General features: G+C 40.5%; 3 protein-coding genes across 3 annotated transcripts; 1 reads left to right on the forward strand and 2 right to left on the reverse strand.

Annotated features, from left to right (window-relative positions):
• Nucleotides 1-28,599: 28,599 nt before the first annotated feature.
• LOC147905857 (uncharacterized) lies at nucleotides 28,600-29,453 on the reverse strand. Its single transcript, XM_087378845.1, has 3 exons — nucleotides 29,203-29,453; nucleotides 28,956-29,104; nucleotides 28,600-28,700 (listed from the first exon to the last, which is right to left on the reverse strand). The coding sequence occupies exons 1-3, from the start codon at nucleotides 29,451-29,453 to the stop codon at nucleotides 28,600-28,602; spliced, it is 501 nt and encodes a 166-aa protein (XP_087234971.1).
• A 295-nt stretch (nucleotides 29,454-29,748) lies between these two features.
• On the reverse strand, nucleotides 29,749-30,154 carry LOC147905858 (uncharacterized). The gene is made up of 2 exons (XM_087378943.1): nucleotides 30,080-30,154; nucleotides 29,749-29,886 (listed from the first exon to the last, which is right to left on the reverse strand). The coding sequence occupies exons 1-2, from the start codon at nucleotides 30,152-30,154 to the stop codon at nucleotides 29,749-29,751; spliced, it is 213 nt and encodes a 70-aa protein (XP_087235069.1).
• Nucleotides 30,155-50,926: 20,772 nt separating this feature from the next.
• LOC147905859 (basic transcription factor 3-like) lies at nucleotides 50,927-56,463 on the forward strand. Its single transcript, XM_087382086.1, has 6 exons — nucleotides 50,927-51,071; nucleotides 52,105-52,172; nucleotides 52,657-52,805; nucleotides 55,367-55,423; nucleotides 55,543-55,581; nucleotides 55,763-56,463. The coding sequence occupies exons 2-6, from the start codon at nucleotides 52,105-52,107 to the stop codon at nucleotides 55,912-55,914; spliced, it is 465 nt and encodes a 154-aa protein (XP_087238212.1). The 5' UTR covers nucleotides 50,927-51,071; the 3' UTR covers nucleotides 55,915-56,463.
• The last annotated feature ends 15,626 nt before the right edge of the window (nucleotides 56,464-72,089 follow it).

The following is a 72,089-nucleotide window of genomic DNA, read 5'->3' on the forward strand; positions in this document are numbered from 1 at the left end:
ATCTAGCATTGAATCTATGTCTCTTGAATCATCATCTCTAAAATCAAATGCAAAGTGCCCTTGGGAATTATTTGATGTCACTTTGTAATATCTTGGAATTAATAGACAACTTATTCATTAAAGTCTACCTGTTGCCAATGCCTCTTGAATTTTGTGGTTGAGTTATTTCTCCTTCACAATTACATGTTCTGCCATCCATATGCTCCATGCAAGTAAGTACATTAGGGACATCTTAAGTCTTAGATGTTTCTACCATCTCTGTCCTTCATTCCAATGACAACATTATGAGCATGATCATTAATATCAACAATTTTAGTGAGCATGTTTGAGTCGCTTGCAATACAAGACAAGTCTTTTGTACTCGCGAGCATGTTTGAGTCGCTTGCAATACAAGACAAGTCTTCTATACCAATGAGCATGTTTGGGTCACTTGCAACACCAGACAAGTCTTCTTTACCAGTGAGCATGTTCGAGTCACATGCAACAAGAGACACGTCCTCTATACCAGTGAGCATATTGGAGTCACTGGCAACCTCACTTGCATCAACATCACTTATTATAATGTCCTTAACAGGGGAAAAATTAGGGGCGAATTTTAGCCCAAGGGCTAATTTAGAAGCTTTCGCAAGTTGGTTGGGCTAATATTTAGAGCTTTAAATTTGATAAATTAGGCAAAAAATAAGGTGGGCTAATTTTAAGAGCCTCAAATTTGATAAATTTACCCTAAAAGTGTTAGCAAGGCTAATATTTATAACTCTATATGGGGAAAGATTCGCCCATTGACCTACACTATCATAATCTTGTTCCCTCCTTATTTTTTACCTTGGTCTTTTCTAGGGGATGCAGTCTTTCTCCATTGAGATTTTGCTTTCAAATCTTTCTTCATATAATTTCCTCCATTTCCTCTGTCATTGTGACTCGCATTAAATCCCTCATGCTTTCAGCCTTCGCATCAACCAATATTTGCAGCATCACTGATTCGCTTGTAGTGTGACATAAAATGCATGCTTTGATGAAGTTTGTGTTCGCGTGCAGAATTGGAGAAATTTGAGAAGCCCGTTGTGGCATCCTGTGAGGAGGAAGTTATGTCTATAGAGTCGCTCTTCTTGCATATACACTATCAGATGTCCAGAGACCGATTGTTTGTAAGCGCAGCGGGTCTAGTTTCCTATTCGGCCAATTGCATGATCAAGACCCCATTTCCTGTCGAGCATATCTACGTTCTCATAGATCTTTCACGATTGAAGAGGACTTGCAAGAAGGGTGCAAGCATTGACAATCATCCCAAGAAAACATTGAAGTTGGGCTTTGAAGTAGTGGTGTCGCAAGCCTGCTCCAAGGGTGAGTTACTATTTGGACTTGTATCGTGGTGTCTTCTGGTTTGGATCCATTTCTTTCCTTGCTCACAGGGTGTGCTCACATCATGCATTGAATGGTTAACACCATCTAAACTTTGGAGACCATAGTATCGAAGACATTGCGACACCTAGGAACACCTGCTTGTCTGAAATACAAGATAACCTTTTATATAGGGCCTCCCCTGTCAGGTGACTATCCCGAGCTGCATGTGTCGAAAATAGCACCCTGAATTCTATTGTCTGTGAAGGATAAAAAGTTTGTTGAAAATTGAAATAGTAGTGCTGATTGAAAATGATGAAGCGTAAGCAGTACAATTGATTTTAGTACTGATAGTATTCAAAATCAGATCAATAACTTTTTGTCCTCGCAAGCCTGTCGAATCTAAAGAATAACAAATGTTATTTTGCATACCTCCCCTCAAGCAATAGTTTTACTATATCTAGACCTGTTCTGATATGAAGGATAATCACATATGATCTCTCCCTCTCCCTAATGGCATTCTATTGAAAATTTGATGTTGTATGTCAATACTATTTTTTTTTCTTTAGGAATAGGAATCACAGCCTATCCATCAACAAGTATTGATTTTAAACTTTAACATACTGTAAATTATGAATTGCAAAATCCTCTCTTTCTATTGTAGACATTGCACATGCATTCATTGCTAGGGAGCTTTTTTTGTGTGACTGAAATATGAGGGCGGAGAAAGGCTTGTGTATGGTGAGCAAAATCTTGAGTTGAGTCCTACTTGCCCATGACAATCACTCAAAAGAAACATCCATTGCACTAAGAACCTATCCCTTTAAGAATGCAAACTTTTTGCACTGTTGAGCTGCTACCATTCCTTTCAAGATTTCATGTGGCTCTACCTTAAGTTCTTGCAACTATTCGTCTGGCTACTAATGAATCCATTCTGGTATTGCTTCAATAGATGGTTGATTCCATATTTATTGCACACAATTAAATATCCTTTGTCACCTTGTAGACGTTGTGGTTAATTGGTCCACACATGCCATGGGTTTGTTGCAAGTGGCTGTGAGTCAAATACAACCACGGTTGAACCTTCACATGGTTTTCTTTATTCTCCAAACAATTGCATGCACACCTGAAGGAAAACAACAATGCGTTGCATCTTGCCACAACATAGAATGCATATAATAACTCTCACACAAATAAATATTTGTCCTTAAGTCCAGCACTCGAAAACTCATTGGTTGAGAATGAGGAGAGTGTTGCACAAGATATTCCCACTAATTCAAGGGAATTGCTGCCATCCAATCATAAATTGGGCCATTCCAAGGTGCTCCCAATCTTGAAATAGCTGAGCTATCGGAGTATGTGGACCATTGGTTTGCATTTGAGGGATGCATACTGGCAAAATATGGAACTTACAAAGCAAGGGATGCCACGTACATGCGCGTGGACCTCACCAATTTGGATTGTTTATGAAACAGTGACCTTGCACGTTCCTCATAATTATGTTTTACAATTAGAGAATATTTTGGAGGTGGATGAATTTTATCAAATCGAGGCCCTATCTATAGCGAAGAAGAGCACTAGAGAAGGTGGAACCTTTGATGTGTCCCTGCGTATCAATGCAATGATAAGTGTAGTCAAAGTAGATCCTTTTGATGGAACGCTCTACCTTGTGCCTGAGAAGACTATTAGCGCATGTGTACCATGGGTGGTGCAACAAATGCAAAGTGGAAGAGTCCCATTTACATCAGTGATGGAAACAATTGCTTTCCTTGTGGGGTTAAGGTTGACCTAGATATGTCTATGAGATGACCAAGCAAATCATGATAGCAGATGGCCCAAATCCAGAGGATTGCACAATGGTAATACCTTTCCATGGAATCTTTTTAGCTACATAAAAAAAGTGATGTACCTAGCAATGCGCATGTGATTGTAGCTATCTTGCATGGCTGATCGTCAATCCATTTTATCTCACCTGATCTAAGAGTTTCCCCATGGGGGGATTGTGATGTATGTTGTGAGGAACATCTCTTACACACGTGTGTGTCATTCACTTGCTATTTTTATTTCATTGTCCTTGCAGTAGTACCCAAGGGTAGGCTTCGCAAAAGGCTGCTATCTGCATTTGGGCACCAAGTTTCTGATCTAGGCTACGACCAAAAGTTTTGACGACCAAAAATGCAGCTCCCTCTTTAGTATGCATGTATTATCTTTGAAACATTCCTTGCCTAAACTAATCAAAACATTCATCTTATGCACCCGTGCAGGGCAATGGGATGTTGCAGTTTGTTGACTTGAATGGGCCACTAGTTGAGTTTTGATGTGGTGAGTGCGCAAGTTCTTGAGTGAGCTGTGATCCTACTCACCCCTTCTGCTACTTATGCGCTAGCCTACAAGACATTATCCGAATTCCTTCGCTGAAAGGATGTGTGGTTCTCCGTGATGGCACATATGTTGTGAAGCTTTGCAAGGCTTATGTGGGATGAGCTATTGTGACTGTGGCTCCCACTACTACATGCACAGCATGGTTGCCACCAGGAACCTCTTGCTTAACCACCACCCCTCTGGATATTTCACCATCAATTGTGCCGATTTCATTGTGACATTTGATGCTGGTGTTTGAGCTGGCCATTTGCTAGCTTGTCGCCTGTTGCATTCACCACAGGCACACATTAGCCACCGTAAATAAATTGTGGTGGACTGATGTACATACAATCACAACATTGCGGGAGCATATTCATATTGCAATAATAAAAGTATTTTCTTGGTATGTGCTCAAGAAAATCCATGAAATGCCACAAGCATCATAGCATGAGCACAACAGGTGTTGTTGCTAGCATGGTAGAGTCAATAATGTGTGGGCTCCTGGTGTGTCCAGTAGGCTTTACAAAATAAGCTCTGAATGTTGTAGATGATGAATCTTTTTGAAGTGCAACTATGCATGTTTAATCCCACTACTTTGCAAGTAGACATACCACATACAAATCCAATGCATGTGCATTCAGCACAACCAATGAGCAAACTCCCACAAGCAAGTAACATCTTCACGCAAGAATAGCACTACCCTTCCAAATGGAAAACCACTTTAGCATTGACATATATAACCTTGCTTAGGACACAGAGTGAATCAATAATAAGAACAAAGACTACACATAATTGCCAGTATGCTTGATACACATTGTAGGGGAAAACGCGTGAAATATTGCTACGGATCGAGCATGAGCACCTCCTACAAAACAATGCAAGGGAGAGAGTACCCCTACATGATTTCTTTGGTGCGTCACCCTCTACTAAGGAGGCTCCTTTGCAAAAATTAGACATATCATTAGTGCTTAAGAATTCCACAAACCCAAAAGAACTTATGCATGATTGCTTGGCACACATCTCAGAGGCTTGCTTTGTCTCTTTTAGAGTTTTCTATTGGACTAGGGATCCATGCCTATTGAGGTAGAGGCGACATCACAGTTTCTGGAATACAGGCATGATGCACGATACTCTGTGTGCACCGTTTGTGACAAGATTTACAAAATGTGGGTAGTGCTACCAAGCACTACTGAAATTGCAGAACCAGCCATGTAGTAGACCACTTTAACTACAACCCCTTGCAACACAGCAGCACAGCAGTGCGCAGTTAATGTTGGTATCAAACAATGCTCAAAGTAGTCGTGCAAAAGAAAAAGAACCACTGTTAATGCCCGGTCCTTGTACAAGAAAAAACTGGAAGACACACCAAGCTTCTCTTATGAGTGCTACAACAACAACTTAGAATTTCATGCAAAGCTGCATAAGCTAATGCCAACAAAATATTCGCTCTTCCAAAATATAGATGTCCACCTCAGTGAGGCAATGATCAATCAGCGATGCATTTTCTCGAGTTGCTACAACCAAGTACGTCAGGGAGTGACACCGAAATTCGCATCCAAGAATATGTTCCTTCCACCTACAAGCTTGTACACATCTACATTGATCCGAATCAAAGAGAGGCTGGTTGCAAAATGAATACCATTCACTCAAATTAGGGAGCTCACATATGAAGGGCAATATGGTTTGCATGGGAGCATTGCTAATGTTTTCACTAATACTGGTAGGGTATAACGTGTCTTGCCAATGTTTCTTTCAGACTATGCTACAGTTTTAGTCATGATCAAAAGGAGGATGCAGTACTTGCACTACTACATGAGTGGTCTTGTGCAGCCTACAACAACGATGTGTGCAATGCATGAGCTTCTACAAAAATAACTTTACCAAGAGAACAATGTTCAAATGAACCCACTATGGTTGTCACACATTCTTGCATTGCAAGCAATGCAAGAGCAAGACGTGCAAGATGAGGAGACAAATGTTCAGCCTGACCCTAAATGCAACATAACCATGCATACTTTGGTCCATGGGCTATACACAAGCTAGCAAATTGTCGACTTCCAAGACAAGCTAGTAGTTGTTGCACCATCCAAAGGATTCTCATCACTAAGCCTTTTTAAAGACAAGCACTACAAGGAGCTAGCATTCTCGACATTGTTCTATGGGCAGCCCTGTACATATGGCATCCCGAACTGAACAAGCTACCAAGAGATTGTCAAATTGTGGGAATTGCTACATATCGACAAAATAATGAAGGTTCTTGCTCAACAAGTTCTTTCTTCCACATGGGTTTGAATGCGGAAAGGACAACTGAGAGGGTCAGTACTACAAGCGAGGGAGGCACTAGAGGATACGAACATAGAGAGGCTGCTGCAATCAAAGATTGGGTTCTGCAATTTTATGTGCCTATGTACATCTACAAATTACAAGCATCGTTTAAAAAGAGAGTTGTTTGCCATGGTGTGCCAGATTGGGCCGGCCACATTCTTCGTCACTTTTTCCACATGCTCAATCATATTGCTAAGCTGGAAAATCATCTTATCAACAAGAGTCTCCTCTCTTCCTCTTGCACTTGGATTATAATCCATTTGTGTTGGGTTTTAAGTTGAAGGCATAAACTCATCATCTTGTTCTTGGCTAGTCTCATTTCTTCTTTCATTACGAAAGGAGAACTCCCTATCAAGAGGTTCTTGAAGGAGAGACTGCTATAAATCTATTTGTGGGTTATCTTACTCAAGATGTGTGTAACTCTCACCTAATCCATCCTCTTCAGAAGGGGGTGAAGGTGTTCTTTCTCTCTCTCCTTGGGGTAATGGAGGAAAAGGAATAAGTTCATTGTTATATCTCCCTTCCCCTTCCATTCTTTCCTTTTAGTAATACAAGAGAGAAAATGACTTGCTGTAATTTCAAAAAAGGGGTTTATTTTACAACAAAAGTCAAGTGTTGTAGAGTTGGTAGTACTTATCTGACTCCCGCTTCGTTTTCGTTGAGAAAACACTTAAAATGATCTCCTCTTCCTTCTCTTTTAAGCTTTTCTTCTTGTATTTCTGCTGTAAACTGGTACACTCTGTTTGGGCTACTTGTTTTGAGCGTATTGGAGCTCTAGATACCGTCATAGGGGGTACTTAATGGGTGGATCACCTCCTTAAAATCTTGTTCCGATCCGACTTTCCGTTGGGAATAACGGGGGCATCCCTTTTCCTCACGGTTTAAGGATTTTAAGGGTACATTCACACCCCCTGGGGGGGGGGGTGTCACCGTTCGACACAACTTACATGAAGAGTCTAAAAATGGTATACGCGACATGTGTTTGACCCCATCACAACAACTCGATACTACATCCACAAGTTCCAAGCTATGAAAGACTTGCTTAAGAAAGACAACACCATCTTAGGCCAACTCGCAGACTTTTTCTTTATCATGGAATTTCAAAACAGAGGAAGCCAACATGACCATAGTTTGCTATGGACTATAAATGCACCCACATATGGCTCGTCTGAGAACAAACTCATCAATGCATTCATTGATAAGTACATCACGTCAGACTCCGCGCTACTCGAACTCCTAGAGAAAGACATCCAAAGCCACAGGCATAAGAAAACTTGCAGGAAAAGATGGAAAGATTGTAGGTTTGGTTTCCCATGCCCACCCATGAATGCGACAAAAATTCTTGAGCCAGTAGCCAGCAATGAGGACTTGTCATCCTATAAGGGTAAAATGAAGGAAATATCATCCTTCCTTGTGCAGCCTTCTACACTCACATTAGACTTTGACACATTGTTAAATGAGCTTGAGATATCCAGTTGTTGACATTGCAAAGTAGCATCACTCAACCAACAGTATTCTTGGAGAGAAAGCTTGCCAATATGTACCCAAATAATTTCAACCCCACAATCTCCAACTTGTGGTGGCAAGCATACATGGACATCCAATTCATTTTGAGCCCTCACGGGGCAGCATCATATTGCACATCATACATCACCAAAAAAGATAAGGAAACAAACATCACTATTCAGGAGGCTCTTGACTCAAGCATGCAGAATGACGAGCCTGCAAAAACGAGTGGATCTGCAAGGTAGGCAATGCTATACTCAACACACCCACACTATTGGGATGCCAACATACACAACTTGGGTGAGAATCACACCATTAATTGGCCCCATTGATTGAGCCATACTCTAGGGTGGAAAGGAACATCCAAGGCACATTGATCCAGGCACTTCAACAACATGAAGAACACATGTGCGATAATATTGACCACATCCTATGGCAAAGTGCTATCTTTTTCAAGACCTTGTAATTCATTCTGAGGCTTTCATCCACATCGAGTGACTACCATCTTCCTGCACTCATTTTCAATGCTAATGGCAAGATCAATGTCCAAACCACAAGCAAACTCTATTAAAGAGTCATCCTCTTAGAGGCTCACCACATATGTCTCTTTGAACAGATGGTGGATACATGCTTCTTGGAAACTGAGCAAAAGGTTTATGGTGTGAAGGATTAATTGGCATGTTCCACAACCCACTAGGTTACATGCTTGGCTTCCCAACTCTATGATCATAATCGGCCATAACCCAAGAATGGGTAATAAAATGGCTCCGGGGGTATGTTAACTCTATGTCAACATGCACTCAAGCAACGTAGAATGTGTGTGTAGAGTAGCGGCAAAGCTCTACTTGTACTTACATGAGCCTAGGAATAATCTCTCAAGAATCTCTTTTAGGAATCCTAGGAATCCCTCATGCGATTCCTATATGCACATCCTACATGCAAGTTCTAGATCTCCTAAATATGCATTCTACATGCAATTCCTACATGGAATCTCTACATGCCATTACTATATGCGCATCCTAGATGCAATTCCTACATGTAGAGAGAGAAATTTCTACAATTCCTATATGCAAACAAAGAAGATCTCCAACTTGTATAAATATCTCATGATGGAATGAAGCCCACACTCTTTGGGGCATTGTGTTCAGTTCTACTTTGGTGTGCTAGGTAATTGTCTCCAATGTCCATGCTCCCTTGCACTCTCACGTCTAATAGCATATTCTACCCTTGCCTCCTACTCCCTCCTCCTCCAAGCCTGCAACTCCTCCTGGGTCCTCTCCTCTTCCCTTCTTCTCTCTCTCCCACAACCCCTTTGCTCTTGCACCTTTCTCTCCCACTCCTATGCTTCTCCTAAACCCTTACTCTCCTAGATTAGTTTTTCAACCCTTGACCTCCAAGATCCATGAGGGAGATGAGTTCACCACCATGTACTTTATTCTGAACCTTGGATCCTCTTTCTAACCTTGAATCTCCTTCTGAATTCCAAAACCTTCTTCTGAATATTGAAACTTATTCTAACCTTAAATCCCCCATGGAGGCAAAATCCTTCATTCTCCCAACCATGTTGTTGAATTTTTGTTTCATCAAGCATATGTGCAACATCTACTTTTCACACTTGAGCCTACATCTCTTACCAAAATATATTCCAAGATCCTATGCTGCACATATTCTTCTACAACAACAATGACATTGATATATCAGTACGTGATGAGAGATTTGAACAACGGAAGTGGAACGAAAGAGGGTGAGAGAGAGGGAGAGCCAAAAGAGAGAGCCACACAAGTTTTGGTGGGTGCAAAAGACCCTAATCTTCTATGTCATCCATATGTATATGTGTTTGAGTATTGTACATAACTGGGGTTAAGGCACAGTGTCCTTTAACCACCACAACCTCCCACTTAAAGGCCAATGTGCATTTAAGGGAGAAGAACCAGTGGACATACTATCCAATGCCCAACAATACATGACAATACTCAAACCACTGATAGTACATGATGAGAGGTTTCAACAACGGAAGTGGAACGAAAGAGGGTGAGAGAGAGGGAGAGTCAAAAGAGAGAGCCACACAAGTTTTGGTGGGTGCAAAAGACCCTAATCTTCTATGTCATCCATATGTATATGTGTTTGAGTATTGTACATAACTGGGGTTAAGGCACAGTGTCCTTTAGCCACCACAACCTCCCACTTAAAGGCCAATGTGCATTTAAGGGAGAAAAACCAGTGGACATACTATCCAATGCCCAACAATACATGATGATACTCAAACCGCTGTGACTAGGTAGACTCTGCATCAGCAAATCTATAGGGTTATCATCTGTATGAACCTTGACAAGCTATATGCACTTGTCCTCAAGTACCTCCCTGATGAAATGGTACCTGACCTCAATGTGTTTGGTCTTTGCATGAAAGATTGGATTCCATGCTAGTTGAATAGCACTCTTGAATCACTATGCAATGTTGGTACAACTGTATGAATACCCAAATCTCCCACTAGCGGATCAAGCCATATAGCCTCCTTGCAACCCTCTATGGTTGCAACATACTTAGACTTTGTGCTAGACAAAGCAACACATTTCTGTGCACGAGACATGCGACATCCACAACACTACACCACTTGCAAAGGTGAACACATAACCAGAAGTGAATCTCCTACTATCCACATAACCAGAAGTGGATCTCCTACTATCCACATGCCCTACATAGTCTAAATCTATGTACCCAAGTACCACATCTCTTCTTTGCGAAAGTAGATGCACATCTATTTGGATCATTCATGTACCTCATGATGCACTTAACTGCCTCCCAATGCCTCTTTCTTGGATTAGCCATATACCGGCCATCAACTCCCACTACAAATGCAATGTCCTTTCTAGTAGCCTATCATAGAATACATAAGACTCTTGAACCATTGATGCATAAGGAACCTTGGCCATCATGGCCCTCTCCTCATCTTATTTGGGACTATCTTATAGAGAAAGTAATTTTTACTACATAAATGATGCAAGATACCTAGCAAACCCTATTCTCTAGATACATTTATAAAAAATCCTCATTCTAACTGAAAATATCTCTTTCTAATCTAGGAAATCTCTATAATTTCCTAGTTTACTATATATATGAACTAGATCTAGGTAGGTAGCTCTACTGACACACCCCTGTGTTTATTCGAATTCCATAATCTTAGCATATAACCACATGTTTTGTTTTTCAAAAAATGGATTTAATACATAGCAATATGTATTTTGCACATAGCACTTTGCATTCAATACATAGCACTTTGCATTTTGCACATAGAACTTTGCATTTGCTACATAAACCACACATTTGTGTGGGGGAAGAGTTGGCACACTTCCTCTCCAAAAATTATAAGACCAAGGAACGTGCCTTTCTGTAAGTTCATTTCAATTTATATTTAGCATAAATGCAATTTGGATTTTTCATGTAGCAATTCGAAATCTTCATGTAGCACTTTGCATTTGTCTTAGAGCACTTTGCATTTGGCTTAGAGTACTTTGCATTTAGCACATAACCACACATTTGTGTGGTGGGAGAGTTGGTACACTTCCCCTCCAAAAATTATAAGACCAAGGAATGTGCCCTTCCTTGTGTTCATATCAATTTGCATTTATCACTTATCAATTTGCACATAGCATATAGCAATTTGAATTCAGCACATAGCACTTTGCACTTAGCACATAACCAACGTAAAAGTTTTAAGACCAAGGAACATGCCCTTCCTTGGATTTATTTCACTTTGCATGAACATAGCAATTTGAAATTGGCATAGAGCTTTGCATTTGGCACATAGCATTTGACTTTGATCACATAACAATTTGAACTTGGCACATAGCACTTTGCATTTGGCATGTAGCACATAACCACACATTTGTGTAGGGGGATAGTTAGCATGCTTCCTCTCCAAAAATTAAGACCAAGGAAAGTGCCCTTCCTTGGGTTCATATCATTTTATTTAAGCACATATCAATTTGAAATTAGCATAGAACTTTGCATTTGGCACATAAAACTTTGCATTTAGCACATAGTACTTTGAATTTATCACATAACAATTTGAATTTGGCACATAGCACTTTGCATTTCACACGTAGCACTTTGTATGTAGACATAACCACACGTTTGTATAGGGGGAGAGTTGGCGTGCTTGCTCTTCAAAAATGATAAGACCAAGGAATATGCCCTTACTTGGGTTCATATCATTTTATATTAGCACATAGCAATTTGAAATTGGCATAGAACTTTGGCACATAGTACTTTGCATTTCGTACATAAATTGTGATATTATCACATAAGAATTGGAATTTGTCACATAAAAGTCTACAGTCTCTACACTAGCACTTTGCATTTATTGTGTATTGATATTAAAATTTTGTCTTATTGAAACCAAGTAGTGCCTGATCAACCTCACCCATACGATTTGGTCACCCTTTAGAGTAGTTGATTCACTATCAATACAACAACCATCAAATCTAGCAGCTCTATGTAAAAGACCTTAGCATTTGTTTAGAAAATAATGAGCTTTCCTATAATTCCCTCCATCTCATGCACCCTCTTCACCTTCTTCTTGTCCCTCTCCTATATTTCCGATAGTGCAATCAACCTTACTTGCTACAAACATAAGCAGTTTTACTCAGACCTATAGCCCTTTTGCCAATTCTACCTAACGCTACTCTTTCATAGTAGCAAGCCCTCTAAAAAGATGAGTTCATAAAAGATGAATGTAGTGCTACTAGCATGGGTTTTTGACTATCCTACAAAGAAAGTCACCTTCTTATATCAATCAAAAGTCAACTTCTTGCTATAAAAGTAAGAGAGCAATATACATAAACCTTACCATGATAGTCAAAAATCTAAAAGCCAATGGTTCAACATCACTTGCTATCAGCTATCTATTGGGATATCTCAAGGTGTATGCCTCAGGCACACCTTGGTTTCTATGTGTGAGTGCTAGAGGCACAGTTAGGTGCCCATAAGCACAGTTAGGTGGTGGTAAGCCACATAGGATGATTGAGAGAATCTAGGAGCAGATTGAGGAGATGATTGTGGAGCAGATGAAGGTGAAATTTGCATTGATGAGGGAAAACCTTTGGGGACTTGTAAAACCGGCTTCAACTTCTTCTTCTACAGCCTCCAATGCTGGAGAATACTCAGCTCCGACATGCCCGGCAAGGGATCCCACTAGAGAGGAGAAAGCATATGGTATCATTGCTCTTCCTTTAGGAGATGATTATATTCATCACATCTCTGACTTAGAGTCTCCTTCAGAAGCTTGGCAGAAGCTTGACATGATTTTTGGTGCTAGCTCTCACATCTCAAATTATCACTTAAAATCTCTTTCTTTGAATTGAAGATGGTTAGTGCACTCCTTTGGCAGCCCATGTCAATTACATGCGGAGTCTTATGACTCAACTTGCTTCTATCAACTCTCCTATCACTACAGATGATGCTATGGTAGTGTTGCTTAAGAGTATGCCTGAAGATTATGATCATATTGTTACCACTTTAAAAAATCTTCCTAATCCTAATCTTGAAGGTATTATCTCTGCTCTCCAAGAAGAAGAAAGGCACATGGAGCTTAGGAAAGGCAATGACACAGCTTATGCCATAAAAGTCCAAAAGGGCAAGTTTTCACCTTGCAATCATTGTGGGAAGACAAATCACCACTCAAAGGACTGCTTCAAAATCAATCCATGCAAACACTGTGGCAAAAACAATCATCATGAGAAGTTTTGCAGAGCCAAAAAGGAAGCAACTTCAAAGACAGAAAATGCCAATCTACTTTCAGTTGATGTGCCTCCACAAGATGAGGCATCCTTTGAAGATTATGCTTTTTAAATCATCTCTATGTATGCTCCAGATCTCTCTTTTTATGTTGAGTCAAGGTACTCAGCCTGGATAGTCCTCCAAAATGAATGAAATAAACTATTGTGTTTTGTGTGTTTTGTAAACACCTCTGGTCACCTTATGATATAGGGCATGTGTATGTTTTTTTGTTCCATGGTACCTCCTGCAGACATTGTGTGCATGTACATGCAGGGGACATAACCATTGGAAGGTCTTTTTGTATCCCTTTTGTTTACCTTACACCCATGGGAACCCTTGCTAGCTTGAGATCCTAGCCATTGATAGATCCATGACCACCATGAGATGGCATGAGACACCTTGTGCTAGCTGTATCCTTGACATAGCCTGAGGCATTCCCTTGAGGGGGGGTTTGTTGGGATATCTCAAGGTGTATGCCTCAGGCACACCTTGGTTTCTATGTGTGAGTGCTAGAGGCACAGTTAGGTGCCCATAAGCACAGTTAGGTGGTGGTAAGCCACATAGGATGATTGAGAGAATCTAGGAGCAGATTAAGGAGATGATTGTGGAGCTCTGAAGTCATCAGTGATGTCAGTGAGCATGTAAGAGGTGCCTACATAAGGACCTCACTCTTCTTCATTCTATATGCAAGTATTCTAAGTTTGTGTTCACTCTATTCTTTCCTTTCAGTTTACCAACACTATCTATAGCCAACTCGTCATTGTGTGGTTGGCTTGAAATAGTTAGGCTTTCCCACAGCAAGAATTACTCTCATACCCTATCACAAAAGTGCATACTTACAATAAAATCTTGTTGGAGATCCTTGGAAGGTTCTTCAAGCTATTTGATGAAGGGTTGTTAAACATCCCTCCACTTATGGAGAACTTGCTTTATTGCAACTACAATGGTTGGCAATAATTGACTATAAGGAACAAAAGGCTTGAAGAATCATGATGCCTTGGCCTTGTATCAGCAACAATGCACTACATTGACGAATGCACAAAGTAGAAGAATCTCTCACCCAAGGGATCCTCTAATTGAGCTTAAAACATATATTTAGTCGTATGTTTAGATATCCCATTACAAATCTCTTATTAGATCCTTTGTCTATGTACCAAGACTCCTATGAGAGCATTTGGAACTACAAACTCCACCTTTATATTGTTGATTCTTAGGACTTCTCCACTCAATTTGTAAAAAGATGAGAAATAGTCCAAACTCTAAATTGTTATCATGTTGGCGTTAGTACCTTTATCATTTACACAGTGAAAGCTTTCACATGTATTCTTAACAAAACCAAACTCTGCCTCATAAAAAGATTTAACTTGATCATCAACATACTAATTTAGCATGCCCCAACTACAAGAGTTGGGGAATGGCGTTTCTAGGTTCAAGATCCCAAGTATGGTACTGTAACATTACAAGATTCAAAAAGATACTGTGCAATGTATCATAAATAATCAACAGATTGCTTTTTTAGATCAACATTCTTCTATCTTTCTTCCATCAACAAAGGATACTCTTGTGATACCATAGCAACACTTGGACAAAGCCTTTCTCTTTCACTTAATGGAATGTTCCTTTAGCTTTGTGTCAGATGTTTTTGCTTGGGAATGTCCTGTGTGACCCCTTAATAGGACTGCACACCGTTGCTGGCTTCAACCCAACATCTCTATTGTCTTGGCTTCTTCCATGCTTGTCCTATCAGTCTCATTGCCTCCACCTTCTTCTTGTCATCCTACATGCTAGCATCTGCATGGATGTCTGCATGGATGTTAGACATCAACACATAAGCTAAGTATCCTTTTCATTGAATTACAATGCATGTTCAAAGGCCAACCTAATTCCAAATGACATATCACCCCAATGGCATTTTTGATAAGCACCAAACACTATATGCCACACCACAATATTAGGATGAAAAGGCATTTTCTTGAACATTGATAGCACCTCGTCGAGACCTCATCCAATTGGCTTGCATGACCAAGGATATCAACAATGGTAAATGTGTTCACCTTCTCCTAGCTGGTGATATCTTGCAATTAGTGCATTTGATGAGACTACGTCTCCAACTAGAAGCGTGCCAAGTACTTTCTCTTCTTTTGCATGCAAGCCACATTTTGCATACATACCAACCATGGTAATGGGAAGTAGCAAGCTAAGGGTGTCCACTTTTTGTTCACTCCCCATTCCTTAGGAGGTGGAAAAACAAGCTTTTTAGCACACAAAAATGCAAATCTCAACTGCTTCCCTATGGATCTAGTCTTTGAAGTCTTCAGACACAACATCACACTTGCTATTGTGTACACAATCATATAGTCTTATCGAAAATTCGATGCACACACAAAAAATTTCTTTGTGTCACACGGCATGGTTCCAGGGTGGTCACACCTTTGTCATGAACAGACAGTGTTATATTAAATTCTAAATTTCCCACTCATTTTTCATTAAATGTTATTGAAACTTTGTAAGTGGTCTCTTTACATTATGTAGAGCTTAACTTGATTTATTGGTAATTTTTTGAATGATTTATGTAATTATAAATAATTATTTATAATAAATAAAGTCATAAAATACATGCATTTTAGTAGCACACCACATTTTTTTAGTATTTTGAATAATTAAGCAAATCCAATTTGGTGGAAGGTTAGTAGGCACATAAGGGTGTGTGGTTGAATCATCAAATCCCAAATCCAACGGTTAGATTTAGGAAGATTGAAGTTTAATTTTTACTTTTACTCCTCTGAGGATCAACAAAGAATATTAAAAATAAATCTAGTAATTCTCAAACATGACCAAACATTTGAAAAATGTCAATATTATTATTCTCCACATGATGAATAAGGGGAAAAAATTTTGGTTAAATTCGAGTAAGGGAAACGTACGATATGGCCTCCAAGAGTGAAATCTCCCTTTTGTGGGGGAAAAAGGGCCACCCAAGCCTAATACCAAGACAAGGTAGGCTTGGTATTAGGCTTGGTGAGGTAGGCTAGGAACATCACCGACCCTAGTGGCAATCCTTTGGAGTGTTCATGTTGCCCATGTGGAAGGCTGAGTCATCTAGTTTTGCCTTACAACCATGCCACGTTGTTAGACCGCGTGGTGCCATGTCATCAAGGAGATGTGACATCACTCCTTGCCATGTCACCTTACATTGCCACACGTGCTGCCACATCAGCCACATGTGCCACCTCATCATTCCACATCATAGGAACTCTTGGAGCCATGTCATCACACCTTGCCATCTTGGCATACCCCATCAACCTTGCCATGTCACCAATCCCTCCACCTCAATTTGCCATGTCAATCTACCACCTCATGAATGCCAACTCATCCTGCCACATCACATTTCCACATCATGGAAGAGACTCATATATTCCACACCATATTGCCACATCATGACCATGCATGGTGCCACATCAGCCACATCTATACACATCACGATGTGCGCAAGGCATAGAATACCTCGATTGAGGTTTATGACTGCGATGTGCGAGGCATAAAATACCTCGATCAAGGTTTATGACCTGCATGAGGCATGGAATACCTCGATCGAGGTTTATGACCTGCATGAGGCATGGAATACCTCGATTGAGGTTTATGACCTGCATGAGGCATGGAATACCTCGATCGAGGTTATTGACCGTGGGGTATGTACCTCGATCGAGGTTTATACCTACGTGAGGCATTGAATACCTCGATCGAGGTATATTACCTAGGCTTATCATACCTCGATCAAGGTATTAGTAGAACAAAACTGGAATAAAATCAAACGATGCAAATATTCAAAATTAACGTTGGATCCCAGCCAATTAGTTTCAATCTTAGCACCTTCTCCACCAATAATAATGAAGAGCAATCTAAGAGCAATCTAGTGGATGAGGTTAGGCTCTCTATAAGACACCACGTTTTGGTTCATTTCACCCATTCTTAGCCATTCTTGCCTCCTCATCACTTTGTCACACCTTCCATCCTACTTTCATTGAGAATGGGTTCTCAAAGCCGTAGATCTAGTAGACGTGAAAGATGTAGGAACCCCCCCCAAATCTCATTGACGAGGAGTGCAAGCGAAAGGCTCGTGAGCACAAGAGAGCCTCTAGAGCTAGAGCTCGCGCTGCCACCATCGATCCACCTCCACCTCTACATCCCACCTCTACCTCCACCTCCACCCCCACCCCCACCCCCACCTCGATTGTCCCCCCATCCTCATCCGCTCCCCTACCTCCAGCCTCCGCCCTTCCCCTACCTCTTCCCCCTCCCCTCGTTCCCCTTGGCGCCTCCACCTCTACCTCTTCCCCCTCCCCCCTCCCCCTCCCCCTCCCCCTGTTCCCCTTGGCGCCTCCCTTCCCCTCTCCACCCTACCATCTCCCATTGATCCCCTTGCCCCACCTTGCAGCAGCAGTGTTGCTTCACGACGTGACTTGCTGAAGTCCACTATCCATCATCATACTAGCAAGATTATGCAGTCTTTTTTTTGTGACCTCATGCCAGCTTCGCAGTCTTCTCTTCTCACGTCCTTGATTGATCACCATGACTTGGTAGATGAGGCTTGCTGGTCTTGGTGCACGTAGAGATAGGGTTGTATGTAGCAAGGTGCTTAGTAGTGTTCGACATTCCTATGCTTCTATTAAGCATACGAACTCCAGTGATGCCTTGGCAGCACGTCGTGCTATTGTGGCTACCATTAGTAGACCTCCTATGATAGGCCATGTGCGTACCGCTTCACGTCTTCTTCAGATTGCACCACGCACATTGCGAGCAGGCATGATTAGGAGGCAGAGTCTAGAGGATAGTGAGACTGATGCTCTTTGGGCTTCGAGTGGTCATGCACCTCGCAGCGATCGATTGTTGGATGATTCCACTAGGTCCTTCATACAACAGTTTTGGGAGGAGCATTGCAGAGCATCCCCGGTGTTCAAGAAGGCATTGCAGAAGAGGGTGTCACGCGGTGTGTACATTGAGCATGGTGCATGTTTTTTGGAGTGTACCCAGACTGAGTTGTACACTCAGTCTGTAGAGGCGCACCCAGAGTTCAGGATTGGGCAGAGGTCATTTGAGCGATGCTCTCAGGAGCGTGACACATGCTGTTGTCGCTACCATGTGGATTTTGGATTGATGTATGACGTATTCCGTTCCCTTGATGGTCATAGGGGAGTGGTTCCTACTAGCCCTCGCAACTTCATTCATTCCATATTGTGTACACGAGATGGTGATGCTTTATTCCACTCCCTTGATTGTGTGGAAGGCAGGTGTACTTTGTGTGGTGACTTTGCTAGAGTGCCACGAGTTGCACTAGATACTTGTGATGTGCAGATGGTTCGTTGGCAGCAGTATGAGTTCAGTACCTTGACATTAGATGGTGGTGCACAGTCGAGGAGGTTGTAGCTTGTGGGGAAGGAGACACCACGTGTTGTATTCATTGACAGTTTTCGAGGGAAGTTGTACCGCTACATATGCCACTCGCACACTGTGAAATGGGAGGATCGTCAATTCCGTGCATGTTTGAGGACATTTCCTACAAGGGTGGTTGTCTCAGTGGTGGACTTTGCGGAGAATTACACCTTTGCACCACAGCATGAGATCCAATCAGAGTATTATTTCTCCGAACAGGTGACGTGTGATTGAGTATTGATTTTTTTATGGCCTCATTATATTGAATTATTTCAATAGTCATATTTTTTTTCAATGCCATATTGCAGGTTGCTATATTTGTGCACATTAGCTATCGTCATGCACAGGCTCATGTGGATAGCATTGATAGCACCATGGACTCATGCATCATTGTGCGAGAGTATCACTTCTACATTAGTGATGATCGATCGCATGATGCCCATTTTGTGCAGCATTGCTTCACTTTGCATGATAGTTTCTTGAGGGATCATGGTGTCACATGGCAGCGGCGCTGGATCTGGTCAGACAACTGTGGTGGTCAGTTCAAATCCGCTAGACAGTTTTATTGGTTCTGTAGATGGCACCGTGAGACAGGCATTCCGATCACATGGAGCTACTTCGAGACAGGGCACGGTAAGGGAGAGCATGATGGTGCAGGTGCTTGCGTGAAGCGTGCTTTGCATCGATACCAGTTGCGTCACACTGCCGATCGCTTCAAGGATGCACATGATGTGGTGCGGTGGTGCAGCCAGCACTTATCCACTAATGCTATCCACTTTAAAATGCATTTGAAATTTAGAAATATTTTATAATTATAAATAGATGAATTAAAAAAACAAAATATATACATTTTCACATTTTAAATAAAAAATTACGTAATTAAAAAAAATTATTTTAAAAAAATTTAAAATGCATTTGAAATTCTGAAATATTTTATAATTAGATTACATTTTCCTTTAAACTCTTATTTTCTTTTTTTTTCAAAGATCATTTTTAAAAATAAAATTTAAACGTTTTTTTATTTATATAAAAATAGCACTAATTTAAAAAACAACTTTAATCTCTTTTTTTTAAAGATGATTTTCAAAAATAAAATATTTACATTTTCACATTTTAAATAAAAAATTACGTAATTCCAAAAAAAAATAAAAATACTTTAAAATGCATTTGAAATTTAGAAATATTTTATAATTATAAATATATGAATTTAAAAAACAAAATATATACATTTTCAAATTTTAAATAAAAAATTACGTTATTTGAAAAAATTATTTAAAAAAAATTAAAATGCATTTGAAATTCTGAAATATTTTATAATTAGATTACATTTTCCTATAAACTCTTATTTTCTTTTTTTTCAAAGATTATTTTTAAAAATAAAATTTAAACGTTTTTTATTTAAATAAAAATAGCACTAATTTAAAAAATAACTTTAATCTCTTTTTTTTTAAAAGATGATTTTAAAAAACAAAATATTTACATTTTCACATTTTAAATAAAAAATTACGTAATTCCAAAAAAAATAAAAAAACTTTAAAATGCATTTGAAATTTAGAAATATTTTATAATTATAAAAAGATGAATTAAAAAAACAAAATATATACATTTTCACATTTTAAATAAAAAATTACGTAATTAAAAAAATTATTTAAAAAAATTTAAAATGCATTTGAAATTCTGAAATATTTTATAATTAGATTACATTTTCCTGTAAACTCTTATTTTCTTTTTTTTTCAAAGATCATTTTTAAAAATAAAATTTAAAAGTTTTTTTATTTAAATAAAAATAGCACTAATTTAAAAAATAACTTTAATCTCTTTTTTTTTAAAAGATGATTTTCAAAAACAAAATATTTACATTTTCACATTTTAAATAAAAAATTACGTAATTTCACAAAATAAATAAAAATACTTTAAAATGCATTTGAAATTTAGAAATATTTTATAATTATAAATAGATGAATTAAAAAAACAAAATATATACATTTTTAAATTTTAAATAAAAAATTACACAATTTAAAAAAAAATATTTAAAAAAAATTTAAAATGCATTTGAAATTTTGAAATATTTTATAATTACATTACATTTTCCTATAAACTCTTATTTTCTTTTTTTTTCAAAGATCATTTTTAAAAATAAAATTTACACGTTTTTTTATTTAAATAAAAATAGGACTAATTTAAAAAATAACTTCAATCTCTTTTTTTTTAAAGATGATTTTAAAAAACAAATTATTTACATTTTCACATTTTCAATAAAAAATTACGTAATTCCAAAAAAAAATTAAAAAAACTTTAAAATGCATTTGAAATTTAGAAATATTTTATAATTATTCCTATAAACTAAAATTTAAATAAATTTTCACAAAAAAAAAATGCTACATAAAAAAAACCTTACCTGGACTCTCCGTCCATCTCTGTCGTTGTCAGTCAGTCGCTCTCCGTCACTGGCTCAATTCCGTCGACCTCCCGTAAATCCATCGATTTTGATGAGGAGGAGCTCGATCAAGGTATGAAGAATGAGGGGGGGTCCCTCTCTTTATATACGAAAATTTAGGGTTTCCCTACCTCGATCGAGGTATTTCACATGCAACATACATAGCGATACATATACCTCGATTGAGGTCTATACATGCCACGATACCTCGATCGAGGTATTTTACATGCCACATATACATCGCTCCGTCATACCTCTATACCTCGATCGAGGTATTTGACATGCCACATACACATCGGTCCATCTACATCGATCGAGGTATGGACCTACCACGATACCTCGATCGAGGTATGTCAGCAGCCAACCAGATGCCACATACCTCGATCGACGTATTGGACACGCGGCCAAGTCATCGGTCCAGCATACCTCGATCGAGGTATGTCAACTGCCCTGTCGAATGGTTTTTACCTTGATCGAGGTATATGACACGATCGAGATCAAGGTATGTGGACTTGCCAATACCTCGATCGAGGTATAGCTGGATTGCCACGATACCTCGAACGACGTATAGGTGGCTTGTATAGGTGGCATGCCATGAGACCTCGATCGAGGTATAGGCTCGGTTCGGTGAAAAAAGTCCAGGATCTTGATCGAGGTATTGGCTTGGCTCGGTTGTCCTCATGTGTGATTTTCATTGGATATAATACCTCGATTGAGGTATTGCAGACCGAAGCAAAACCTTTGTATTTTCACTGGAGCAGGTGTCACACTCACCCGAAAGTGGTCCGGAAGTGGACACCCCTTAGCTTGCTACCTCCCTAATTTGCCATAAAAAATTCTACTTCCTCACCCTTTTTGGAAATCTCAACATGTATTTCTTGGGCCTTTTCTACTGCTGCTATACTGCCACAAGCTTTCTAGCTACAAATAGCTATGAGGGCATCTAGAGAGATGTCCTCTAGTTGTAACTATACAAAATAGTTCACAGTGCTTCCTTTCCAAGCCCAATTTAGCATATCTTGAAATAAGTGTGTTCTATGAGACTACACCTTGAACTAGCAACCTATCAAACACTTCCTATGCTTTTGAAAGCAAGCCATATTAGGGCCATATTTTGCATACATATCATTCAAAATGTTGCCCAAAAACAACTCTCTTTCTAACCCCTTTCTAGAAATTTCACCACATTTTTTTATGCCCTTGTATATAACACTATGATGCCACAAGCTTTCAAGGTGCAAGCAAAATGCAAGGGTGTATAATGATATGCCCTTCAGCTGCATTTATTTGAATCAATTCGGTGCTTTCTCACCAAGCTTATGCTCTATATATCCTGCAATAAGTGCAATCCAAGAGACTACATTGTGAATTGGTAAACTTGTCAAACACCTTCCATGCTTTTGCAAGAAATCATATCAACCAAGGTGCCTTAAGGGTGCTTTACAATCCCTGTTTGACAATTTCAACATATAATTATATGCCCTTGTCTACCACTCCTATGCTACAACACCATTTCAGGTAGCAAACAAATGAGGTAGTATTCAGACAGAGAGACACCATTAAATTACATCCGCTTAAAACAATTCAGTGCTTCCTTACCAAGCCCATGTTCAAAGTTTCTTACAATTAGTGCATTCCATAAAAAGCTGTCTTCAACTAGTAGTTTGCCAAATACTTACCATGCTTTTGCAAGTGAACCACATGTGGCATATTAGCAAGATCTAGTTCCAACCCCTTTCTAGCAATGTCATGTATTTATTTTTTCATGGCCCTTGCCTATGCGTCCTATGCTACCACAAGCTTTCAAGCTGGACATAGATGTCATGGCATTTGGAGAGAACACCCTCCAGTTGCATCTACTCAAAAAAATTTAGTGCTTCCTTACCATGCCTTATTTTCAGCCTTTTTTCAGCAATCCTACCATTAGACAATTCCATGACACCACATCTTGACCTAGAAGCTTTGCCAAACACTTCCCATGCTTTTGTAAGTGAGCAAGTGAGCCACACATGGCATACATATCAGTGAAGGTACTGCCAACAACAAAATCTCTTCTAGCCTCATTCTAGCAATCTCATCAGGTATTGCTTAACTATTTTCTACCACTCCTATGTTGCCACAAGCTTTGAAGCTAGAGACAAATATGACATCATTTGTGGGGATGCCCAACATTGCATCTGTTTACAATAGTTCAGTGCTTCCTCACCAAGTCCATTGCAAACAAGGTGCCACCAATAAAATGGCCTATCTCCAACCCCTTCCTAGTGATCTCAGTGTGTATTTGTCTGCCCTTGTCTATGGCTCCTATCCTACCATAAGCTTTTAAGCTATAAACAAATGTAATAGTATGTGGAGAGATGCCCTCTAGTTGCATTTGTTCAAAATAGCTCAATGCTTCCTTACCAACCCCATGTTCAACATACCCTACAATTAGCACAATCCTGGAAACTACATTGTGAACTAGTAGCTTGTCCAACAATGCCCATGCTTTTGCAAGCAAGCCACATTTGGCATACATATTGACCAAAGTGCTACCAATAAATAGGTCTCTTTTCAAACCATTTTTGGGAATCTCAGCATAAATTTCTTAGGCCCCTTCTTAATTTTTTAGTAAACAAAAAATACTAAACAAAATAGCACAAGACACCAAAATACCAAAAGACATACATGCAATTGACTCAAAAAGTTGGTGGCCAAAATCACGAACTAGATCAACATGAAAAGGCCTATAACTATTTTTACATTAAAAAAAGTACAAGCTTGGCACATGCCTCTCAAAAATTGATGCATCACAAGACAACCCAATTATAAATTACTAAAATACAACAAAATGTTAGAACCTATCAAGTGAGGGCCTGATATATTGTGTGAATATGATAGTCAAACCAACCTTTCAACCAAACAAATCCCCTGCTTTGCCATAACATACATGATAGTCAAACCAACCTTTCAACCAAACAAATCCCTTGCTTTGCCATAACATACATTAAAAAAACTTGTGTGAGTATAAATCATCTTTAATTATATGGAGAGGATATACAAGTGAGTTAGCACAGAGACTATCTCATAATATAAATGCTGTAGATAAGCTCTGAGCCAATTTTGTAGTGCTTGGCAAGCACACCAGCACATCCATTTCAGCACACCTAACATAACATAAATGTTGTAAACAAGCCGTCATCCAATTTCGTAATGCTTAGCAAGCACACCAGCACATCTATTTCAGTCATAGTAACATCACAATACTTCTAAAAATTTTGAATGACTTTAATAGCTACATACTCCTACTCCTTACAATCCCAACATTCCAATATTCTTCCAAATGTCTCGGGATGTACGATACTATCACTTATAATCCCAATCTTACAAGTTAGCTCGTAAAATAGATGGCCAGCCATAGGTTTCCATTAAACCTAAAAATTAGATGTATTCCAGTTAAGGGGACTCTTGCACCTACTATTCTAAATAGTTGCCCCTTGAATGTGATTGCAAGGTGCTCAGTAATTTCAATCATTTTAACAAATAACACTAATGAATAAGAAGAGGTTATACTTGTGTAGAAGGCTCACATCATGTAACACCACTATAGCACTTGAGAAATTCCATGCCCATCCTTCTCAATAACCCCGGGGGGTTTACTATGTGAAACCCGCTATATCACATGTGTTCAAAAGAAGGGATTTAAAGTACCCCTTATACCACACCTATATGTGAAATTTTTGTAACTCCTTAAGCAAATACAATCCCTTCTATTGAACTCATGTGCTATCTTACATATTGTTTGGTGAACTCCCGAGGTCACTAACTCCACATGAATTAATTGAATCTAAAGCCCTCACTCTCATGAACCAAACCAAACTACCCTCCTCACAAACAAAGTAACTCAAGAAAACAGGAGACCAAACCAAGATCATTAACCAAGCTAAGAAGCAAACTCCAAGAGTGTCTTTTAAATTAATGCTATGTAGAAATCCATGTATTCCATTCAAAGAAATTTGAACAAATGCACAAAAGGAAGGAACAAGAAGCCTCGAGTCCAAACAAAGTAATGTACCTTCCACCATCTTGCTGAGAATTTTGTCTACAAGAGCCATGTGCAATAGAGACAACAATCTGAATTCAAGGTCAAATAATGAATCTTGTAATGCTCTAGTGCACAAACACTTCAATGCAAAATGGAAGCCATACCAGATAGAGACCCTATGCTTTCCAAAAAACTTCCAATGATGATGGACAAAGAAATAGTTTCCTCGATACATCAAGCAAACCAAGGAAAAACTTAAATCTTAAGGCAACATATCACTTATCATTTTAACCTTAATCCACAAAAACAGTTCCAAGTTAAGAACAACATCTTATATTTCAAATTAGGCTACCAACATCATGCCAAAATACTCGAATTAACAAGTGGTGGCATTACAGTGAGATGTTATATTTTCTCCAAGCTCAAATGTGTAGTGCCCAACTTTCTCGTCTCATCAGGCCAAGGATGGGATTGACCTTAGGCAGATTCATATAGGGGTAAAGGGGAGCAGGACCCAATAGCATTGCCCCCCCTTTCACGCTCGTTCTACCCAACTGGGCCTGCACACAGCCAACAATCATCACGCTTGAAACTTTAACCACTAAAACCCTATCCACTGCCCCACTCAAGGCCTTTCATATTCCCCTTGAGGCCATGGTAGCCTTGATTAAAGAGACTAGGTCGATCAAACCATGCCGTGCAAAAGTCTTTCCTACTAGACCTAGCCAAGCTAGCTACTTGAATGACCAAACCAAATAAATCTGCCCCTGATTCTATGAGTAGTAGAATCACTAAAAAATTAATGATTCATGAGGACTTCTGTTGACCACTAGTCAAAAGTCTATCAAGGCAACCATGGATGGGGCCTGGGGTGCCAACTCAATATGTAGTATGTCACTACCCTCGTCCAAAGTCCAAGGTATGGGGGGACAAGGTCCATATATAATATGGATGGATTTCCTTTAAAATCTTCAAGTATGCAAGGGAAAAACATGAAAATTTCATGTCCCCCCTCCCACAAAATATAAGGTATATACCTTTAAAAATGTGCAAGATTTTAAGATTTGTACATATTTTTCATAATATGTGAGGCCGAAGGGGGGGGGTCTTTTGGATGAGGGAGGGTAAAACAAAAAATACACTAAAATAGGAAAACCCATCTCCTTTCAAATTAATGTAGCCTTTTCATGTGTTACCCAAATTTCAAAGTGTAAAGACATATTTGAAGCTCTTTTAGTGTCGAACACAACCTTGTTAACTTGAATAATTCCTACTCATGGCATATTGCTAAATTCATCTCATACTCAAGATTTTGATAGGTTTTCTTACTAAAGGGAGTTGACGCCCCAAGGGATGGGGGAAGGACGAGAATAGGGGAGCGAAGGTGGGGGGGTGGAGACTCAAGGGGTGCATTACTAATAAATCCCAGGTATCACGTGCATTCAAGGGGTATTTAAAAGACCCCTCAACTAAAATTTCCCCCCCAATAAAACCACCCCTCTTTACTTATGAACTAACAAATTTTTTTCTAAATTTGAATTAAAAAACCCCTCCTATTATTGTAATCCTATTAATTTTTTTCTAGAAGTGGGATTAAAATACCCCACCTTTTGAATGCATGTGGTACACTAAAATTTTTAGAGGTGAACCCCCTGAGGGTGGAGACTCAATGGAGAGAGGGCTGGCAGAAGAGGGCAATAAAAGAATAAAGGCAAGGGGCAAGGTAGTAAATCATAAGAATCAACACCTGAGAAGTAGATGAAGCTCACAGTGACCAACAAAAACTAGACAGTTTGACAATTCATGGAGGAGATTGTCATTCCCTAAAAATGTATCTAATATAAAAAAACATGTGACACATGGCTCAAGGAGAAAAAAGCATTTCATTTCATGGCACCATGCTACCTACCTAAAAGGTTTGAAGTTCCTTGTATGTATATATCACAATCACTTCCTAAGAGTATCCAAGAATAGAGTGCTTATAAGACCACAATATTTGGAGGACAAATGGGTCCCACATGGAATAAGGATTCCCATTGGATAGCTATGGGTCTCATCCACTAGCTGAGACAAGGAGAGCTACACTAGGCACAGCTAGAGAGCAGCGGATCTACAAGCTATACACATTCGAGGAGCACATTCTATGTGCATGCCCAGTCTACGATGAGGTTCATGGACAATATCACTCCAATATTACTACCTCTTCGACAAGAGACATGGGTTTGGACTACTTTTTTAACCAATGCATTTTCATGATTCGGTGTGCCTCAACCTTTCCACGATCATAGAGAGACTCTATTGTGATTGATCAAATAGGATGAGGTGATAGGAACACAAGAGATAAAGCTAGATCGGAGATAGTGGCATGTCATAGACTTTATCCATTTGAGTCAGCAGAGGGTACATTGGAGTGGACGAGGAAGAGCTAGCCAATGTGAGGGAAGAGTGGATTAGTAGGAAGAAGAGACAAGAAGCGATGGAGTCATAGCCACATAGATCATGCACAAAATAGAGACAAACTAGAACATGTATGATGGTCTAATCTATCGCGCCTCTGCTCTAACTTAGACCATCAAGGTGTAGGTATCACTCTGGATATGACCTATGGAGTATAGAGATCATGGAGGCCAAGCTTCCCACAACACTAAGAGATGCCCTAAGAGAGATATCCTCGTATCCTAGCGGAGGAGTGCCAAGGCACCAAGATCATAGTTGAGTAAATCTCGTATTTTCTCTTAGGATTTAGATTAGTTTTGAATTTTGACTTTCTTAGTATAGCACTTCATGAGCCGTTAACTCTCTCTCTCTCTCTCTCAACGTTTCCTGTCCTCTTCCGTTTTCATCCCTCTTCATTTACTCCACAACTGATAGCTGTCGCCAAATTACTTTTTTTGGTTGAGGGACAGTAAGAGACAAAGGCTCCGCGCAATATTGTGTTGGTGAGTGATTTATGCAGTGTGCTTCGAACTCGCTTCGAATGCATTTGTTTGTCAAGTGATAGAGTGGGAGAATTGTGTCGCATGAGAAAGGCTTTGACAAACCAAGTTTTACAGCAATGGAGCCCTTGTGTTAACTCAACTGGAGCCAAGATTTGAGAAGAAATAGCCATGCCGCGACATGCAAAGCTGCAGGCCTGCATCCGCAAGGGATTAAACCTGCCATGAATCGAGAGGCTGGAAGAAGCCACGACATGCACTTGCTGCGCATCTCACGATTTTGTCGAAGAAGAAAGCAATCAATCGATCCAGCATCCCTTAAACCTCTTATCAACCTCTTGGGCATTGGCAGACGGTTGGCCTCCACACACACTGAGCTTTCTCATGACCTTGATCATCTAGTTGATGATCTCCGCCATTGTTTGAATCACAGACATTACTGCTTCTGCTCTGTCTCTTCGATGCTAGTATTTGAACAGCCCTCTCGTCCTCTTCCCGTGTGGAGGCTTTTGGCCTAACGGCAGATTGTGGCCCCAGCTCGTCTTTGCTCCGTGGCCTGCATAGCCTGGACACCTCATTCGAGATTCCAATAAAGAATCAAACAGTTGGGGATCGAGGACAGTTGTATCTTTCCTTTATACATAATCAAATTCAGAGCGAGCCCTATCTGTCCATTATACATAATTACCAAAAACACAGCGAGCCTTGCTGCAAATTACTGTCTGAGGATCGTGGGGATCGACTAAGAACCAAGCCCATCATTTAGCAAATTTGTCTAATGAAAACGGAGGAAGCATATGACAATAAACATTCGCCATACCGTAATATCTGTAGAAACCGTATCTACAATATGGAGGAAGTATATAAGCTCCTGGCCGGTCAGGCTTGCGTTGCGTGCTTTGATTCCCCGGCTTCGGCCTTTGAATTCGTTTCTGTTTCGACTTCTTATCAGGCTGGCTTGGAATAAACCTGGCAAGAAAATAAGTACATGAAAGTCTTGCAGACGAATGCCAGCGAAAGCTACTTATTCGTAGAACGAGGGGTCTTGTGTCGTGCAGTAGAATTACGTCAAGATTGGCAACGCTCCAGTTGTCAACGGCTGAAGCTTGTCTGCAAGCCTGTTTAGAATCCATTCAAGCTGCTTCGTATCTTCTTCGATGCCTGTTGGATCTATCCTGGTCCTTTCAAGTGCAACAGTGCTTTCATCAATAGTGGTTAGACTGTCTGCTGATGCAGGCTGGCTTACTTTTGCCTCTTCAGACTCTGAGCTCGTTTTAATAGAGTTCTTGACGCTTCGACGAGACGGCATATGCGCCATTTTTACCCTTTGGAGGTGAGCATCGAAGTAAGAAGAGCCAGGAGGATCAAGCCCTACTGTCAAACGACGGATACTTGTTAGACAAATGTGTCCTCCGATATGTATACGGCTTCACTGAGATGCTTATTGCGCGCGCAATGCGATCAGGTAATTTTGCGTTCGAAATCGTTCTCCTAGATTTGCCCGTTGTGCGTTCACACAATCGCTATGAAATCTCGAAATTCAGAATAACTTTACTAACCATGATCATTCACACAATCACTATGAAATCTCGAAATTCAGAATAACTTATTTACTAACCATCATCTCTGCGCGAAGTTGGACTAACATCACGAAGTCGCATCAACGCCAGTTGGTTCCGGCAGCTGATGAGTGTTTTAGTGAGGGTCTCACTCCGTCCGTCTCTTTTCCCTGCGAGTTTTCTCTGTTCTTCCTGCGGCAGCACTGCAGAAATTACTTAAACCAGCGTACGTTCTTTTCATGTAACCGTAAGAAACTGTCAAGCCGAGAGTCACAAGTACTTCGCAGTGCAAAAAAGCAATCCAGCGAGGCATCGCAAGGGAAAATCGTCATCGCAGAACGGCGAAGATAACTTCGGAGGAGGGACGTAATTATCGGGTCAGTACCTCGTCCGTTAGAGCATAGAATTTTCCGTATTCCATGCTGGAAGTCTGCCATGCGAACTCCCGAGCCGTTTTCATCAGTTGGGGACGTTCTGCAGGAGGTGAGCAAATACGGTATCATGATGCAGCCATGGAGTGTTGGTGCTAGTTCTCGCATGTTAACGGCCATGCCCGATTGAACTGCTTGTCGTTTAGGCCTAATGGCTTAAGAAAAAATCAGATCGAGGTAGCGACGAGGAAGATCAGATGCAAGCACCTGTTGAGCAGGTGTACTTGTGGGGTGGATATTGATATTGCGAACATTCGTTCAACAGGAATGAATTTGATCGGCCACATAAATGGACGGAGTCCGATCAGCTGATGAGCAGGCCGAATTGGAAGGTTGGAAAATTGTCGTAACTGTCAAAGTGCACTGCAATAGATAGAAAGGATGGGAGGACTGAGAGCCGATCAACAACCGTACTGAAAGTGCAGAGCTAGGAGGGGGAATGGAGGTTCCGAAAATGTCCTAACTGTCGATCGAAATGCACGTTGACAGACAGAATGGACGGACTCACAGCAAACGTATAACGATCGCAGCTCCCAAAGTCGTCGTAACGGCCATGTCAAGGCCTCATGACATTGTTGGTAGTTTGGGAGATGACATTGTTGGTAGTTTTGTGGGAAATGAGAAATTTAAGGCTTTTTTCCCATTTTTGGCTGTTTTTTCATTTTCTATGGGAACTTAAACTTTCTATGGCAATTGGAGTGGGTGTGATCAGAAAAGGGTAAGCGGGGTTAGGGTAAGTGGCGAGGTTCACCTTATCATTTGATTGTGGTGAGGTTTAATACCACCTTAAACGACTTGGAGTTTGTTGCTTCTCTCGTGGTTCTTCATTCAATCTTCACCCTGTGGTTGCTCTGGGATTCCACATTGTGCTTGCTCTAGGTTGGTTCTTCTTTACTAATTTGTTCTTTGCTCCATGTTCACTCTTTCAGTTGCTTGGACTTCGCTTGGGCCTTTGAGAAGCTTATTGTTGAGCGAGTGGGGCTGTGTTGGTGTATCGAAGTTCGACGATTTCTTCGACAATGCTACAAAGTCTTTGCTTCAAAGTCTACAAGGGCAGGCATGTGTTGATAACTAAAGCGAGCACTCCAGAGTCTACTAGTATTGGTGTGAGTCAATAACTAAAGCAAGGCAGAAGGTGTTTTCTCTCTTGATAACTCCAGGGAGCTATGTTGTCAAGGTCTTCTATGTCTACCTTCTACAAACATCTATGGTTAGATGCAACTCGTTGGCTCTTCAAGTCTGATTGTTTAATCTGATTGTTCCATGCAGATTTGTTCTTCGTTGTTCTTTGTTTAATCATGTGGCTTATTGAAAGTGTCAAATGCTTGGTCCTCTACATGTTTGGAGTGAGTGCATTTGAGAAGTTAGTCTTATGCATCATATAATGCTTGATAGTTTGCATGTTCATCTAGTGTGTTCAATCGTCTTCTACAGTGTAAATATTTTGGGCCAACATGCATGTCTTTCTAAAGTTCGAAAATAGGAGTGATTCGACTATAGTCTCGCAATGCAAGTCTATATCTCTACAGAAGTGAGGCAACTTGCTTTGTTTAAAAGGTGCTCTATACCTGCCTTCTGGAAGCTATTTATAGTCGTGCTTATTTCAAGCGCCCATTGCTTAGTACTCTGGATGTTTGGAGTGCAAATCAGCAAGCTATTCTTCTATAGTGTACATACTTGGCACAACATGCATGTCTTTGTCAGAATTTCAATGCATGTGAAATATCATTTCAATATGAAGATCAATAGCAAGCTCTACGACTTCGCTATTCCCCCATGCATGGCTACCTTGGTAGAGTTCGACCGGAGGTTGATAGTCATCCTCATGAATCATTAATTTTTCTGTGATTTTGCTATGCGTAGGATCACGGGTGGAACTTTTGGTTTTTGTCCGTTTCTACAGTTAGCCTGACTACGTCTAGTAGGAAAGACTTTCTCATGGTAAGGTTTGATTTACCAAGTCTCTTTAATCAAGGCTACCATGGCCTCGAGAGGTGATATAGAAATAATGGCTAGGGTTTTAGTGGTTAAAGTTTCAAGCATGATGATCACAAATTATGTGTAGGCCAAGCTGGGCAGAACAAGCATGAAAGGAGGGGGAGACTCTACTAGAGCAGGGTCAAGCCCTACTCCCCTCTATCCCTATATAAATGGAGTTGATTTGTTGTCAATCCCATCCTTGGCATGAAGACGACAAAGATGGGCACTACATATTTGAGCTTGGAGAAAATACTACGTCTCAGTGTAATGCCACTTGTTAATCCAAGTAGTTTGGCATGATGTCGATAGCTTGATTTGAAACAATAAGTGATTTGTTGGCTTAAAATTAAAGTTTTTTCTTGGTTTGCTTGATGTATTGATGAAACTATTCCTTTGTCTATCAAGGTATAAAATTAGAACTTTTTTGGAAAGCATAGGGTCTCTGTCTAGTGTGGCTTTCATTTTGCATTGAAAGTGTTTGTGCACTACAACATTACAAGTTTCATTTTCTGACCTTGAATTCTCATTGTTGTCTCTTTTGCACATGGCTCTTGCAGACAAAATTCTCAACATGGGGGAAGGTATGTTAGTTTCTATTTTAGACTCAAGGCCATCTGTTCCTTCCTTTTGTGTGTTTTTTCAAATTGCTTTGGATGTAATACATTAATTTCTACATTATCTACAAATTGATAGAAAAATGGAGCATTAATTTAAATGACACTTGGAGTTTGCTTCATTGCCTGGCTGATCATCTTGGTTTGGTCTCTTGTTTTCTTGAGCTACTTTGTTTTGGTCCTTATAGTTATGTGAAGAGTAGTTTGGTTTGATTCATGAGTGTGAGGGCTTTATATTGAATTACTTTCCCTAGGCTCTAGGGCGACTGTTGCAAGGCACGCTTGTTTCTACAAGGCAAGCTTGGCCTACAAGGGTTTTTACATATTCACTCTGCAAGGGATTCAATGGTTGTATAATCCCCCCACCTAGCTGCTCCCTAGCCGTTAGCCCCGGTACTAGAGATCCCCTAGGTAGTGAGCTGGGTTTCTCTTGGATAAGCCGATCTTTTCTTCTTTCAGCCTTTTGCAGTTATTTTCCATACTCAGCACCTTTGGGGCTGCTATTTTGTATGAAGTCTTTCAAGCATTACTAGAAGGTTCCTTTCTTTGCAAAAAAGAAAAGAAAAGATTCAATTACTTCATGCAAGTAGTGAGAAGGACAGGCATGTAATTTCCAAGTGTTGTATTGCATGATCACAGCCTTCTACACAAGTAAAACCTCTTCTTATTCATTAGTGTTATTTGTTGAAATGATTAAAATTACTGAACAGTTTGCAATCACATTTAAGAGGCAATTGTTTAGAATCGTAGTGCAAGATTCTGCTTAACTGGAGTACATCTAATTAAGAGGTTTAATGGAAATTTATGGAGCTATCCATCTGTTTGACTAGCCAACTTGTAAAATCTGCATTTTAATTGATAGTATGGTACATAAATTCTCTCCCATGGATGAAGTGATTATTATGGAGTCCTGTAGAGAGATTTGGCAGAATATTCGAATGTTGGGATTGTGAGGAGCAGGAATGTGTAAAGTCACTCAAAATGTTCAAAAGTACATCTTGATGCTTGTGATTGAAATAGATTGGCTAGTGTGCTTGCCAAGCACTACAAAGCTGTCTATAACATTTGTGTGATGAGATAGTCATTGTGCTAACTCACCTTGTATATCCTCTTCATGTAATTAAAGATGATTTATACTCACACAAGTTTGTTATGTATGTTATGACAAAAGCAGGGGTTGTGTTTGGTTGAAAGGTTGGTTTGACTATCGTAGTCAGATATGCAGAGGATATGCATGGTAACGTGGAATATGTCAAGCCCTCACTTGATATGTTTCGGGATTTCATTCTATAGCAATAAATTTATAATTGGGTTGTCTTGTGATGCGTCAGGTTTTTGAGAAGCTTGGGCCAAGCTTGTATATTTTTCTACTTAAAAATAGTTACAAGCCTTTTCATGTTGATCTAGTTTGTGATTTTGGCCATCAGCTTTTGGACTCAAGTGCATGTATGTTTGTTTCTCTTTTTTATGTCTTTGTGCTACTTCATTTATTATATTTTGTCTACTAAAAATTTGGGAAGGGGGATGAAAATTTTTTGCTGAGATTTCTAGAAATGGCTTGGAAAGAGACCTTTCAGTTGGCCACACCTCGGTTGATGTGTATGCCAAATGTGGCGTGCTTGCAAAAGCACAGGCATTGTTTGATAAGTATCAGTTCACAATGTAGTTCCTTGGATTGTGCTAATTGCAAGGTATGTTGAACATGGGGCTGGTAAGGAAACTATTTTGAACAAATGCAAGTAGAGGGCGTCTCTCCACATACTGCCACATTTGTTTATAGCTAAAAAACTTGTGGCAGGATAGGAGCTACAGGCAAGGGTAGAGAAATACCTCACAAATACATGCTGAGATCACTAGGAAGGGGCTGGAGATAGAGACCTTTTTGTTGACAGCACCTTGTTTGAAATGTAGCTCACTTGCAATGAGCTTAGTGAGGAAGAACTAAAATATTGTAAACAGGTGCAATGTTGGGGATCCCCACTAATGATGTCATATTTGTCTCTAGCTCAAGAAAGCTTGTGGTAACTTTGGAGTAGTAGAAAATAGTTAAGTACTACATGCTAAGATTGCTAGAAAGAGATTGGAAAGAGATTTTGTTGTTGGAAACGCCTTCATTGATATGTATGCCATGTGTTGCTCGCTTGTGAATTGGCAAGCTTCAGGTCAAGATGTGGTGCTTGGACTTCTCTAATTGTATGATATTCTGAAAACGCGCTTGGTAAGGAAACACTAAATTGTTTTCAATAGATGCTACTAGAGGGCATTCTCTCCAAATGCCATCACATTTATGTCCATCTTGAAAGATTGTGGTAGCATAGGAGCCATAGACAAGGGCCAAGAAATACATGCTCATACTGCTACAAAGGGGTTGGAACTAGATCTTATTGTTGGCCGCACCTTGGTAGATATGTATGCCAAATGTGGTTCATTGGCAAAAGCATGGGAAGTATTTGGCAAACTACCAATTGGAGACATAATTAGGAATGCACTAATTGTAGGATACATAGATGGGATCAGCTCAAATCACACGTGAAGAGGGGGAGGAAGAACATTCATTGCATGATCATGATGAGATGTATAGAAGATTTAGTGGACATATGACTCATTGTAGGCATGCGATGGTATGCTTGCACTAAGATATTAGTATGAGAGATGAATTTCCATCTTCAACTATGATGACTGGTGCTACGGCTTAGACCTTTGGTGATTATCCATTTCCTTATAGGTTGGCACCACTTGTAAGGAGTTACAATCATAGGGCAACATGGTGCTTGGTTATAGCATGACTTCCTCAACCAAGAAGACTTCTCTTATTAGGGTCATCGATACATGTTAGCTCCATCTATTGTCAGACCAGTTGAGGATTGTATAGTTTGCAATATGCTCATGTGCCAAGCGACCATTTTGTCACATTGATGCCATTTTGCGAGCTCAAATACTCATGGGTGATTGGCACCTGCTATTTAGATATATGTTGAATTTGGCATCATATGGCATATGCATGAACGTCACATCTCTTAGAAAGAAAGAGTGGGAAACTTATGTTGATCATTTATATGTACAGATGCATGATTTAGCTCCATGGGAGACAAAGATAGGACAAATTGTATATACGAGGAACATGTAGGACATGAGTCTAATTATATGCCTAGACTTGTAGGATGATGCATGGTGGTTGTAGCCACTAGGAGTCGATCCGCATGAAAAGAGTTGACTATACATTATTCATTTTGTATGGAGATACTTGCTCGTAGGCAACAAGAGTTAGCAAGATTACCCCTTGATGTTCCATTCGGTCATCACCCAAAGAGTGTGGCTTTCATTCCATTATGGGGTATTTATACAAGTGGCAGAGCTTCTCTATCTGCATGTAGGAATTGTAAGACATTCTCTCGCTACATGTAGAACTTGCATATAGAAGTTGCATGTAGGAGTTGCAAGCTGCATGTAGAACTCGCATGTTGCATGTTGCATGTAGAACTCACATGTTGCAAGTTGCATGTTGCATGTAGGAGTTGCATGTTGCATGTAGAACTTGTATGTTGCATGTTGCATGTAGAAGTTGCATGTTGAACTTGCATGTAGGAATTGCATGTAGAACATGCATGAAGGAGTTGCAAGTAGAACTTGCATATTGAGGATTCCTAAGAGAGATTATTCCTAGCCTTATGCAAGTACAAGCGGAGCTTTGCCTCTACTCTACACTCATTTTCTGTACTACCTAAGTCCATGTTGGCACAGAGACAACATACTCCCGGATCCATTTTATTACCCATCCTTGGGTACTGGCTTATTATAATCACGTAGTTGGGATGCCATGCGTGAAATATAGTGGCTGTGGAACTTGTGTCGTGCCAGTTGATCCTACTGTAAAGCCTTGGCACCATACAATTTTTGCTCTATTTCCAGGTAGCCTGTATCCACCATTTGTTCGAATAGAGATACGTGGTGTGCTTCTAAGAAGATGACTCTTTGATAGAGTCAGCTTGTAATTTGAGCATCAATCTGTTCATTGGGATTGAAACTGAGTGGAGGCAAATGGCATTCGAGGTGGTTGGGGACGTCCAAAATGTATTCCAATGTTTTGCAAAAGATAGCACTTTGGCAAAGGAAGCAGTCAGTGTTGCTGCGCATTATTTGCTCATGTTGCTAAAGTGCTCGAATCATTGCACCTTGGATATTCCATTCTACACCAAAGTATGGTTCGATCATTGGCCAATTAATGGTATGATCTTCACCCAAAGTGTGTATATTGGTTTCCCATCTGTGGAACTGCATAGAACTTGGGATGGGTTCTAAGACATGGAGGTGGATGCAAGTACTCTTTTGAGAAGCTTACATTAAAGATCTTGGGATGGTGCCAATCAAGTTGGGGATCCAACTTGCTTATCCAATCTTCACTAATTTAACACTGACAAAGGTTGGTAGGGAAGTTGTCAAAGGGTCCATCCACCTCGAGTTTTCATATCAAGATATTTGCTCCAAAATTCCTTGATGGGGATACTGGGAAGTGGTATCTCATCAAAATCATACCCATCATTGGAATTTGGCATGGGAGTACGAATTGGATTATCCAGATCTTGATATTCAAAAACAAATACTATGTCATTATCTATTGATGGCACTACAAGTAGTGTCAGAGGTGATGATGGGGTAGGGAGAGAATCTGGGGACATGGTAGAGAAATATCAAAGAGTGTTAGTTGTGGTGGAAGCACGAGTAGAGGGACGGGGGGGAAGAACTAGGCAAATGGTTTGAGCAGCTTGGTAATCCTCAAGGGTAGGATTAGCAAGGGAAGGGAAAAAGCTAGGTGTGAGGGGCTCGTAAGTTTGTGACTGTTGGGTTAGTTGAAAATGGTGAGAGGCATGAGCAAAGAGACAATGAAGGGAATAGATGTTAGGATGGAGCTCAAGGAAGGTTTAGAGGGTGGTAGAAGCAAGGGTAAGTAACGTTATGAGGTTGGTAGAGAGAGTGGTTAGATATAGGAAGTTGGATGTGAGATAGGCCCTGTCATCTTCTGACATTTCTTTTTGCTGGTGCGATGGGATCATCAACTACAAGGGTGGGATGTCAGTTATGTCATCCCTTGCAACTAATAGTGATGGACTTTGTAGCAATGGCAACAAACCAGCAATACCCCTGAGGGGAGGACTAACCATGAGGCATACATATGTGATGAAAGCATCCATCCTAAGTGCTATAAACTCGGCATGTGCAGACAGGCAGAAGATATTTTTCTCATCTTCGAACAAGTCTTGGCAAATTATGTGCAGAGTTTTGGTCCCTATGGAATGTTCCCATTTGATTGTTGGATGAGTGGATATGATCCTGATTTGGAGTTTCTTCCATTGGACAAGCACTCGTGCATTGAGGAGATCTTCCGCTTGGTATACCACCGTTGTGCATTGTAGTGAAACTTCATTGGTGTTGTCTTCCATTGCCTCATTGTTGTGCACTAGCAATTGGAGTTCAAGCTTGGAGATGATTATCTTTTGGGATTGCATCTCATCCATTTTTTCTTTATATTTATGGTAAATGGATGTCTATGCCTCCTTAAGCTTTCTCATTTGCAAGGTGACCTTCGCCTATTGAGGAATGTCTTCAGTGGTATTGGACCATTGGTCCATGACTTGTGCTTTTGAAGTGCTGGTCTCTTGAGTGGTAGCAAGTTGGTCCTTTAAGATTCTACAGTCCCTTGTAAGCTCTTCAATAATGAACATGTGTATTACTAAAGACTGTTGCATGTCTTTAAGCTTGTCTTGGCAATCCTAGAGCTCTTCTTCTTTGTGGATTAGAGTGAGTCGAGAGCTTGTGCCAATGCCTCTATTTGCTAGAGCATGTGTAGAGGTCAAGGAGTTATAGTAGGTCTCTATGATTGCCATAGCTTGGACTGCTGCTCTCAGCTGTATTTGGCTTTGGTGGAAATTGGAAGTCACATCTCTCACTGCCTTCTCTTGAGCTTGGAGAACTTGGTTCATGCGCACTTCTTCAACCTTCTTCTCATTTATTTGCACCCGAAGTGCCTTGACCTCTCTGGCGATTGCCTGAAATTGGTCTTTGATTGCTGCTGTAGTATATTGTCTATCCAATTCTCGTGCATGTTCCTTCTTGGCCAAGGGATCATTTGGCTAGCTTGATGATGGAGAATGATAGACGGTGATGAGGATTGGCGATACTACTGATACAATTGGTGCCCATGTAGGCATCTTGATGATTTTGTAGTACTTGTTGGGGGTTGTTCCAATGGTATTTTAGTCACTTGGGTATAGTAGTCATACTGTTGATCTGGCACTAGCTCCCCTTGTGGTTCATGGACTCTGGCATGGCATCGATGGGTGGTGCTGGTGCCGCTATAGCCTCAGGCTCTAGTGTTGATCTTGCCTCAAGCATAGGCTGTTACTGCTGTTGGAGATATATTGGTTGCAGTTGTGCACCGAGCTGTAGCATCTCGTGGGGCAATTCCTCAATTCCGACCTCCACAATAGGCATTTCTTCTTAGGTATCTGCATTTGCTAATGTGATGAACTTGGTGATAGCTCCCATGCTAGTGAGAAGGGAATCTCTAACTCCTCGATAGGTTTTGGTGATTGGGGCCTGCAGAGTCATTTCTCGTTCGTGTAGCTCTTTATTGATGATTACAGCCAATAAGTGCAGAATTTTACATTTTTGGCATAATGAACCATCTAGTTTTTTTGTGAAGAAGATGATTAAGTGCTCGATCCAGTCTTACTTTAGTTTCCTACTCAGCAAAACAAATGTGCGGAGTGAAAGGGATCGATTATTGCCACACTTAACCCCCAGGATTGTAGATAGGAATTGTGATGCTTCCTTGAGGTGAGGGTTAATGATGGTGCGAAGTAATATGCCATCCCTATGGAACATTGTGCCCTTGGCAAGGAGAGGTTGTACATCGAGAAATTTAGCATCGACAGGCCTTGTAGGGTATTTGGCACCTTGTGTTGGGAGTGAGAAGGCCCTTTGAATGACTGTACTATCGAGGATAATGTTTAGTGGATCTGATGTATAGTGATGGTACTGTACTTGCCAACTTGTGCATTGCTAGAGTGGTAAGAATGGAGAAAGTCCTTGATGTATGTGGTCATTGTAGGACTATCTTCCAAGGATTTTAGGCTCTCATACAAACTGCCTAGACCCCTTTGCTCTAAGAAAGTTGTTGTTGCATTGGAAAGAGCATAAGTTGATGTAGGTGGCCACACAAGTTCCAACGAATGGGCCCCGTCAATGGTTGTGTAGCCAGTAGTGACTGGGGTGGCATTTGTTCTTCTTAGGTTTCCATGTCCTGCACAGAATCCTCCTCAGAGCTATCGCTCTGAACCACAAATGCATGTGGTCACCGTGGTTGAGAGGAGGTAGATGTCTACGAACTCTGGAGGGGATCTCGTGGTTGAGGTGATGGGCTCTTTCTATGCATCCTCTTTAGTGGCGGCATTGTTTCTGAACCAGCATCCATGTGCATATGGTGTACCATTGATCATTAGATTAGTTGGCATGCAAGTATGACATTTGTGTGTGTTTGTGAGAGATCTTATTTTTACACATGCTTTGAGAGTGTGGAATGAAAGTGTGTAGCACAATTATTCATGCAATCGACCATGTGTCTAAGCGAAAGCATGTGAGTGCACGTGACCTAGTAGCTAGGTAGGGACTAACTATATTTGTTACTTAGATTTCATAGGGCAGCTAGAACTCAGGCATCACTTCTGAGCCCTAGGTTGAAATCGATTGATGCTACCTATATGTGCGAAGATGTACATATGCAAGTGAGTGCTCGTGATACAATCTAATCCTAACTAAGGAAAACTTGGGTTTCCCAAATCTTCATTTTTGTCGTGGATGGCTTTGCGTGGTGTAGTAGTAGCGCTTCAATTGGCTCCTGTTTATTGTTGTGTTAAATTGGACTCGGTTGAAATCGATTTGATGCTACCTATATGTGCGAAGATGTACATATGCAAGTGAGTGCTCGTGATACAATCTAATCCTAACTAAGGAAGACTTGGGTTTCCCAAATCTTCATTTTTGTCGTGGATGGCTTGTGTGGTGTAGTAGTAGCGCTTCAATTGGCTCCTGTTTATTGTTGTGTTAAATTGGACTCCATCCAATGTTTCTAGCAGCACAGCTCTAATGGGATTCATCTTTCTTACTCGATAGGATCCTTGACCTAGATACTTGAGTTTTCCCTTGTGTACTTTGGCATTGTATAACAAGACTGTCACCTTCCTTGATGTCTTTGGCTTTAAGATTCTTATCAAACCATGTCCTTCTTCTGTGTTTTTCTATTGTCATGGCATGGTAGGCGACTAATCTTGTCTCTGTATGCTCTCTCCAATTGATAGAGTCTTTCTTTCAAGGATGCATGATCTCCCATGTGTTCCTGTACTACTATGCATAGGCTTGGTATTACAAATCCTAGTGGGACCATGGCTTACAGGCCATACAACAATTGAAAATGTATATTCTCTGTACTGACCTTGAGTGTGGTTCGGTATGCCCATAAGGCTGCATTTAGTTTCTCTACCCAATCAGAACGTTGTGGTTCTACTACCTTGGTGAGGATAATGCATAATATTTTGTTGGTGGATTCAGCCTGTCCATTCCCTTGGGGATAGTAGGGTGTGCTTTTTCTATGGATTACCATAAAGCCAGACAAGAGTTGTTAGATTTCCTCATTGACAAAATCTATCTTTATTCGACACAATTTCAATGGGGCATCTGAATCGGGTGATCACATTCTTGTTTGAGAATCTTGCTGTGCTTCTGGCATCGGCTTTTCTGACTGCTTTAGCTTCAGCCCATTTGGTAAAGTAATCAGTGGCCACAATGATGTAGCATGCCTGTGTTTCCTTTGCTGCTGGATGGATGGGACCCACATAGTCAATCCCCCATTTTTCAAATGGTTTTTGTGCAACAGCTATTGTTAGGGAATTGAAGTCTTTGTGTTGGGGTTTAGTGGTCCGTTGGCATACATCACAACCTTTGACCTATTCATATGCATCTGCCCAAAGTGTTGGCCACCAATAACCTGTGAGGAGGACTTTTCTTGCTGTGGCTTCCCCTTGGAAGAATCCTCCTACAATGCCTTCATGGACTTCACTCAGGATTGGCATGATCTCATGAGGCATTACACATCTTCTTAAAACCTAGTCTTTGCCCATCTTGTACAGTTGTCATGCAATGAGTTGATAGGGTGCAGCTTTTAAAATTAGTTTTCTGGCATCCACTGCTTTCATTTTCGGGGGTGGTTGTCCTGCCATTAAGCACCCAATGATATCTCCACACCAATCTGGAATAGCATCTATCTGAAATAGTGTGGCATCTGGCAAGTCATCTTCAACTCCAGTGGCTTCTTCTCCCGACTTGACATGAGACATGTGATTGACAATGTAGTGTTGGGCACCTTTGCAAACCACTATTTTGAAGTTGAATTCTTGCAGCAAGAGGAGCCATCTGGTTATTCTTCCTATTGTATACAGACGGCTCACAAGATAAAGCAATGCATGAGAGTACAATATCAATACTCAGTGGGGCCAAGTCATGGATTAGATCTTGAGCTTGTTTCTGAGCCTCAAATTGAGATTGTTCCTTTTGTACCCATTGTTGAAGTGCCTAAAAATGAGCCTTCTCCACTTTTGCATTTGGGTATGGAGCTTCTTTTATTTGAGGATTGGGCTCAGATTGGGAGCTGATGTCGATGAACTTGGCTGCTCATTGCTTGGCAGAGGTAGAGGCACTTGTGCAATCTTTTTAAGAAGTCGTCTTGGTTGGATTGGAATATTAGGGTCCTTGGTGGCCTCTTTTTGATGGCATGTAATTACATTCACAGGTTGTGATATTACGCTTGCCGGTCCAAGACTTTGACGATCCACCCTAATAATGTCGATTGGGACATCAGGCTTAGCCTCAATTTGTTATGGGACCTTATTTTTCAATGGACAATCCATACATGCATGGCCTATGCCACAATCTCTGCAGAGTGGTTGAAAAGTAGTGGGGCTACCATGATGAGGGCACCCTGCGATCCGGTGATTTTCTCCACAACCGTAGCACTTGATTGGTGCTCGATATGTATTGGGTCAAATTTGATTTGCATAGACTGGTATTAAACCTTTTGTGCCTTCTACATAGTACACTGGGTACTCGGCTTCATACTCGAATGGCAAGTCCACTTCCTTGGCTTGCAGTTGTTGTATTGAAACTACCTGAGGAGTTCGGTTTGGTGCTCTTGGATATGGTTGTTGCGCATGTTGAAGATGCAACTATTTTCATCATGGCCACCGACTACATAGGTATGGCACCACAACCTTGGTGGTGGATTTGCTTGTGCAATCATCCTGGCTCGTAGGACCGAGCATTCATTTGTTGTATGATTGGCCATGCCGTGTGGGCACCATACATTTTCTTGCCATGGATAAGTTTGAGGTGGCGGCTAAGACATGTGAAGCTTTTGTTCCATGGCTTTCATCATTTCTTCTTTTAGCTTCATGGTCATTAGACGTTTTGGCAATGGACTTGGATTTTTCCTTTTTATAGCATTTATCTCATGCACTGGATCTTCCATCATCACTGTTGGTGTCAGAGTCGGTCATGCCATCTTTGATGTTAATGGCTGCCGCATGGGCAGCACTAAACGTTTTGTAACTGCTAATCTTTTTCATGTCTTTGTAGATTTTCCTCCTTTGTCCTACAATGAATCAGGCCATGAGGTACTTTGCATCGAGGCGTGGGTAACATTTGGCAATTAGGCGTTTCATCTTGCCCAGGTACATGCGTACATCTTCTCGGTGACCTTATTCGAGCTTGCTTAGTTGGAGAGTGGGATCATCTTGTAGTCTCTCCATTTGAAAGCGCCTCTTGAAGCAGGTCCCATGTGGCTCTTTCTTCCACTAGGAGGTCTAGGTACCATTCCAATGCTTCATCGATTAAGGTCATGGGGAACCAGGTGACCTTGGTTTCATTGGATTGATCTCCACCCACTCGGCATGCGGCATCAAAATGCTGGAGGAATCACGCTGGATCGCCCCTACCATTATATTTGGGAAGTTCGAGTTTGCACAGGGGGGGCCTGCCTTGATTGTTATTATTGTTGCCAAAATTATTGTGATTAAAGAAAAATTTCCCCTCTGCATCGAGGTCAATATCCCAATCATCACGACGGTGGTTGTGTCATGGAGGAGTCAAAGGGATTTCTTGAATTTCAGGGGGGCAATCGAGGTAGAGGATTGTCAAAGGCATTGGATCGTAGCCAAGGGTATGCAAATTTAGTGAGCGTTGGTGTTGAAGCCATTGGCCAGAGCGTAGCTGCATGTAGATTTGGCGAGAGTTGCAAAGGGTGTCTCTGCCAGCAAGTGTGGGTGATAATGTAGTTGTGTTAGGGGGGTTAGAGATGTCTTAGTATTATAGGTACCATCATGTCAATAATGTGCATAGGATTCTCCCATGTGTGTAGTGAAATGTGCTGGTGCAGACAAATTGTCAATCGGAGGTCACGGCGGAAATATACAAGCGAATTAGTGCAAAAGAGGCCTACACCGAGGCATGAATTAACGAGTCCTAGGGATGCTGAAATGGTGTGAAATGGGCTGGAAAAATTTTTAGTAGCATGATGTTTCTGTGTGAAATCGTGGTTCAAGCGAGTCTAGTTTGGCCGCCAAATGGATGAGTTACGAGGGGTTAAAGTAGGGGTAAAATGGCCCTTATTTAGTTTTGGGGGGGTGGTCCTTGCTCGAAAGTTTGGTGTGAATGTGCTTTAAGTCTAACTGAGGGAGTTGAACTAGGGTGATTCCAGTTAGTCTAACTAGCCTATTACCCTAATTGTCTAGTTACATTAACTGTGAGTTACTCTATTCTAGCTTAGTCTAACCTAACTGTGGAGTGAACTAACTACAATTAGCTAAACTAACTACAGTTAGTTGAACTAACTATACTACAATGAGGCTAACCTAACCTACCCAACCTAGTCAACTAACCTAGGTTATGATTAACCTAACTATGGTTAGTTTAAGATTAAGTTATGCTTTTTTTAAATTAATATATAGGGGGCAACGGGCGGCATCTGAGCAGGGGGTTCACGCACGGAGAGGGGGGGTTAGAGATGCAAGAGGGGGGGAAGGTCAGGATGGAGGGGGGAGAGCTGTGTGAAGCTTCAGCCTTTGAAAAGTCTGGAGGAGCTAAGGGCCACCCCGTCAGGCATGCACTGAAGTTGGCGAGGCCTTAACCCTTAGTTCCTCAACCCTTAACCTCCATGATCTACAAGGGAGATGAGTTCTCCACCATGTACTCTGCCCTAAACCTTGGAACCTCCTTCTAACCCTTGAACCTCTTCTAAACTTTGGAACCTCTCTCTGAACCTTAGAACCTCCTTCTAAACCCTGAACGTTCCTCTAACCCTTAAACTCCTCCTAAACCCTTCAAGCCCCAATGGAGGCAAAAGCCTTCATTACCCCAACCATGATGATGCATGCCCCTTTCACACATGCATGCACTATGTTTCCTTACCACAGTTAAGCCTACGTCTCTCACCGGAATACGACTCGAGGTCCTAAGCTACACTTATACTACAAACAACAACACCGATATATCTGTAGGTGAAAAAAAGCCTCGGAACCCTGCATACTGAGAAACCCATGGGTGGAAGGAGGAGGAGGAGGGAGGAGGAGGGAGGAGGAGAGGGAGAGGGAGAGGATGGGTTGCAAGGTTGGAGGAGAGGGGAGGAGGAGTTGCAAGGTTAGGACATGCTTTTGGATGTGGAGTGCAAGGAAGCATGGACACTTGAGACAATTGCTTGGAATACCAAAGTAGAACTCAATACAATGCCCCAAAGAGTGTGGGCTTCATTCCATTATGGGGTATTTATACAAGTTGGAGAGCTTCTCTCTCTGCATGTAAGAATTGTAAGACATTCTCTCTCTACATGTAGAACTTGCATATAGAAGTTGCATGTAGGAGTTGCATGTAGAACTCGCATGTTGCATGTAGGAGTTGCATGTCGAACTCGTATGTTGCATGTTGCATGTAGGAGTTGCATGTTGAACTCGCATGTAGGAATCGCATATGTAGAACATGCGTGTAGGAGTTGCAAGTAGAACTTGCATGTTGAGGATTCCTAAGAGAGATTATTCCTAGCCTTATGCAAGTACAAGCAGAGCTTTGCTGCTACTCTACATACACATTCTACATACACATTCTGTACTACCTAAGTCCATGTTGGCATAGAGACAACACATGTCCAACATGTGATGAAGAATCAGATACCAGATTTAGTAAGGACCTAAGGAAATTGGTTTATCGAAATTATAGGAAGTTCTTGCCAGTGGACCATCATAAGAATTTATATATAGAACAACGCATAATACCTACAACTTAGTGTCATAACTAAGATCAAACAACGTAGATAATAGTATGATAAGTACCAGCTGCAAGCTTAAACAATACAAAAGATAGTATGATAACTATATTGTTGCGATGTTCAATGGGGAAGATAAAGGTTGCTCATGAGTCACCTGTGGCACCAACTAGCAATTTGATGAAGCAAAAACCAAGATAACAAGATGAGCTACAAATCCTCTATATTCCTCTGCTATCAGACAATATACTACTGCTATCATGGCAAAGGGTTATTCTACTTAGTGAAAATGGTTTGTACTTGATCATCTCCAAGCTCCGGGTAGAGCCTACCCTCACTATCGTCTGTCAAAGATACTAGGGTAGCATACACCACCACTACCCTCATAGTGGAATGATAGATTACCATGGATGACACCAGATTTTTGTGAAACATGTGCACACGAATATTAATACAATGCAATATAATTCTAAAAGTAGACCTAGCAATATAGGTGGCAAAATGTCTTCATTACCATACTCCACAATGGTCTGGTACAAGGTACAAAATTGTCCCAGAAGAGGCAGCCTAGACATGAAATTTAACATTTCTATTTTACAAACAAAGCTAGATTGAAGGTGCTTCCACATGTGGTGTCTTCTCTCCTCTTTGTTGCATGCCCTATGGTGAGGATTTAGTCTAGCCCCAAAAGAGACCCATTAATGATGAAGGGCTACTACTTCTAGAAACAGAGAACCTCTATTGGACTATAGATCAAGCAGGCCTATCTCTACAATTTTTATAAGCTGTGTGTCCCCTAGGGATCTTGGAGAGTCCAACTCATTAAGGAACATCACTCCTCTCTTACTGCTATATATTTTGGAGTCATTGATGTAAGAAATCACAATAGAGGGTAGACGCAGTGGAAGAAAATTGAAGAGCACTCAAGAATTCATACAGAATTGTTGTAGTATGGAATCCAAAACTTCTTTACTTATGTGTACTTAGAATACATGTGCAAGCAAGGAAATAAACAGTGTTGATGAGAGATGTAGAACCACCAATATATAGATATTTCTATCCAAGAGATGAACACAATACAAAAAAGTGTCCCAAAAGGTAGCTCTTTTGTATAAATTTTTCCAATAAGCTTTCCCTCTCCAATCAAGCATATAATTGGGTCCATAAGACCTTGATAACTGAACACTACCTAACTAAATGCATAGAAATCTCCCAATTTCTATCTCAAAGTTGGCACTCCATTGTGATGCATCATTTGCTTGTTTTGAGATCTTTATTATACTAGTCCATTTTCCCTATCCATACTTTCGGCCACCAATTTTACTTTCCCAATGAGGCATCATTGAAGTTTTCTTGCTATCCAATCCAGGCCATGTGGGCCATGTTCCTCTTTCATTCTCAATAATTTTCCTCTCCCAATGAGACATCACTGTGGAAAATCTTGCTATCCAATCCACTCCATGTGGGCCATGGTCCTCCTTCATTCTCTCAACCAGAAGCCTACTATCAAATCAAAATTCTTGATCTTTATTGGGAGCAAATACACTAGTTTGTCTAGAGTGCCCTCCAAGTGCTAGCTCTCTAAAGCCACTCTACCTTATAATCAATTTAGTGACTTGAATGGATCAATAAAATCATCCAATTGGCTAGTTTTGCGATACCCTTCCAAAGGTCAAGAATACCTACCCCTTGGACATTATAATTGTTGACCATAGCATCACATAGAAATCATTCTATTTGTTTGGGTCTAACAAAAGAAAGATCCTCACCAAATTTTCCAATCTCATCTATTGGCACCTATGGAATCTCAATATTGATTTGACATAAATCATGGAAGTAGCTAGCACATTGTTAAGAATTACTATTTTTCTTACATATGAGATGAATTTATCTTCCAATTGCTTCAATGAGAGCTTATCCATCATCCATTGGACCCTACCTTTAAGAGACACATTATCTCCATAGGGTAGCTTGCACTCCTAAAGAATATTCCATGGTGGATACATTATCCTCGTAGGGTAGCTCGAGTTTCATACCCAACTATTGATGAGAGCTTATCCAATTGGCCATTGGAACCTAGTCTTAGGGTATACATTAGCCCCATAGGGTAGCCTGAGTTCCTAAAAGGTTTCTTTATGGTGGATCGGTTCATACCCTACTATTGAATCCAATTAGAGCATGAATTTTCCTTCGAAGCCACAATGGGCAATCGTGCTCTAAATTGTTCTTTTATTCTTCCCCAAACCTTTTTCTACATGAAATTACCCCACCTAGACAACCTTTGGGATTAGAATTAAACAGCAATAGTGTAGTGTAAATTTGAATTAGGGAGACATGTATCCCATACAAAATAAAGCATCCATGTTCCAACATATAAATTGTAATTGGCATTGTCATGTCGATGATAAACTTAAAGCACTTGATGCCTACAAAAAAATTTGAACAAATTAGTGAAACTAGATTATATTTCAAAGAAATTTGAATAAAACATTTGAAAAAACATACTTACTTCCACTTAATGTGGACGTTAGACATGTAGACACATCCATCAATGAAAAGATGTTATTCAAGACAATGCCTCCTAATACAAGTCAATTGGAATACTAATACTAAGTCAATGAAAAGATGCTCGAGAGGAATTAATCAAAATAATGTCTCCTAATACTAAGTCAATTAGAATATGAGAATCTCCCTCCATCCTAGACATGGTAGGAAGATCAGTGGAAGCTAGACTTACAGACGTTGAGAGGACGTGAGATGATGAAATAGGATCCGGTCGTATGAAAGAATACTACATGCTCTCTTATAGTATCCTAGTGGAGTTACCCTATGAAGATGGACTATCACCAAGTGCCATAGAGTATCTAATTTGCAATCATATTGCTCTTAATTTTTCATGAGATCCACTCTCATCCACTAGTTCCTTGCCCTTTCCCTTTTGGGTGACATGTGGTATGGGCGAGACTCATTAGGTTGCCTGATTGTCACAGGGACCACTTGAGAAGAGTTAGTTGTATCTCAAATTGTATTCAATAATTGCTCTTTAAAAAAAGAGGATAAGCTACACAAGGTCTCCTCCACATCAAGTGGGGATACCCTCTGGTATGTAGTAACCCTTTCAAGACTATCTATAGATCCAAATTGGAACTTTGATCCATGATAAGGCAAGTAGATGGCAAAGGAGCAAGGGAGGGCAAGAGAGCAAGAGAGAAATGCAAGGAAGGGATCAAGAAAGCAATGCAAGGGAGCAAAAGAAATGCAAGGAAGGGCACAAGAGAGCAATGTAAAGACTTGAAGCAAGAGAGCAAGAGCTTGAAGGCAAGAGTAACAGCTTGAAGGCAATAGGAAGAGCTTGAAGGCTTAAAGGAATGCAAGGGCTTGAAGGCTTGAAGGAATTCAAGAGCTTGAAGGCTTGAAGAATGCAAGAGCTTGAAGGCTTGAAGGAACAAAAAACTTAAAGGAGGGAAAGAGCTCGAACTAAGAAATGGGGAGTAAGAGTAGGATCGATAGACAAGAGAAGCCCTAAAATGCATCTAAAACCCTAGAATACAAGTGTTTTGGGTTGTTTGTAGAGTCATTTTGGACAGGGTGATAACGACTCTCTAAAAGAGTTTAGTAACGATGCTTTTTTTTGTCGAGTTGTTAAATGATTATATGGATTATTTTGAGTCATTAAATGACTATATGAATTATTTTGACTTGCTCTAAAGAATCCATGTAATCTATAAATTAGGACTTTTACTGGTAGGTTGATAGCAACTCTAACTACCTCTGGTTCTCGGTGAGTCCTCATGGTGGATGGAACTCTCACCAACTCCTCGCTTGAACAAAGTGCTTTACGTGTTTGGGGATGGAAGCATCGAACAAATGCTAGTTCTCTGTTCCCAGATTGAGTTCCCATATTTGGAAGGTGTGGCTAGATGGTCTTCGATGGGAACGTGCAAGCAAGGTCGAAATATCCAAATGCTTCTCTTCTAAGCGAGGCGATAAGGAGCAAAGAGAGGTTAGGTCATAACAGTGTTCACAGAAAACCTGCAAACTATATACAATGAACTTGCAACGTTTTCATTTTCACCCGTTAAAAATATTTTCTCAATTTTGTAAAATCTACAAAATTTTTTGGCAATTCAGTTATATTTTTGCAAAAAAATCTGCAAATTCTCAAGAAAAAACTTCAAAATTTGAAACCCCAAGTTTTGTTATTTGTTTTTTTTTTGCGTTTGTAAAAGATAACTCATATTTATAGGAGTATTTACAATAGGAAAAAGAGAAAAAGTCTGCCCTATAGAAGGGACAAAGGCTATCTACACAGTTTGCCTATGACTCTAATCGTCTTGTTTTTCTTCCCAAAAAATTGCAGGGTGATCTTGACATCCTCCAAGATCAAAGGTACTAACCCTTTGCCAAAAAGAGGTCTCATAAAAGCCCTGTCATTTCTGAATCTCCATAAGTGCGTAATTACTAAACCTCTTACAAGCTGCCACACTTCAAGGGTTCCGTCATTAAGACTTCCACGATCTCTCGGTAAGCTGGGATTTTGTCATTCATACTATGCATGCACTCGGGTTTGGCAGCGACTTTTGAGGTTTGAGTTTTTATAAATGGATATCACTTTCAAAAATTTACTTTAATGAGATCCATAAGGTAGGGATGCCCTTTGGCACCGTTATTATTTGCCATTGTGAGAGAACCCTTGCTTGTTCAGATTGAGAGACAATGGAAAAGTGTTGTGATTGGTTGAGAAAAATGTTTTCTGTGAACTGGTTAGGTCATAAGGGGGAGCGGGGGGATCGGACGGTGGAGATCGGACGGTGGAGAGGAGAAGAAGAAAAGGAAAGCGTTCACACGGAACGGGAAAGCTGAACTGGTTCCTCTCATCTTCCAAAAACGAGACCTTTGGAAATTTCACATTCGGTGCTGTCCAATCTGCTGCAGAGAACTTCGTCTGTGGCTCTCACCCCCCCTCTGCGCTACTCACGTTTGCTCGCCAAGGTATTTTCTCCCCTCACCCTTTGACATCGCACAGCTCAGATTCAACTTTTCTGCCTTTCTTTTTGCTTGCTTGGTGCTACCGCTTCCACTGTCTCTTTGCTGTTCTCTCCTTGCCCTTTTTGCGTGCGTCTTTATCGAGCCTCTTGGGTTCGTTTCTGCTCCCGCAGCCTTTTGCGTTTTCTGGGCGCCCAGTAGACCCGCACCCAACTTCTAATTGATTGCGGCTCATGGTTTTCCTCTGCTGGCTCTCTGTTGTGGCGAATCTTCTATTGTTGTTCCGTGTGATGCAAAGGCAGAGCGGAATATCGTAAACTCAGGCGAGACTCGAACGTCCTTGCCAGTAACCGTGCCTATCCTTCTGAGATGTTGAAAATTGGATCCTGTTTCTCTTAAAACTATGAAAACGGTCGCGGACGCTATTTAAAAAAACGAAAGGGTTGCGAATGGTTCTTTAACGGATACTACACACATTTATCCACAAGATAAATCTATGAAGAGCAAAGACCAAAATAAGAGGGTTTAATGTGTGAATAGAAGTCTTTTATGTGCTTTTCAAGGGCAGCCCTGCGGAAAGGTGTGGAATAAGATGAAGAGAGAGAGAGAGAGAGAGAGAGAGAGAGAGAGATCATGTTTTTACGTCGCTTCTCAATCTATCGTGAGTTGTTGCATCTTGCAACGTTGGTCAACTTTGGCATATCGCATTCCCAAAATTTGGATTTTTAGGTTGGGACTAGTGACCTAAAGTATTAGCTAGTGAATGGGGCTTTAAACTAGAAAAAGCTCTGCAGGAAGGAAACTTACACTTACTTCTTGAGATTTACTTTGATTGCGTCAGAACTTTTTGAGGATCCTGTGAAGGATCTAAGACAATAGCTTCATGAAGGCAAGCTTATTTGTGGTCTGCCTTAAAAAACATTGAAAGCATGCTTAAGATGAGCTTCGCACGTTAATTAACTTCCTCCTTAGTTTTGGTTTTGCTTAATCACAAAAAATATGGCTACTCAGCTGACAAATGTGGTCGTTCTTCCTGCAGATGAACAGGGAGAAATTGATGAAGATGGCTAGTGCGGTGCGCACAGGTGGAAAAGGCACTGTGAGAAGGTAGGTCCTGTAACTTTTCCATATAACAATTAGGGTCAGGCCTTGCACAGGGTTGTGACAGGCTATTGTTATAAACAATAGTTATTGTTTATAACAATAACTATTGGAAAAGATATTGTTAGGTTGTTGATACATTGTTTTGTGTTCCAAGTCCAACAGCTATTAAAAATGTGGAACTATCATTACACATGCTCAGGTTTCCTTTTTTTCCTTTTTGGAGCATTTGATCATCAGTACATTGTACTGTAATGATAGTCACTGTTCCATTTTTGACATGGTCGTGATCCTGATTTAAAGATGTAAAGGATACTGTCATTGTCTGTAATGATATCATTAGTAAGAAATTCGGCATTAAGCTTTGTGACAGCTACATACGTCACACCAACCATGCCTGGAAGTCACACCCTTTGGAACTTCTTTTTTTGGCAACTTCGCTCTGTACTGAGTTTTCAATGGAATCATTTTGTTTTTCTTTTGATGCCAGGAAAAAGAAGGCAGTCCATAAGACAGCAACAACAGACGATAAGAGACTGCAGAACACATTAAAGAGATTGGGGGTCAATACAATCCCCGGAATTGAAGAAGTGAACATTTTCAAAGATGATACTGTCATTCACTTTATAAATCCTAAGGGTAAGCAGTTTTCTTGCAGCGATGTTTTATCTTAATTCTTCTTTCCATTGTGGTGCCTTTAGTGAACCCGGTCCATTCTAAAAGTAGTGGTTGTGGGCACAATCGTTGGTTGGAATTGTCCTATTTTCATTTGCTTTGATGGAATAGCTATTTTGACTGGCTGTGCTAGACTTCACCATGTTTGTATATATATACATGAACAGTAAAGCTATTATGATGAGTATGTCTTAGCATGTGGTCCATCTCACATGATAAAAGTATACTGTAAATTCTGCAACCTGCCACGCAGATGTTCGCTTCTGTTGTGACTCCAAGTTTGGGAATAATCATTGAGCTGTTTACTGTTATTTATGATTCTGGCTCATCAACAGACATTCAAGTCTCTAGGAATTGTATCCCATTTATATTGCGGTGCATTTTCAATGCATCTGCCTGACCAGCTTCCTTCTTGAAGCACAGCTCATCATGTGCATTTGCCTTTTTGCCCTAACAGCAGACATGCAAGACTCCAGACTTTCATCCGAATTATGCCTGCTTTTCTTCTGTCAGAATTGCGCTATAGCAGAAGTGTGATTTATCCAATTCACACTTAGAATTTAAACAGCCATAAACTGAAAAGCAATAAACAATTCTAACTGTCACCAAATCAAGAGGGGGAGGGCTTCAGCATTACTTGGCAGTTCACCTCTCCATTTTATGGAGTAGTTCTCTTCTGTGGAGCCGCTTGCTGTAAGCCTCTCTTGCAGCTTCACACCTCCCTCTTGGAGGTGCCATTACCTCTCTTGGAGCCACACACCTCTCTTAGAACTGCATTTCAGAATTTGGAATTGGATCATAGAAGTACCTGTCCTGATCAAGCCATGTACATGTTCGAAGGGACTTTCCAGTGAGCTGTCCACGTAATTATAAATGAAGCCCATGGGTGTGTGGATTTGTATGTGTGAGAGCATACTTTTATACTATGGTCTACACCCACTGTTGGGCGCTGATGATGTCAGTGGGGATGTCATAGTAGCTAGTCCCTGCTATGCGTGATGGAGTTTATGGTTTTCAATCTTATGAGTGACTCTCGTGAGATTGAAACTGCACTATGTTGTGTTTTTAGAGGATGAGTTTGGGAATGTTCCTGGATTCATCTAGGTATATAGAAGCCCATGGTGCCGCCCTCTTTGTCAAACTTTTGAAGGGCTGTGTATAGAGGCTGAATAATACCGACAATGCACTCCACATCAAACACCATGCTCTCAAAGCTTGTGCCTTTGGGTGTCCTGGAAGTTGGCCACCCCTCCTGTTTTTCACTAACAAGCATACACTGTAAACAAGGCTTTACATTCACCAAGCACACAAGGACAATGGCAAGATATGCAAATTGAGTCGCGGAAGGCTTAAAGAGATTATGGGTAGCATGCTTTCTATATATCTCTAAGGCCTTGTGCTTATCACACATAAGCTAGTAGATTGCATGCCTTCTAAACTATTACATGCACCCAAGGGAGCTTTCCTATATCGTCCATAAGAGATCCGAATGGTGAGGAGTCTAGATGTGAGAAAATCCCTCCTCGAAAAGCTCATCCGTGCACTTACAGTCACTTGCACTGTTAGTAATCTGCTGCACCGCGGAAGGTCCCACATCTAACATAGCTTGGTGAGTGTCAGTAGAAATTCTCTCCCAACATTTTGATGAGAACCAGCAATAGAGCTCAAGAACTTGGTGTCCCTACAACATGAAATAAGAATGTTAATGTGAGGGAAATCATTGTGTTAGACTACCCATCTAAAAGAATTGTACATCCATATTTAACCCACGATGCCTTCGTGGGTTGTAATTTCCTTTCATATCAACCATGGATTGCTTCCACTCTTTTCTGAACAATGTCTTCGAAGCAGTGGTTTTGCATTTAGGACTTGCTTGTGCCATTGCATCAATAAAGGTGAGGAAGATGGGGTACGAGCAATATTGAAAGGGAGATCTACCTCAAAAAAAGATCTCAGGATAATTCCTGCAGTCATTCGTGCACAAAGCAGCTTAACTATTTTAAAGACTTCTTTCTAGGTTCATGCACTTGGAATAGTTGTGCTACATATAGGAGACATATGACTGAACCTAAGTGTGTGTTGCAAACTTTTTCACTCTTGCTCTCTTCCACACTGCCATGGAGCTGCTGGAACATCTGGAAGGTCTGTGGGACGTGGATTCACACCTTTAAAGAAACCCCAAGAAAGTGAGCCCTCACATGGGGTGCACTACCCTTGTAATCTTCTTTGTAATGCTTGTGTTTTTTTCCTTTATGTTTGAAGCTCCATACGCCTCACTCGCCTCACCTCCACCTACTTGCAAATTGCATCCTTTTCACAATCCATTGAAGGAAACCTTGAGCTGTCAAATGACTAATAGAAATTTTTAATTTGTAAAATTGGTATAATTTAGTCTTATAAGGTTTATATGGTTCCGATGGATCAGAGATAGCTGGTGTAGAATCTTAGTCTTCGTTACTAACTTGAAGAGGCAAGGGCTGCATCCTTCATGTTTCTAACTTGGCCTGTTCTAATTGTTTGGACAGTACAAGCTTCAATTGCTGCCAACACTTGGGTAGTGAGTGGGTCCCCTCAAACTAAAAGTAAGGCTTTTTGCTAAATATGTCTAATTATACCCTTATACTCTGCTTTATTGTTTCATCTCCCTTTCAAATTGGTGGACTCAGGTTGGCTGTTTTCTTTTTCTTTTTCCGATTTGCAGGACTGCAAGACTTACTACCTGGAATAATCAATCAGCTTGGTAAAATTCAAACCTATTTTAGAGCCTTGCTTCCTTTTTTGAAATTTGTTTTTGTTGAGTCAGTAGATATTGTGTGCTGAGATATTTCATAATGCATATAGTTGGCAGTCGAAATGGCTACCTGTATGTAGTAGGTCTATGATAAAAAAACTAAATGTCCTCTGTCCGATTCGGGCTTCAGGACCTGACAACTTGGCCAATTTAAAGAAGATTGCTGAGCAATATCAAAAGCACGAGTCTGCTTTCAGAGGTGCTGAAGATGAAGATGATGATGTGCCTGAGCTTGTGGAGGGAGAAACTTTTGAAGAAGCTGCCAAGGATGGTGATGAATAGTCGATCAAACTGAATGCGATTCTCCTGATGAAAACTTTTAATATCAGCTCTGCTTAATGCGAACAGTAGCAATGACAAAGATGACTTGTAGAAACTTTCGGCAAGCTTTAAAGAGTTACATTGTACGACTGAGAGAGTATAGGTAGCCATGATTCTTATTCTTTGCACTGAATTCTAGGGCTAAGTCTGTCTACCTGGCAGCTAACAATGTTCAGGTTGCAGTGTGTTGCTGTTGTGTGTTTTGACTTTGGTCCAAGTATCGACAGGTGGCTATTGGTGATTCTGCCTATTTTTAAGAGTCTCAATCAGCTCTCAATTTTCATAATTATCCGAGCCGATGTTTTTGACGTCCTTGCTTCTTTCAAGAGGATCGAATTACAAAGCACTCCGACTCGACTGTTTCAAGGCTTTTGTCAATCGAAGGTAGGGCTGTGGCCCTATGCACATTCTTTTTGACACGATTCTGTATGCCATCTATGTTAAGTGGTATTCTTCTGTTTTCTTGTCAAATGTCTTTGTAGCAGAAGAGTTAGCTTTAGGATTTATATTTGATGGTTTTAAATATTGCTTCTGCCGTGTGTGCAAGATCTAGTGTATCTTCCTCCTCTTTTAGTTCCTTTAACTTCAGCTCCAAGAGTTTTTTCTTCTCGAGATTATAAAATAAGACTTCTTGACCTAGATAGACTAATGTGTTTGGGTCATTTTTCAATAAAAGTTTTCAAGAGTATAATGTCAAAGTTTATCCAAACTTCAATACACCTTGGAGAATCTATTTTGAGGATTTGAATCTAAATAAGCTCCATTATATACAACTTAAAACTTCGTTGGATCGCTTTTTAAAATTGAAAGCTTCCTTTCAAAGCAAATAACTCTATCTAAATAAGGAACTCTTGATTTCTGTTTTTACTTCTCCTTATCTTGACAAGATAGGCTTGAACTCAAGTTTGAAGTCTCCTGAAGTAATGGATTCTCTCCTTTATTATGTGAGAAGAATTTGGAAGCATCCAGTAGTAGCTTGGAAGTATATTAAAGCTTCAGGACAAAAGGCTTTCAACTATGAAGAGATAGGTAAAAGGATTTCAGAGCATTCAAAATCTTCTATCCTTAGAGAACCTTCTTGTTGTAAAAGTAAGAGATTCCAAAGCTTTATTTATAGTGATCTAGGACATGTAGTTACAATTGATACTTCAATTTTGCTTTCTAGTAATTGACATTTTCATGAAAGGCATGAAATTTTGAATGTACTTTTAAAGAGTCTTGCCTTAAAAAGCTATTGATAAGGGAATCTCAAAGCTTGCTTTGCAAATAGAAGAAAGTTTAGGAGTTAAAAATATCTTATCAGAATTGAAAGGTAAGATTATGAAGAATATCTTTGTTTTTATTTGCATAAAGTCTTACTTAGAATGTCTTTTGAGAGAGGTCAACACGTCTTCCAAAACCTACGTCCTTGTCTTAGTTTCTCAAAAGGATCTGATCTCAAAACACCAGAGTTTTTGCTAGTCTTAGGGTTTGTTAGCAATCCAAGTATTCCTTTTATTCATGTAGATCATGACATTGATTCTAAAAAGAAAAGATACACAAAGATAGGAAGTGTTGGTGATGTTTGCTATTGCAATAGGTGATTCTTTGTTTAAACAAATTATAGGAATCCCTATGGGCACTAATTGTGTTGTCTTTTTAGCAAACATTTATCTTTTCACTTATGAATTCGAGTTATGCAACGTCTTGTTTTTTCCCTATTCTATTGGCCTTTTATTGTCTCCTATCCATCTCAATTACAAATATCAAATTTCTCTGCTTTTCAAATATTTTCAAGTCTATAAGTGCTATGATTAAAAGAACCATAAGACTTTATATCAATATTTGTAAGAATATCTCTATCTAACCTTTAGATGTCAACTTGAAAATTGCTATTTTAAGGCTTTCTAAATCCAAAAAGGTTTTTACTCACTCTAGGTATATCAAATGCATACAAAAAGTTGCTCGTACTCAACGATCTTGCAAGATCCTAAATAATTTCGATTCCCATTTGGTTTTGAATGACTTTTGGGGACCTTTAATAACACTAAGGATAACAAAATAATTTCTTAAGAAGGTAGTTTTAGTTTTCACCTTTGCTCTATTGTGCTCTTATTGCTTTTAGCAATGCCCCTGCTTTAAAGAACAAAGTAACTAAAATGCATACAATGATAAAAAAGATGAAAATAGTACTGGAACTTAATTAAGAGCACATATTGATTTCCATTGAGCTCCACCATTTGTGACAACATACCAAATTTTTTGCTTGATTCCCCATTATAAGTGGAGTATTTTTGAGACTCCAAATCACTTCTTCATTTTCTCATTTTCTTTCTCATAGTTGAGAATATGAAAAATATAATTTTGTTCATTTGAAGAGTCATTAAGTGTTATTGATCAATGTTTATCTATTAGTGTTTCTTGCTTGTGATAAACTTACATCATGCTTATCCTTTCTTTAACTCCCTAATTTATAAAATTGTGAGTGGCTAAGAGATCCCAAATTCAAAGGTCCAAGTTTAAAAGTCTCTTATTATGAATAAGACTTAATTAAGATCTCTATACTTAGCAAGTCAAACAAGCTCTATTCTTAATGAAGTATTGATCGGCTTTTGAAGAGGAACTTATGTAAAATCCCTCCCACTTCCCTCTCTAAATTCTCCCACTCTTTTCATTTATTCGTTTCTTTATTTTCCCCATTTTTTCATATTTTTTCTTTAAGTCCCTCATTAAACTCTTCCCCTAACTATACCTCCCCTAAATGCAACCCCGTCTTTCTTGGGTAACCTATTTTTCTTGCTTCTTCTAATTGTTCATACCCTCCCCTAATTTTCTTCTCTAATTTGGTTTTATCCACCCCTATTATATTCTAAACTTATTTCACATTCTTTTCTAAAATTTTCCTATTTCTCTCTACTTTTCTCTGCTATCTACATCCCCTTATTTACTTATCCCAAATTTCCTCTATTTTGTCTCCCTAACTAAACCTTCTCTCCCCCCTCCCCCACCCATCCCCCATGCACCCGACTGGACTTATCATCTCCCACCGTTCTCCTTCTCAAATTCCCAGGACTCCTTTGCTCCCAACCTTTACACTCCCTACACCTACTACCAACAAAACTAACTATACAATCTGCCTGCTCGCCTTGATTGCACCCACCGGCTCAACCAACTCACTTATCTATTACACTTACTCAACCAAGCCCTCAGTTCGCTATTCCGTTCAGCCAAACTCCATCACCTATAGCCCATTCTGTTGCTGCACCCTGTTCAATCTCTATGCCATAAACAACACCACATTGTCCACGACTCTATAGTTTGCCTCTACACCCGACATACTCCAGCCACCCCTTTACTCCATGCCATCGGCTACCTACATACTTGTCCCATTCAGTTCCCCCTAAATTGTGGTGTCTCGACTATCGTGCCATCTTGACTACAATGCCCTACATAGCCATGCCTCTGAGTCACCTTCCTGTGCCAACATGAACTTGCAAGTATGCATTCTCTTTCATGTCCACTTTAATTTTTTTTTTCATTTCACTATGAAAAAGGTTTAGTCGAGTCTTCACACACACACACACACTCATCCCCTTGGGGACCCTTTTGTACTTTAGGTTTTCCAATGTAATGATGGCCCATGGAAACATATTATTATATGGAAGTCCTAGAGAAAGTATATGATGTCCCACATAATATGTTGAGGACCCCTAGATTTATTCGTCTTGAGGTGGGAGAGATATTGGACCAAAATACCTAATGCTATATTGATATTTGAAAAAGAGGGGATGGATATCCTTATCATGGTTTATTTATTGGAAAACCTTGGGTTTATTTGCCATGTGGTGCAAAATATCTTGAACCACCATGCTTGATATACTTATTGGGAAGAGGTACCTCTAATTATAGCTTATTTTTCATGGTAGTCAAGTGCGGGACTACCTCTTATTGATCAAATCTATGGATACCCCAAAGCTTGTCTTGGATCACTCGAGAGAACTGCCATGAAAAATGGTTAATTTAGTGTGCTTCCTTTAGTGTGCTCTCTTGTGATCATGATTTCTCTTGCCTCTGAATAACATTTCATGGAATGGCCATGGCATGAGTGAAGTGGATGAGTAATTGATGCCCTAAGGATGACATCTATCTATGACCCCCTGGACATGGGAAGATATGGCAGACTGTAAGCACCCTCCTTTGGACCTCTACTAGTGCAAGGTTTAGCACTTTCAGTAATAAAGGAGAGGGGCTTGGACCACACCCACGAGGAAGTAGCAAGAGTGTGCTCTTAATGCGTTTTATGCCTAACTGTGACTAAAACGCCTAACTATGACTCGCACAAACTATCCTTCACAAGCTTGTTGCTCCACTCATGAAGCTTTGATATTTTTGATCGCATGCTCAAAGTGCCTTGAACACCTTCTATGAGATAGAGATATGGGTTACACCACTATTGCTACTTAAACTACAACTCGGTGATGATTCTTCAGGTTGAGCTCCCAAGCTCGACTCTCGATCCTCTATTGTCAATTGCATGGAGCACTCAAGGGACAACCAATAAAGGAGATGGAATTTGGGAACCATATTGTTAGTCTATAATACAAGCCCTGCATGCGCTTCTACCAGGTATTCACACTACCCCTTTGAAATAAAAAATGAACAGCTCGCCCTTCTCCCACGCTACCTTCTCGGATATTTACTTTGTAGATGAGCTTTGGGGAAGGTGAAGGAAAAAAAGGAAAGCTACAGCTAACACTTGTAACTCACAAAATTCTGGGCACGTGAAACTTGAGTGGAGAGCAAGCTTGTTACAAAAGAGTTTGCTTTCTGTGTATATACTACGAAAGAGTAGCTGCATCTATATTGGGACTTTCTATAGAGTGGCCAAAGTGCAATCACTTTACGACAAACTTGAGCATTTGTCTCACTCTACGTTCATAGAGGCTCGTGGATCCATGAATTGTTGCACTTACCGGTGGATGAAGGTAGATTTAGGGGGGTTTGGTTTGTGCATAGCAGAAGCGATGGGCCCGTACATTGTCGGAAGGGTGGGTCCTATCCTCTTCAATGCTACAGATAGGATGAACCAAACACCCTTACATCTGTCCCAAGCCTCACTAGTCGCTAGACAATCCACAAATGCTCCACTAGTTCTATTGCCTTGGCTTGAAATCATGGTGTGTGAGCGCACACACATAGACATACTTTAATTTTTTGTCTTAATTAGTTTTGATCCTAGTTAGAAAATTTTGTTATATTTATTAGCATAATTATTCCCCCCTTTTTTAAATAAAAACCACCGTTGAGTTTAACCTTGTTATAAATAATGTCGTTTATATTCGTATATCTCTTATATTAACTTTAATTACAAGGTAGCTCAATTTCTAGTTTTCATTAGTAATAGATATATTTTATGTAAGTGTGCATGACAAGGTCAAGAGTACTATATCTCTCATCATATGTCTCCCAAGTGTATCCTTCAAGGTTGCCAACATCCTTCTCTGCAATACCATGCCCAAGACTCTATTTGCAAATCCGATGGAGAGGTGTGCCAACTCACCTGGCACCATCACAACCAAATGAAATCTAGAACATTTCATTCAAGATGTGGAAGCTAGGCTTCAATGCCGGCACACAGTTGTTATCCATGTCACTCTATCTAGACTAGCAATTATCAAATCCTGGCATTGTAGTATTAAAAAAAGATTAGAGGTTGGCTTTTAAAGAGTTAGTGAAATGCTTATAAAATTTTAAAGTAATTTTCAAGGGAATATATGGAATAATCACAGGTCATGTTGTCCTTTATTTTCAATTCTTATCCAATCATAATGCTGAATGATCTTAGACCTACAAACAAGAACCCTGAAAAAATGATGTATAGAAACCTGCATATAGAACACAAGGGTAAAATCTGTCTTGACTCAGCTCACATCCAAGACAATTCCATGTTTCACTTACCAATCATATCCATGAAGTTCTAGAGGGAAGCCAAAGATATCTTCGAGGAACCCATACTTCAAAGATTGGCTCCCATATTTCTTTAAAAGTGTAAGAAATTTTCTTATCAAATGCTCTAAGAGAAATTCCCCAAGGAGTACCAATGAGAACCTCAAATTTGTATGACTTTAAAATACAGGGAATAATCATTATGAACAAGGATTAGACAATTTACAAAGTTTAAAAGGCAAGTAAGGGCATCCCAAGGGAATCTCCATCAAGAATTGCCCTTGTCCCCCCTTGGTCTATCACTACAACAGAACCCCTCTATATGAAAAGGATTTAGACAGTGAGAATAGTTGTGCAAAGGTGGGGGGTAAAGAATCGTGCTCATAACCTTATCTGGGTCATTTGGGGCCTATAAGCCAAGCATGTCCATTAAAATTCCTCCATCTTCCCTTAACAATATCCTTTATGGTCCTATCAATTTCTAGTTCTCACTTGTCATGTTTAGAAATCACTAGAAATTATGTATGTGAAACCACCATCCAATTATTCCTGTTGTGATTCATAACCTTGGAGGAAAAAGACATTCCAAATTTACCAAATCTCATAGTACATGTAAAGGACCAAAAAATACAACAAAGGCACCTTTCTCTCCAACTTTCAATAATAATATCCAAGGTCATCACAGTGTTGAACAAGTGTAGGATACACTTCTCCCATACCAATGTGGGACCGTCGCATAAAAGTCATGTGGACGCATCATGCACATCTGGGGTCACAAGGGTCCCCAAGGGGAGGTGTGTGTGTGTGTGTGTGAGAAGGGGGGGAGGGGGTTGTGACAATGGGGGTCAATTCATATGAAAATATTAGGGATAGGGATAAATTTGACTAGGGACTAGTTAGGGCAGAGATAAAAAAGCTCTAAAGTTCTCAAAGTATAGTTAAAGTTCTAAAGAGGTTTAAAAAAGGGGGGTTAATTGTAAAAAAATGAAACAATTAAAACATAAAAAAGAAAAAAAAGTGGGAATTAGAAACTAAATTGAAGGGGGGAGAAACAATAAAATTAATAATTATCTTTAAAAAAATCTTGAAACAAGAACCAAACATAGATGTGGAAAAAGGGGGAAGAGGGTGGAAATTTTTACTAAGAAATTCGTGTGTGTGTGTGTGTGGAGGGGGGGGGGGTGTGGGGTGGGAGGGGTGGTGGGAGGGTGTGTGAAAATGAGAAAATTATTAAGATTTGTGTGTGTGTGTGTGTGTGACTCGACTAAACCCGTTTCATAGTGAAATGAAAACAATATTTAAAATGGACATGAAATAGAAAAATGATGTGAAACATTATAAACCAAACCAAGACGTTCACAAATTTGAAAAAGGTCTGTAGAATGCATGATTGTACAAACAAGTTTTTCTTTGATAAGTTGTAGCAAGCATCACTTTTATTAACATTAGTTTGATAGAAGGACGTAAAAATGTCATAGAACACTTTTATGTCCTATCAATTTAGCAACTTCCTAGAATTATTCAAAAGCATCGATAAGGTATTTTGGGTTTTTGATTATTTTTCCATAATAGCTTGTATGCTGAAAAAAACTTGAAATTATTATGGATTAGAACTTGCACCTATTACTTTGAGTTCTACCTAAAGTTTTAAGGTCAACCTAACACTGACATTTCAAGTTGTTTTCTCAAGTTTGAGATAAAATGGCCATACTTCTTATTTAGAATGAGTTTTCTTAGTCTAGTTTGTAAGTCCTAGAGTCTACGGATAATTATAACACATATTTTTATATCTCCTCGAAGCTAGATAATCAAATTCATTATAATGTATGGCCTTAAATGTAATTTTAGTGAATGTTGATGGTAAGGGAAAAATCTATCTTTTACAAATTCTTTGACATGTCTCTAACAAGTTTCAAACTCAACCATACTTATACATGCCTTCAATAGGATATTATGGAGTAGCGTGAGTTTTTAGGGGACCTAATGTCATGTAGAACACCAAATGTAAATCGTATATTAATTGTTCCTCATGCTGTAATTCATGCTAAATTCAAGATGGAAGGGTTTAAGGATATCATAAGAACCTTAATATGCTTAAAATTATACTAATAGAGTGCCTCGAATCATGAATCATTGATACCAATTTTAAAAAGTTATATGCAGAACACTTATATATATGATAATTCAAAATTATAAAAGTGTGTAGACTTGCGGGAGTGCAGACCCATGGCACGAGCTCCTTGGGCTTTGTGAGTTCCATCACTTCATCATCCATAGGATAATTAAGGGACTTAGTGATGATGACGTGGCACCAGGATTGAAAATTGAGAAGGATGGATGGGTGGATAGTGTTTGGAGATTAGAGGGGCGGAGAAGAGATAGAGAAGTGGGTTGAAGATCAAGAGAGAAGTATGACATGGCTAATATGGGGCAATAGTGGTCGGGGTTACGGCGATGAAGGATAGTCTAGAGGGTGTTAGGCGAAAGTGGAGTAGTGAGGTCTAGGTGGAAGATGAGATTTTGTACGCGGAGTGCATCAAAGATGAGATTTTGTACGCGGAGATGGTGTGTGGTGCAAGTGTGTATGTGGCTAATTGTGCAGACACCTCCCTGTACATCCGGAACTCCTATTGCTCGTGGTCTTCCAATCCTGACTCCTCTAATTGGTTGGTGGCACACTGGCGTTTGATTTCTTCTTGGAGGGAGACTGTTAGGTTCCTCTCTTGTGCCAGGAGATCCTGTAATGATCGAAGCTGTTGTTCGTGGGACTCATGTGAGCACGCGTACCACTCCTCTGCTTGTGCCTGTTGCTCCAGTGTTGTGCGTAGGTTCAACTTTGCCTTGTCTACTTGGTCCATGTGCGTTTGGACCAAGGATTCACTAGTGGCGAGCTTGTCCTTGAGCCTTGTAAGTGCGAGCTCAAGCTCTTCAACTTTGGCCTGGTATTCTTTGGCTCTATTAATTACAGCATGGCCTATTGCTTGTGCTATGACCATTGTTGATTGGCTTTCATGCGCAGAGAGCTAGGCTTGGATGAGACTGGCAGAGAGTTGTGAGGCTTGTTCCTACGCAGTTGTCACGCGCGGACCTGATGGAGCTAAACCTCTTTGAAGCCATGGCACAACTCCCACAGGTCGCCCGAATGATTTTAGAGAGGACAGTCCACTATAAGTGGTGCTATAAGCCATAGTTTATACTATTTAGAACAGTGTATAAGCTATGTCATGTGGCTATAGCTACCTGATGCCTTATATTGGGGCGTGCTCCAAATTGTAAGGCCTCTACTAGGCCTGCCCATGGAGTGGAACAAGTGCCAGTGGCAAAGGATGTTGTCTCTTGAGGGGTGGTGGAGGCTGAGACATAGGGCATAGTGGGGGTGGTCAGCGTAGCTTCGCCTCTTGTATGGAGACCTATTTCGATTGTCTCATCGCCCTGAAGATCTTCAATGAGAATAGGCTCCACTTGAACCTATTTGCCCTTGCCTTGAGGATTCGCTCACTGGAGATGCAGTTGTTGATGCATGAACTCGTGCAACTGGCAGTCCTCATATTGAGCGAGCAACTGACTTGTGTTCGGTTGCATATGAATTGCCAGAGTGACACTCTGCAAAATTCTTGAGAACCCCCTGTTTGTAATGGGAGAGTATTTTGATAGCAATACCTCCTTTGACCTCCTCATGTTAAGGTGTAACACTACTCTCTTTCCTTGTTGTGATGGCTTTAAGCCTTGCCTCAAGGGTACTATTTGTTACCTTGGCCTCTTGTAGGGCCAAAAAGTAGGTGAAAGAGAATTTTCTCTTAGCTAACTAGCTATAACTCCCCTCTTGAGGGTTTAATTAACCCACATACATTTAGTGTGAGGAAGGAAATAGGCTTACTCACCAATTTCTTTTGCTCCTTTTTGACCTCGGGGTTGGGGCTCTTAGCATGGGCTGAGGCTTCTTTGACCTGGGGTAATATCCTCTTATTTTGTATTCGGGGGGTGCACTATTAAGGAACCTAGATACCATGTGCATTCAAGGTGTATTTTAAAAACCCCTTACCTGTGAATTTTGCTTGGATAAAAATACCCCTTTTTCTATACAAACTTATATGATTTTTTCAAAGTTCAAATTAAAAATCCCATATGTATATACATTTTTCTAAATTTGCCTAAAGTTTTTGAATTGAAAAGCCCCTCCATTTGAACCCACGTTTTATAGATACATATTTCTAGGTGAATCCCCAGGGATTCCATATGACTACCAGAGCTTTTCCCTGCATAGTCATGTCTTTCTCAAATTGATGAGGTACAGGAAGGTCTTCTTTTGAGTCATATTCATTATCCCATGTCAACATCTCATCTGTCTTAGTAATGTCTTCTTCAAACTCTTTAGACCAAGCACTCTCAAACTCCTCCTTGGGATTCTCAAGCATCTTCTCCTCTAGGTCTTGATCCACAGGGTTTTTTGAAACAATAGAAGGCTCTCCTTTACTTTCAAAATTCTCCTTTTTGCCAATACTTGGAGTAGACTGATCTTTTGGGATATTGGTATGCAAGTTTTCTAGTTTTGAGAGGTTTTGCATGTGGGGTGTCAACCTTAGAATCCACCTTTCATTAGGATTTGTGGGAGGAGATGTAGGAGCAAGCTTGTGGCTTTGGCCTTCTTAAGAGGACAATTGTTAACTAGGTGGCTTGCAAGGCCACATGGAAACAAGAATTAGGGAAGTTCTTGTAAACAAGAGACTGCTCTCTAAAACTTCCCCTCTCTTGTTAAGTAGGAAAAGAGTGTTGGGTTACAATTCTTTAGCTAAATCAAGCTTAACTTAGACTTGAGGATTACTATGGGGATTAATGACTATTTTCTATCTACCCTCACAACTTCCCCTAGCCAACTATAGAGAGAATCCGCTTTTGATAGCATAGAAGATTGGGTCAGTCTACCCACACCAGAAGTTTGGTTGACAAAGATCGTCTAGGCTAACCTTGGTCTCCAAGCCTCTAGGTACAAGGGCTAGTTCACTGAAGTAGAACTTGGGCCATAGAATTGCAAACTCAAGGGGATTTGGGTGCTCCCGCATGTGAGTGGAAGCTTGGCTGCAGTTCCCAAGGGGTTTTTGGTGCTCGCCCATGTGAGTGGCTACCCATGTCCACCTGCAACTTTTTTGAAAGATGCAACCAAGCTTCCAATGCATGGGACTAAATCTACTACTCAGATTCATCCAATAATTCTCCATGATCAATAACAATTGAGATAGTCTTACTTGAACCAGCAGAGCCATTCGTTCATGAAGACTTGTCGCCTTGGTTCTAAATGATTCATGGACTCTCTAGTGTTCATTGTCCTCCTCTTGAGGCTCCTTTTGAGGCTCCTCTTGAGGAGGCTAGTTTTCTTGGTGTTGGTCTTCTACTACCGGTATTTTTGGAACTCTATGCACCACCCTCTTCGGTCTCTATTCTTTAGCTTTCTCCTCCCTTCGTATCTCGAGTTCTCTATTGTCGATGGTACAACAACTATCAAAATTGGTTTACCTTTGCAGAAGGGTATTCTAAAAGAACCTCCTTCTGATTTTTGTATTGTGCTCACATAAAAGGCATGAGATTTAGTACCTTGTAGAGCCGAGCCTGATGCATGTTCTTCGGGGTTCTCGGCATCACCACCAAATCTTGGGTATCCATGACCCATAGAGGCTCCACCACGTCCTACAAAGGAGCCTCCTCTTCTAATACTTCTCCTTGACACTACAAGGCATAGGCCCTTTTTCGACAAAAATAACGACGCTTTTTACAGTATATACATTTTTTAAGTGGGCGCTATTAGCTGGAAACGAAATCAGGACAAGAGGCTAGACACTAAGCATGGCGTCGCTCAAGGGCCATAGAGGAAAGGAGAACGTGAGGGCGAAACATCATCATGGGAGGGGAAATGGGACTAGAAGTGGAGGGAATGAAGAAGGAGACTATGGCACAAGGGGAAAGAGAGAGGGGGGAGAGAAGCATGTACATGATGGGAGGAGGAATGTAAAGATGGAGACATCAAGGGAAGAGGGCCATGCTTTATTTGAAAGGAAGGAAAGGGGGAAATCAAAGTACTAGCTAGGTGGCTTTACAAGAATGAGCGTGTCTCATCAAGGAATAGCCCCCTCTTTTTATAGCCAAGAGAGGGGGTCTCTCCCAATAAATGCATCCTCCCACATGCATGGTGTGTGTGGAAAAGTCTCCCATGTGGGCTAGGCAGTTACACACTCTCAATTGTGTACGACAACCCTTTGCCTCATTTTTCCACATAAATCAAGCCCCATATCTCAAGTCTATGATACTCCCTTGGTCTCTCCCCAATTTTATAATACGTTCAAACCTCTAGGAGGACAAGTGGACGGTTGGCACAAGGAATCTTGCCACCTCATCCTACTTTCCCCATTATTTAACTTGCATTCTTGGACCTTCTGTACCTCCCCCACATGGGCCTATCCTACATGAAGGGAATAATCCAATATGATATCCATCTCCATCTATTTTATATTACTTCTCCCATGGACTTTGGGCCATATCTCACTAAATGTAGCCTAGATGGAGGGGTGGCACATGGAGGAGCCATGCCACCTTACATTTTATAATATTACTACCATGGATCTTATGTACATCACACCTTATGGGTCCTCTTACGTGGAAGGGTGGCACATGGTCATGCCCTGCCACCTCAACCCTGGGCCCTATGCACACCATATTTTATTATACTATTGCCACACAGAAGTTGCAGCAAGGAGGGCGATAGCTTCAGCCCACTTAGTGACATACTGAGTGGCCACCAAAAGATACTTCTTTTTGCGGGTAGTCATGGGCAAGGGCCCGACACTATTTCCATGGGTGTCCCAAACCTTGTGCAGATATGTTCAAATATGAAATTTGAAACTGCCTTACCATTTGCAGTAGGGAGGGCGATAGCTTCAGCCCACTTAGTGACATACTGAGTGGCTACCAAAAGATACTTCTTTTTGCAGGTAGTCATGGGCAAGGGCCCGACAAAATCTATTCCCCACTTCTGAAACGGATGGATGGACATCACTAAGTGATGTTGCCCAGGATGCAAATCCTTCCTAACAAAGAATTGGCATGGTTCACAGGTTTGGCAATACAAAGTGACATCCTTGAACAAGGTCGGCCAATAGTATCCAGCATGTAAAATCTTCTTAGCTGTATAGTCACTGGCATAGTGGCCTCCACAAAATCCATCATGATAATGCTTCAATACCTTAGGCACTTCATCTGCATCAATGGCCCATTTTAGTACCCCATCCATGCCTTAACGGTACAACACCCCATCAAAGAGGGTGTAGCACCTATTATCTCTGCAGATCTTCTTTCTCTCATAGCTAGTACTTTTTGGAGGAAAGGAGAAAGCAGTCAGAAACCTATAGATACCACCATACCATGGATCCCCAACTTCTATGGCCGCTACAAGGGTTACATCAAGGCACTCCTCTAAATCAATCAAAGCATTCTTCAAGTTGGAACAACCCCCTTTTACAATTTTGAAAGAAAAATCATATTCTTGTAAAACTGCCAACCATTTGGCCAACCGGCCCATGGGGTTTGGTGATGGAAGAACCTGCTTTGCAAGACCAGTGCTAGTGAGTATAATGATGGACTTTCCAGCCACATAATGCTTAAATTTCTCAATGCAGAACACCAAAGACAAGGCATGCTTGTCAGCCTCTGAATAGCATCGCTCAGTGTCGAGCAATTGTGGAGAAGCAAATCGAATGGGATACATGAACCGATCCTCCCCTTGCTGAAGAAGAATGCCTGCCAGAGTGTGCTCACCAAACCTAAGATTGATATAGAAAGTGTTTGACCAATCTGGATTGCATAGAATGGGTTCTGAAGCCAGAGCATTCTTGATTTGTTCAAACCCATGATCACAATCCTCATCCCAAGAGAAATCAGCCCCATCTTTCAATAGCATAGTCATGGGTCATGTCAAAGTAGCATATTGATCAATGAAGCGATGATAGTATCCTGCTAGATTGACAAATGAGCGTACCTGATGTTTGGTTGTTGGTGGGGAGAGCTTGAGGATGGCTTCTACCTTCTCGAGGTCAGGCTTGACGCACTCAGATGAGACAATCTTTGAAAGGTAGTAGGAGCATTGGTGAGGCCAAATGGCATTACTTTGAATGCAAATGTCCCCCAATGTGTGGCAAATGTGGTTTTAAGCACATCTTCTTTGGCAATTCTGATTTGATAAAACCCGAAGTAACCATCATAGAAAGTATACATCTCATGACCACTTACCTTCGCAAGAATGAGGTCTTGAAAGGACAGAGATGATGATCCCTCTTGGTGGCTGCATTGAGTTTCTTATAGTCGATGCGAACCCGCCACTTGTTGTTTTTCTTTAGGGTGACTACCATTGGTGAAACCCATTCAATATTGTGAACCGAAACAATAAACCCAGCTTCTACAAGTTTTCGTAAATCTGAGCACAAAGCATCAATCTATAGGGGCCCTAATCTCCGATACTTTTGAGCCACAGGCTTTGCATCAGGCTTCAGCTCTATCTTGTGTTCTATGGTAGTCACATGGCAAAGGTGGTGGTAGCTATTTGCGAAAAGGTCAGGGAAATCTTTGAACATTTCTAGGAACTCATCTTTCTCACTTGGAGTGAGGTCTGGGGAAAGCATAGATTCAAGTTGTTGAGGACTAGCTGCTACCTTTTCTGTAGGTGGCGGGGTTGGAGACACTCCCATCATGTAAACTTCCTCATCTGAGAACTCCTCCCCCCGTCTGATCCTTCCATTGATTTAGACACCGAGGATGAGAGAGTATCACTGTCTTGCTCCTCTTCTTCTTCTGGTTCCGTGGCACCTGGTTGCACCGAGATCTTCTCCTTAGAAGTAGCAACAAAAGACATGTGTCCTGTCTTCCAATAGCTGACTGCATCACTCTTTCTCAACCATGGTCTCCCGAATATGGTTAGGTAACTCCACTACATAGAAATTGATGGTGGTGATCAACCCATTAACAGTGATGGGCAGATCCTCAATGACTCCCAAGGTGGCGAGTCGTCGACCATCTGCTACCTTAATTCGAGTGGAGGAATGCCTTGTGCATTTCAAATTCAATTTCTTCATGATTCGGGGCACCATGATATTACATGCAGCTCCCCCATCAACACACACACTTTTGACACGGCAATTATCTATGATGACATCTATTGTATGTGGGTGCCGATCAATTTCTTTAGAGATAGAAGATACCTCTCGTACCTTTCCCTTTTTCTTGCTCCTCCTTGTGCAGAGCCCTTGCTACAACTCACGTCTCACCTTAGGGCTTAATGCTATTAGTTGAGGGAGCGTGATGCTCAAAGATCGATGAGCAAGGTCCTGAATGACTGAATAGTCCTCTTGCCCTGAGCCGATGGGAAATTTTAAGGGCGACCACTTACTCCTGTGGGATCTTTTAGTCTTCTCTGTTGTGGGTCTGCCATCTCAGCATCTGAGGGCTCTAAGAAGGACACTTCTTCCTTGGGCGGCCTGGTCCATGGTTTGGAGAGGGGCCCGAGGAGGTATGACTTCTTTTCCAGAGGTCAAGGATCTCTACGTCAAAATCCTCAGTGCCTGATTTACTTAGAAGATTCACCCTTGGAATATTGGGACATTCCGTGCGAGAATGACCCTTCTGGTGGCACTCGTAGCATACAACATTAGCATGGTCTCTTGGAGGGCCGTTGGCTTAATTTCTGATGGCCACCATCTCAAGTCGAAGATCATTCAGGGCCTTGGCTAGCTCATTGACTCCGGGCCTCTTTAGCTGGAGGGGTTGAGGGAGTAGAAAGGAGGGGGGCTCGTGGGCGAGGTTGGGGAAATCTTTGAGGCAGAGGGTGAGAATATACACCTTGTTGAGGGTAAGCATCTAAGGGAGGACCATACATTTGAGGTCCTCCAATTACAATAAAAGGGTGCTTACAAGAGATGTTAGAAATGCTATATTCAAGATTAGTGGTATTGTGAGGTATGCTTACTATCAAATCGCATTGATTGCATTTTCTTCAATTTAAGCTGATTAATTTGTAGACTGATTATGAAAATATCTTACATGAACATGTGAAATAGGTGGATACCTCAAAAAGAGATCTCCATATCGAGATCGAGAAGGCTAGGGTGGAATCCATCGAACCCGTATGTTTGCTTGAGAATCACTTTTCCTCGAGCATTATGACAACTCAAGTC

This window comes from Dipteris shenzhenensis, chromosome 1, assembly GCF_047967505.1.
Source record: "Dipteris shenzhenensis isolate YYH24624 ecotype China chromosome 1, Dip_SZ_1.0, whole genome shotgun sequence".
Taxonomy (NCBI): domain Eukaryota; kingdom Viridiplantae; phylum Streptophyta; class Polypodiopsida; order Gleicheniales; family Dipteridaceae; genus Dipteris; species Dipteris shenzhenensis.

Bases quoted from the DNA above. Each gene is read 5' to 3' on its own strand.
- LOC147905859 (XM_087382086.1), top strand. From the start codon at position 52,105: ATGAACAGGGAGAAATTGATGAAGATGGCTAGTGCGGTGCGCACAGGT. The intron at 52,173-52,656 runs GTAGGTCCTGTA...TTTTGATGCCAG, and splicing joins GGAAAAGGCACTGTGAGAAG to GAAAAAGAAGGCAGTCCATA. The intron at 55,582-55,762 runs GTAAAATTCAAA...TTCGGGCTTCAG, and splicing joins TGGAATAATCAATCAGCTTG to GACCTGACAACTTGGCCAAT.
- LOC147905858 (XM_087378943.1), bottom strand. From the start codon at position 30,154: ATGAAAACGGCTCGGGAGTTCGCATGGCAGACTTCCAGCATGGAATAC. The intron at 29,887-30,079 runs GTACTGACCCGA...GTGCTGCCGCAG, and splicing joins TCTATGCTCTAACGGACGAG to GAAGAACAGAGAAAACTCGC.
- LOC147905857 (XM_087378845.1), bottom strand. From the start codon at position 29,453: ATGGCGCATATGCCGTCTCGTCGAAGCGTCAAGAACTCTATTAAAACG. The intron at 29,105-29,202 runs GTAATTCTACTG...TTTTCTTGCCAG, and splicing joins GGAGCGTTGCCAATCTTGAC to GTTTATTCCAAGCCAGCCTG. The intron at 28,701-28,955 runs GTATGGCGAATG...TGAGGTGTCCAG, and splicing joins CGGTTTCTACAGATATTACG to GCTATGCAGGCCACGGAGCA.